The sequence below is a fragment of the Chiloscyllium punctatum genome, chromosome 41 (assembly GCF_047496795.1).
Source record: "Chiloscyllium punctatum isolate Juve2018m chromosome 41, sChiPun1.3, whole genome shotgun sequence".
In the NCBI taxonomy this organism is placed as follows: domain Eukaryota; kingdom Metazoa; phylum Chordata; class Chondrichthyes; order Orectolobiformes; family Hemiscylliidae; genus Chiloscyllium; species Chiloscyllium punctatum.
The window spans coordinates 42,329,633-42,401,721 of record NC_092779.1 but is presented as its reverse complement, the minus strand read 5'-3'; the positions used below and the strand labels follow the sequence as shown (position 1 = coordinate 42,401,721).

Sequence of the window (72,089 nt, the reverse complement as noted above, 5' to 3'; positions counted from 1 at the left end):
GATGGAGGTGGGGGTCAGAGGTCGGAAAGAAGGGTGGAGGGGATAGGTGGGAAGGAAAATGGACAGTATGGACAGGTCAAGAAGGCGGTGCCGAGTTGGGAGGTTGGATCTGGGATAAGGTAAGGGGAGGGGAAATGAGGAAACTGGTGAAATCCACATTGATCCCAAGGCGGAAGATGAGGCAATCTTCCTCCAGGCGTAGGGTGGTAAGGGTTTGGCAATGGAGGAGGCCCAGGACTTGCATGTCCATCGTGGAGTGGGAACAGGAGTTAAAGTGTTCGGTCACGGGGCAGTAGGTTTGCTTCGTGCATGTGTCCTGGAGATGATCTCTGAAGCGTTCCGCAAGTAGGCGTCCTGTCTCCCCAATGTAGAGGAGACTGCATTGGGAGCAATTGGCACCCACAAGGGCCCCAACTTTGTCTGTATCTTCGTTGGGTGTGTGGAACAGTCCATCTTCTTCAGCTACATCACACCATTTCCCACCTTTTCCTCCTCTACATTGATGACTACTCCCACAAGGAGGTTGAACAGTTCATCAACTTCACTACCACGTTCCACCCTGACCTTAAGTTCACTTGGACTATCTTGGACACCTCCCTCCCCTTCCTGGACCTCTCCAGCTTCATCAACAGTGACCAACTCAACACAGACATCTTCTACAAACCCACTGACTCCCACAGCTGCCTGGACTACACCTCCTTCCACCCTGCCTCCTGTAAAAATGCTATCTCTTATTCCCAATTCATCTGCCACCACTGCATCTGCTCCCAGGAGGAGTAGTTCCACCACAGAGCACACCAGAAGGCCTCCTTCTTTAAAGATTGCAATTTCCCCTCCCACATGGTTGATGATGCTCTCCAGAGCATCTCATCCACTTCCCACCCCTCCACCCTCTAACTCGGCCGTTCCAACTGCAACAAGGACAGAACCTCCTGGTCCTCACCTTCCACCCCATCAATCTCCGGATACAACGCATTATCCTCCTCCATTTCTGCTACCTACAAACGGAACCCACCACCAGGGATATATTTGCCCTCCCCACTCTTACCTGCATTCTGTAAAGACCATTCCCTCCGTGACTCTCTTGTCAGGTCCACACACCCCCCCACTAACCCATCCACCCCTCTCCACTTCTGCTACAACCACAAGAATTGCAAAACCTGCACCCACACCTTCATCCTCACCTCTGTCTAAGGCCCCAAAGGAGCCTTTCATGTCCATTAGGGTTCTACCTGCACTTTCACCCATGTCATTTACTGTATCTGTTGCTTCTGATATGGTCTCCTGTATGTTGGTCGCCTACTTGCGGAACGCTTCAGAGAACATCTCCAGGACACAGGCACGAAGCAACCCAATTGCCCTGTAGTCAAACACTTTAACTCCCTCTCCCACACCCCCAAGGACATGCAGGTCCTGGGCCTCCTCCATTGCCACTCCCTAACCACCCACCTCCTGGAGGAAGAATGCCCCATCTTCTACTTTGGAACCCTCCAACCACATGGGATCAATGTGGATTTTATCAGTTTCCTCATTTCCCCTTCCCCCACCTTATCGCAGATCCAACCTTCCAACTCAGCCCTGCCCTCTTGACCTCTCCTACCTATTCATCTTCCTTCCCACCTATCTGCTCCACCCTCCTCTCCGACCTAAGACCTTCACCTCTACCTCCATCTACCTATCCCATTCTCAGCTACCTTTCCCCCAGCCCAACCCCCCCTCTCATTTACCTCTCAGCCCCCTTGGCCCACAAGCCTTATTCCTGATGAAGGGCTTATGCCTAAAATGTTGATTCTCCTGCTCCTCGGATGCTGCCTGACCGGCTGTGCTTTTCTAACACCACAATCTCGACTCTGTATTTTAATAAAGCTAAATTCCAATCAGTGTTTTTGATTATTATGAAATTCATGGTTTTGTAAGTCTTGTAACTTCTATCCATGTGGATAGTCACCTATTATTCACAAGAATGCATCCTCATAGAAGTTGAATAAGTCCGGTCCCAAACTTTGCCAAGGCCTGTGTGGGTGATGAAATCATTGGTGTTTGAGTATTGATTGCGTATGTATAGCAGGATGAAATAAAGCTCGTTGTTTCTTACAAAATGCCTGGCGACTGGACAGAATGCTCTGCACAAGCCCAAAACTTAGTATTCTAAAATGCCCTCCGTGAATTCCATTTTGAATTTCTTCCCTTGGGGGTTTTGTTGTTAGCAGCTTGTGATTGATAACTAGAGATCGTCTACTATAGTCAAGTACTTCTCTTGTTCATGATATTTGTCCCTACTGTTGATCTGTTCGACTTAGCTTTCACTAATCATCTAGACAGAACTTCTTGTTTGAGGGTTTTCTATATCTGTCTCCTGAGTTTCTAGAACTTCCTGTAATTTCTTCTCTGAAACTGGTGAAGAACTGATGTTTGCTGTTAAAAATGTATCTACCTCTCCAATCTTGACTAAATAGTTTGTTTCAGCTTGATCCATTATACTCCTGGAGAGTAAGTCAGCTGTAATCTGCATCTACCCAGGACATAGGCACTGTATTCTTGATGTATTAACCTGAGGACCCTTCATGGTATTTCGACCATCTCCGTTGAATCTAATAAAATAACTGATGATTTGTAGTCCTTTTCATTCTGAAACTTCAAAACCATCAGGTAGGTAGTCTGAGAAATGTTTGCAGCTCCATGTTATTGCTAAAGCCTCTTTCTCGATAACTGTAGTATTGTTCTGTTTAAGATAGTAGATAGATTGACTTTTTGCCATCAGATTTCTTAAAGGTTTATGTGATTATAGCCTAGCTTGGAATGACCATTTGTAGAAATGCTGAACATCCCTGATAGTCTTTGACTGCTTATTGCCTTTGTCCTCTTCGGATCCGCCATGATTCCTCTTTCAAATTATATGGCCCAGGAACGTAATTCCTGACTTTGCCATAGATGCTTCTCATTCAGCATGATGCCTGCATTTTGTAATGCTCTCAGAACCTCAGGATATCTTGGAAGCATGTTTCAGTTTTATAGGTCATCTACAAACATGTCATCTAAATGATAAATTATGCTTTTTAACCCTTCTTGAAAATTAGATATTCATGTTCAGATATTTCTGGAAATGATAATATTGTAAAAGATTGGAGATTAAAGCAAAACTGCCTGCATAACATTATAGAAGTGACTCATAAGCGAAGTTTTTGAAACATGGCAAAGAACCAACCTGGGACTGGAGGAGCAATTGGGAAAGTAAGTGGTTACAGTGAGTGAGCTGCTGTGGTTACGGTCAGTGGAGTCCCAGCCTCCAGTAATGCAGCCAAGTGCTGGACCTGTGCCTTGTGAATTGCTACTGGGAACCAAGCCCAGGCCTCAGGGACTGCTGCCAGCTGTTAGGCTCAGGCCTGATTGGATTACTGCCAAGGGCTGGGTTCAGGCCTTGGGATTTCTGCCTGGAGTCAGGCCCAGACCTTGTCGATTGCCATCAAGAGCCAGACGGTCCTGGCCAAAGAGGACAGCTAGGTCAACAGGAGACCAGCTCCTATTTGAATAAAGCCATTGGATCTATTGTGTGCACTTGAGAAGATAGATGGAATCTTAATTTACCATCTCATCTGGGAGATTGAAACACCTTTGGGAAGATTGCATGCTCTTGTCTTGGAGTATGGCTTGAACTCACAGTGTCTGATACAAAAATGAGGGTGTTACCACTGACCCCGAGGGGCTGCTCAGAGGGCTACAATCTGTGCACTTTTGAAAAGCTAGAGGCATTTCATCCTCAGCCATATAAAACCAAAAAGCAACAGAAATGGTGCAAGTTAGCTTCACTTCTACATTTTTAAACAGAAGACCAATCTTCTCAATTGATTCCTGGTAAGTACCTATGCAAAATAGAAGATCGTAATAGAGCTAAATACCAAATAACCTATGGCACTCAAATACAGAGCAACATATGACCAGCTAACAAAGAAGGGAAATATCAGATAACAGTATGCAGTGTGTGACAGGTTGATCAGAATATAGATGGATTCAGGTCTCTGGATTATCACCACTACCCACTCATGAATTGACCTCAAACTATTCCCATTCCTAAGAGAGATAAGTACCCTGCTCCAGCAGGGTGGCCTCTCAGCTACAAAGAACCACAAAGAACTACAGATGCTGGAAATCTGAAACAAAAACAGAAATTGCTGGAGAAACTCAGCAGGTCTGGCAGCATCTGTGGGGAGAAAGCAGAGTTAATGTTTTGAATCTGATAATTCTTCATTAGAACCCACCTCCGAACATGACAGTGCCTACCTCTGGCAGTGTTGCTGCCATCCTTCCGTATGATCCAGCTCCAGTCTTGGTGACCTGCAAGTTATCCTTAATTAAAAGGTGGACCTGGGGATGTCCTCTTCCCTGACTCTGACTGGGAAGATTCCAGGTTTGGGACCCAAAAATGATCCTGATTCAGGCTTGTGATTCTCAGAGCAGAACTGGGACCTATAACAGAGCAAAATCATTTGGATGTATCCCACATCTTGTTTCACATTTAGGAAAGCTGGCATTTTTATACATCATTGAAGGCTGCGAAAACCAATTGCTGGTGTCAATGGGGGGCGGGGGGTCTGTCTCTTGAATTTGGCAACCAAGTGTGGGCACAGTGTGAGTGATCTGAGCATCCGAAGGTTGCATAAGAACAGATGCACATTGGTTTGCTCTTTTACAAGAATAGTCTCCATACCAGCTGCTCTATGATTAACTGTTGTGATTCTTTAATATTTAACTGGACTTTGAGCTTTAAAGCATCTTAGCATTAATCAGTTGGGGTTGCACAAACTCCAGATTTGGGTGTGACATTGTGAGATCAATTGCTGAATTCATGTGGGGCCATTCATTAAGGCTGGGTAGATGATGGGCTAGATTTAATGCAGTATGGGGTGGGGGAAGTGGATGGGTTTGTGAGTGTGTGGGGTTGGGCCCTTGTTATCAGGCTCTCATTTCCGTTAACCCCACCCCTTGATCCCCATCCCCAAATATCTCACTCTGCTTTGGCATGAGGTTCCACTGCAGTTCTTGGGCCTCCAGCAAGTGTGTTGCCAGCAACTGCCATCATTCACGGTTCCATTGATGAACATGGGGGGAAGTTTCTGGCCTCTGGCACCTCTGCTGATATCATTCTGAATCCCAGGGAGGGTCTTGTGGTGGTCACTTTATGCCTCTGTCAGGCTCTTAATAGTGTCATGGCTTTCCTCATAGAACTGCTGGGGTTTCTGTGTCAGATCTCCAACAGTGCACATGACTCGCATTAGGCTTACTAATCCATGCCAAATGTGTCTGCTCCCCAAATCACTAACACCTTTGGATCAGAAAGGAAGGGAGATAACTGACTGTGAGTGTGATATTGTAATCTCAAAATATTGAGAAAATGTAGAGCCTTTTTAATAAATGTTTACAGTAATTAGGCCATTGGTTAAACATTGGCATTACTCCCAGTGTCATAATATATAAACTGAACTGATTAGTTTGTGAGAATTTGATGACTTGTCTCATTTGATCTTTTTTTCTTTCTATTTTTGTCCTTTTGATTAATTTTTTCTTTCTTTCAAGTTTTTGATTTCCCTCCCCCAGTAAAGAATCTAGGACGACTTGAATAATGAAACAGAACTGTGCTACAGTCTTGCTAAATGTTAGAGAGAGAGAGAGACAGCTAGTGGTGGTTCAACCTGAAGGTCACCACAGTGCAGGTAAGGAAAGAGGTTGAGAAGGAGAATCCTTCACAGTAACATCAGCCAGTGTGGGTATTGAAGCCATGCTGTAAGGATGATGCCAGGGTTGGAGGATTTGAGGGAGAGGCTGAACAGGCTGGGGCTATTTTCCCTGGAGCGTCAGAGGCTGAGAGGTGACCTTATAGAGGTTTACAAAATTATGAGGGGCATGGATAGGATAAATAGACAGAGTCTTTTCTCTGGGGTAGGGGAGTCCAGAACTAGAGGGCATAGGTTTAGGGTGAGAGGGGAAAGATATAAAAGAGAACTATGGGGCAACCTTTTCACACAGAGGGTGGTACATAGATGGAATGAGCTGCCAGAGGAAGTAGTGGAGGCTGCTACAATTGCAACAATTAAGAGGCATTTGGATAGGGATATGAGTAGGAAGGGTTTGGAGGGATATGTTGGACTAGATTGGGTTGGGATATCTGGTCGGCATGCACGGGTTGGACCGAAGGGTCTGTTTCCATGTTGTACATCTCTATGACTATGACTCTATATTGGTATCACTCACCAGCCAACTGACCTCCAGACTAAATATGGGAAACACTCATCAATGTCCTGTAGTGTTGCACATACAGAAGATGCAGGGTAATTTTCAGATGAAAGAAAATGAGAGTGTTGGGGGATAATTCCAATAGGACCTACAGGCCAATATAATTTAACCCCTATTTTAAAATTGTCAATCCTGTCCTTATTTTTACATGATCTTCGAAAAAAATGTTTGGCAATTGGAAAGCAGAGAGTTGGTTGCTACATCGGAATTTCTCTGCGACGCAGCCTGAGGAACTGAGATAAAAATTTGAGGTGTTATGGCACCAGTACTCGTGGCTTAATTTCAGTTTATGATGATTAAATAGATAGTTTCCATTATACTGTGAATTTAGGGAATTATAATGGGAAATGTCAACACCATCATTGCACCAGCTGTGAGATTGTGAATACAATATAGATCATTCAGCAAGAAATATTAGGCATTCATGATCAACAAAACTCTTGTATGCACACGCCACTAAGCCTCTGTTCCTTCAATATGACAGGAAGGGAGAACATGAAGGTGCGTTTATTGAGCCTGAGTAGCTCTGAAGGCATTGTGAGTAATTTATCAGAAGGCGATAGAGATGGGAATGAGTTTATCCCAAGGGCCATTTTGAATTGCCAACTCCTGGCTTTCATCAATAGCTATCTCCCTCAGGTGCTCAGGTGTGGACTGGGGAATTGGGTGGATGTGAACATGCCAAACTCAGAGTAAACTTCTGAAAACATAACCACCCCTACACAAATATAAAATGAAAGGAAACACCGTAAATAGATATATTCTGTTCCTGTAAATTAAATAAATACATTCCACAAACCAACTGAAGATTTTTTTCAGCAAAGATCACCCTGTTTCCATCAAGAACATTTATTGTATTAGTTTAGATTCCCTACAGTGTGGAAACAGGCCCTTCAACCCAACCAGTCCACACCGACCCTCCGAAGAGTAACCCACCCAGACCCATTTCCCTCTGCCTAATGCACCTAAAACTATGGGCAATTTAGCATGGCCAATCCACCTGACCTGCACATCTCTGGACTGTGGAAGGAAACCGGAGCACCTGGAGGAAACCCACGCAGACAATCGAACCTGGGATCCCAGTGCTGTGAGGCTGCAGTGCTAACTGCTGAGCCACCGTGCTGCCCGAGTATTCACTCAGTAGAAATAGCACATTTACATTTGAGTTGCCTGCTGGTTATGGTGACTGAATGCTGACTGAAGTGTACAGCCCACATGCTGTCTGATCTGTTTATATGCATTGGAAATTTTTTATCTGATTAGTGAGCTGCCAGGACATTTAGTCAGAAGCTATATGTCAGGGTATTTTTGTCTGTCTGATAAGTTGATTATATCATATTTGATGTTTGCAGTCACAGGAATTCAGTGCCAACCCACATGGTAACTTTGATTTTTAAAGAATAACATGACAGAAGCTTATTTCTGATTGTTGCTGCTTTCCAGAGATGTTCTTATACTTGTGGATCCACATTTTAAGTGTGGATGACATCGTGAATTGTGTATGAGGCTATGTCTTAACCTTTTTCACTGCCAGCAGGATGTGGAGGGCACCCTGTCAGCCTGTCTAAGGTTATAACCTGGGTCAGCTTAGTCTCAACCATCTGGAGGGATGTACAGCCCTGAACGATGAAGGCCAATGACTACCTCAGCTCCACAATAAACCATGTTCTATTCTGCATTGTGCATGTCAGTTTAATTAGGAGACCTTACCAAAAACTCTCAGATTAGTGTTCCTCCTACTTGCTTGTTATACTAACCATTTGAAAGAATGTCTGTAGTTGACATGGTTTTTTTCATTTTTAAAAAAGCTGGGATTTAAATCACTTCACATTATGACTCTTAAACAGACCTTATTACCCCGTTGAAGTATATTTAAACCTCCTCCATAAATTCCAAACAGAGGGAAGGTAGATTGAACAGTGAAAATAAGGTTTATTTGAGCTTGGCACTCATTTCAAATGTGGCCCTGCACTCCTACCCCACAATGTCAGATGCTTTTCAAAGACCAGCTGTTGAATATTCCCTTCCAAGCTACTTATGGATTGCCAAGGGTACCTCCTTACCAAGTGCCCAATGCCCTTTTGACCTGCAGAGAGAACCAGAATGATGCCCTGGAACAGCCATGATTGACTTCCACTTCTCACAACCTGTCTTCAGCTGGCCAGTTTTCAGAAGGTATGGGTAACACGTGCGTACCATTATAAATCTAAAGGTCACTTCTGACATGGAGTTGACAGGTTTGATTGTCTTCATTTAGGAGAAGAGACCCTCTTCCCCTGCCTCACCCCTGCCACACCAAAACCAGTGATTATTGCCCGAACCCATCCCACCCCCAAGCCCCAATCCAGGAGTGTTGCCAAACAAAGGGACCTTGTGTTGCAGATTCATAGTTCCTCGAAAGTGGAGTCGCAGGTGAATGGAGTAGTGAGGATATCATTTGCTAGACTTGCTTTTGTTGGTCAGTGCATCAGGTATAGGGGTTGGGATGTCATGTTACAACTGTAAATTGTAAATTTCAAATACCCTTCCGACCCATCCCCCAACTAGAAATCTCCACACTTCCTGTCTCCCCCACTCCCACCATCTGCACCTTTGAAAATTCAGCCCTAAGTCACATCTCATGGAAGCAGCCCAGCAGGCAGCATCTCGTTGCCAATCTCAGTGGAAGTGAGAGACACAGTAGTTCTCATTCATTGACCTTGCTTTGTTCAACTTGTGTGCTGTTGTAACCTGTATGCCTCACTCTGTCTACATGATCTGCATATCTTTGCTTGCTATAATCAGCCTGTACTGCTTGCAAACAAAGCTTTTTACTGTACTTCAGTACATGTGACTACAATAAATAAAATCAATCACATGACAGATGTATCAGTATCATTCTAGTTCATGCAGCATCAACAGGGGAGACAATTTTGTCTATCAAATCTCAGGCATAAGGTCCCACTTATCCCATCAATTGGGAATCTAAAAGCAGTGGCTTTTGTAAATGGAAGACACTATTACTGCTCCTTTGCCATTCAAGTTAAAATGAATTTCTGAGGAATTCTTGCAATGAGGGTTTCAGAAGTCATGAGGAAGACAATTTAAAACTGGCTCTTGGGAGAAGTGGGTTACCCACTCTAAAATGTGAAAAATAACTCTGCAGATTCCCCAGATCCTATCTAGAAAAGCACACTACTAACTTTTTCAAGAAGTTATTTAGTAGACCCCCAAATCTTTTAAAATAGGCTGCATTTGCTGACACCAAGAAGCATGTGCAGTACACTCTAGAGAGACGCTTGCGCGTGCACCAGTGACTGAGATTTATTTTCAAGTGTCCACATGTGTGCCTTTGTCACTAGGCTGACTGCCAAAATGAAACAGGCCGAGAAAACAGTTTGGGGGAGAGGTCAAAGAGTCTTGGAGTTGTACAGTATGGAAACAGACCCTTCGGAGCATGCCGATCAGATATTCCTAAATTAATCTAGTCCCGTTTGCCAGAATCCAACGTAGACAAGCAGGAGGCTGGAGCAACACGGAAGGCCAGACAACATCAGGAGTTGGAGTAGTCATTGTTTCAGGTATAACCCTTCTTCAGAAATGGAGGTGGGCATAAGGGGAGCTGCAGATAAAGGTTGGGGGTCGGGGTGGGGGGGGGGGGGATTGGTGGGAGTGCGGCTTATAGGTGGGGAGAGGGTTGGAATAGTGAGGTACAATAGATAGGTGAATACAGGTGACGGTTATGACCTGGTTGGTTGGTGGTAGGACTGAATCTGGTTGGTAGCTAGAAGGAAGGGTCGGTAGGCGGAATTGAAGGGAAGAGTGGGGCTGGAGAGGGAGTTGGGGGATGGTTGGGAAGGGAATTTGAAATTTACGATTTACAGCCACAACATGACATCCCAATTCCTATACCCGATGCACTGATCAACGATATCCTCACTACTCTGTCCACATGCGACTCCACTTTCAAGGAACTATGAACCTGTACCCCAAGGTCCCTTTGCTTGGCAACACTCCTGGATTGAAAAATGTGTTGCTGGAAAAGCGCAACAGGTCAGGCAGCATCCAAGGAGTAGGAGAATCAACGTTTCAGGTATAAGCCCTTCTTCAGGAATGAGGAGGGTGTGCCAAGCAGGCTAAGGTGAAAGGTAGGGAGGAGGGACTTGGGAGAGGGGTGTAGAGAATGCGATAGGTGGAAGGACGTGAACGTGAAGGTGATAGCCTGAAGTGGAGGTGGGGGCGGAGAGGTTGGGAAGAAGATTGCAGGTCAAGAAGGTGGTGCTGAGTCCGAGGGTTGGGACTGAGATAAGGTGGGGGGAAGGAAAATGAGGAAGCTGGAGAAATGTACATTCATCCCTTGTGGTTGGAGGGTTCCTAGGCAGAAGATGAGGCGCTCTTCCTCCAGGCATCATGTTGCCATGGTCTGCTGATGGAGGAGGCCAAGGACCTGCATGTCCTTGGTGGAGTGGGAGGGGGAGTTAAAGTGTTCAGCCACGGGGTGGTTGGGTTGGTTGGTGCGGGTGTCCCAGAGGTGTTCTCTGAAATGTTCCACAAGTAGGCAGCCTGTCTTGCCAATGTAGAGGAGGCCACATTGGGTGCAACGGATGCAGTAAATGATGTGTGTGGAGGTGCAGGTGAATTTCTGATGGATATGGAAGGATCCCTTGGGGTCTTGGAGGGAAGTGAGGGGGGAGGTTTGGCCGCAAGTTTTGCATTTCTTGCGGTTGCAGGGGAAGGTGCTGGGAGTGGAGGTTGGGTTAGTGGGGGGTGTGGACCTGACGAGGGACCTGCAATCTTCTTCCCGAACTCTCCGCCCCCACCCCCTCTCCGGCCTATCACCCTCACCTTAACCTCCTTCCACCTATCGCATTCCCTACGCCCCTCCCCCAAGTCCCTCCTCCTTACCTTTTATCTTAGCCTGCTTGGCACACCCTCCTCATTCCTGAAGAAGGGCTTATGCCCGAAACATCGATTCTCCTGCTCCTTGGATGCTGCCTGACCTGTTGCGCTTTTCCAGCAACACATTTTTCAGCTCTGATCTCCAGCATCTGCAGTCAACACTGCTGGTTTGGGGACTTGTAGGGGGGAGTTTCCCAGCCTAATGGACCCAATCAACTCCAGCTCATTCTCTCACCAACCCAACACCTCCTGTGCATTCTCTCATTCCCCCATTCACCTGTCTGTTTTTTCTTCCCTTGTTCGCTTCCCTAACCACCATCCACTCTCTCACCTCTGACCCTTTTGATTCTTGTTTCAAGCTTCCACCTGTGTATAGTACAGAGATCTGTGCATGATGCAACGATATACCGGAACTGTGTATATACGTTGCTGTGTGAGAATGTATGCGCAGTCACCCTAAAGTCCTGGTATCACCAAACACTACCTTAAAAATAACCTCCACCCAGTGTTTCAAGTGTACAGAAACAGCAGTGATATGTTTTACCTCTTGCTAACCTATTTACATTTGTCTCGCACAAGAATTAAAAGTGACTCAGTAACTGTCCGTTTGAAATCAAAATGATTCATCAACGGAATATGACATCAATTATCTCAGCTCGGCTGACCTGCAAATGATCTATGATTCAAGTAGGTAACTAAGCGAAAGTTTTCCTCATACTGAGAAGTTGTGCACCCACTATCAGTTATTTTCCATCCATCAATTAAAACTGGGGAGTACTGAAATGGAAAATCTCCCTTCACATCCACAAAGGATAACCATAGCAACACAATGTCATGAGCATAGAACATAGAATAGTACAGCACAGTACAGGCCCTTCGACCCTCGATGTTGTGCCAGCCTTTTATCCTACTTGAAGACCAAACTAACCTACATACATTATACTATCATCCAGGAGCCTATCCAAGAGTTGCTGAAATATCCCGAATGTATCTGACTCTACTACCACAGATGGAAGTGCCTTCCATGCACCTTCCACTCTCTGTGTAAAGAACCTATCTCTGACATATCCCCTAAACCTCCCTCCAATCACCTTAAAATTATACCCTTTCATGATAGACACTTTCACCTTGGGAAAATGCCTCTGGCTATCCACTCTATCTATTTCTCTCATTATCTTGTACACCTCTATCAAGTTACCTCTCATCCTTTTTTGCTCCAATGAGAAAAGCCCGAGCTCCCTTAACCTTCATTAAACATGCTCGCCAGTCAAATCTCTTCCTAACTCTTATCTGCTTTTATAATTTGTTGGAAGGTGCTTCTAAATGAACCATAAAATGAAAATTCAGCCAGCCTTCAATAAGGCAGCTTTCAGCTATTTTTTCCTTTGGAATCATTCTCCGCACATCTACTCTTTGGCCCATGGGTTTTACTGAGCTTTTTGCCACTGTCACACTTGGGCTGTTCTCATAGAGTCAAAGAATCCCTACAGTGTGGAAACAGGCCCTTCGGCCCAACAAGTCCACACCAATCCTCCAAAGAGTAACCCACCCAGACCCATTCCCCTTTCCATGACTGTGTTGCATTGGGCCCCTCTCCATATTCCTTATCCCCTTTACAATAAATACCTCTTTCACCCGCTCCCCAGCCTTGATCCCTCTTCATTCCCATCTGCCCATTCAAGCCCTCTTTGAACCCACCTCAAAGATAGATGAACGGACACCAACTACTGCGTTCACCGCAGATCCTGACCAACCTCGACCAGAAGTCTCCTAGACAAGACTGTCCAGAGCCTTGACTGCTGTGTTTGTAACTCCCTAAAAGAACATACAGAATATCCCTGACTGTTGCTGCAGATCTGAAAGGACTGACATGCCCCAGACTGAACTGGGACAGACCTTCTGAAAATGAGCATTCAAAGCAGATGACTCTGGACAACTTCTGGGCTGAGAGCACTGGGACTCCCTGACTGACAACAGCCTACTTGATTAGACTGAATCCCATTGGTTTCCAGCATGACCAAATGTGAACAAATGTGCAGTCTGTTTGTGACGTAGGCAGCTGGCACATTCTGGGGGTGTTAGGCTGATGTCCTAGTTCACCTTTCACCAAGATATTCCCCCACTCAAGAACCTTTCAATATTGACCAGGATGACAAGCAGCATCTGTGTTAAACAGCTCTTTAAAATAGCAGCACTGAAGGCCTTTAGCTGTTGCATCAGGATCAACACACTAACAGGCACAGGTTGGAAAACAAGGCTTGGCATGGATGGTGTGAGCACAAAATGAGCAAGCACTGAGAGAGCATGTGACCATCCCTGAGCAGTCTGTTCCAATCCATGAACTGGGTGCCTACCCATGTTCACAGTGTCTCCTTGCCCTGGCTTTCTGAATTCTAGATTAGTGGTGCTGGAAGAGCACAGCAGTTCAGGCAGCATCCAAGGAGCTTCGAAATTGACGTTTCGTGCAAAAGCCCTTCATCAGGAATAAAGGCAGTGAGCCTGAAGCGTGGAGAGATAAGCGAGAGGAGGGTGGGGGTGGGGAGAAAGTAGCATAGAGTACAATAGGTGAGTGGGGGAGGGGATGAAGGTGATAGGTCAGGGAGGAGAGGGTGGAGTGGATAGGTGGAAAAGGAGATAGGCAGGTAGGACAAGTCCAGACAAGTCAAGGAGACAGTGCTGAGCTGGAAGTTTAGAACTAGGGTGAGGTGGGGGAAGGGGAAATGAGGAAAGTGTTGAAGTCCACATTGATGCCCTGGGGTTGAAGTGTTCCGAGGCGGAAGATGAGGTGTTCTTCCTCCAGGCGTCTGGTGGTGAGGGAGCGGCGGTGAAGGAGGCCTTTATTCCTGATGAAGGGCTTTTGCCCGAAACGTCGATTTCGAAGCTCCTTGGATGCTGCCTGAACTGCTGTGCTCTTCCAGCACCACTAATCCAGAATCTGGTTTCCAGCATCTGCAGTCATTGTTTTTACCTTTCTGAATTCTAGTTGCACCCTACAATGCAAGTCTGTGCCTCATGACTGGCCTGCCAGTGTTTTGGACAGATGTCACGATGGTCAAGATGAGTTGGCAGATGCCAGGTGCCAATATCTGTAGACGAAGGATGCATGCAGTAAACACCTGTAATTATACACACAGTTGTTGTTTTGGTCGCTCTGAGCACACAGCGGGCTAAATCCATCAGGTCCACATTCTCCTTTATTTGTCAAGTTTTCCTGATGTTTAGTGAGTTTGGTAGTATGGGAATCTGAATAATAATGAGGTGAGTTGACCCCAAGAAATTGGAGCAAGGGGAGGCTGTTCAGCCCCTTAGCCTGTTCTGCTGTTGTAGCGATAACAAGGCGAGTGATGACAAGTGATGAAGCCTGTCAGTTGGCTTTGCGTTGCCGAGTGGGAATCTCATCACACTGCTTGTAAAACACAAAAGATGGAGCAAAATGATCTCAATATTGAGATTGGCCCTGCTGCATCTATTGTTTGATTGCGACACAACTCTCCCCTTGATGCCTTTAATATCTAAAATATAGATTTATCTTTTTCTTGAATACATTCAATGGCCCAACTTCCACAATCTTCTGGGGTAGAGAATATCACAAGTCAACCACCCATTTCATTCTCAGTGCTAAATAATCTACTCTATGCTCTGAGACTGTGACTCTGGATTCAAGACTGCCAACCATGGGGAAAATTGGCCCTGCATCTAGACTCTCCAGCCATGTTAGAATTTTATATGTTTCAATCAGATCCCCTCCTCATTTTTTCATAAACTCTGTTGAACACAGATCCAGTCAAACCAATGTCTCCCCATATGACAATCCTGCCACTCCCCAGCCTAGTGAACCTCCGCTGTCCCCTATCTGTGGCAAGTATATACTTGCTTAGCAGGGTAGGGAGATCAAAGCTCCACAAAACTCTAGTTGTGGTCTCACCAAAACTTTGTATACCTGCAGTAAGACGTCCCTGCTTCTGAACTCAAATCGTCTTAAAAGAAGGGCAATACACCATTTACCTTCCTAATTGCTTGCTGCAGCTGCTGGTCTACTTTAATTGACTGCTGTACAAAGGCACCCAGATCCCTTTGTACATCCACTTTTCCCAATATAACACTACTTAAATATTACTTGCCTTTCTGTTTCCATGCCGAAGTGTCTAACTTCCCATTTAGCCATATTATACTGTGGTATCTGCCATGTGCTTGTCCACACACACACACACACACACACACGTGGTTTTTGCCTTCCCCTCACTGGTTTACATTGTTTTTTCCCATCTTATTGAGAGTCACATCATCTAACCATTCCATTATTCTCAGCCTAGCGACAGAGGAGGTCTTTGACTCAGGTGCTCAGCACCCCACAGCTTCCAATGTCTACTACAAGATCTGATACGGCCGCTGGGAAAGGGCATCCTGTTGTTCTCAGGGAAACCCTGGAGAAGAGCTTGCAGGGGAGATAGGGAGCACGTACCAGTTGAACACTTCCATGTTTTTGCTGATCTAGATCAGGATGCAGTGACAAGGCTGCAGATCCAGGTGATGGGATAGTGACCAAAGAGGAGATGGTGGAGTGTTCTGCTACATTGTTTCAGCTTGTTTGTAGTCACTGTAAGTAGGTTCAGGTGTTACTTAAATGTGGCAGCCAGACCTCTGACCTCAACAGCTGATAGACACAAAGGCTCCTTTGCTTCCCCTGCTTCTAGGTTCTATTCCTTTCTTGCATTTTTTTGGCAAGCTGCACTAATTGGCCAGCCATTAATGAAAACGCTGCATTGTCTGCCATCACACTGACACCATTGTGTCTGAGACCCCCCCCCATGCCTGAAGTTGGGTATTTATGACCTCGGCGGATAGCCCACTTGTTTCTACAAATATTTTTTTGAAGGCCAAGGAAACATCCAGGAAATTGAGACCAAATAGCAATAGTTCAGATGCTTTATTTTAAAGCTCGTGAAAATGGAAAACACCAGTTATGACCAGACTCATTTCATCAGTACACGTTGTCCATGTAGTAACACAAAATAATGAAAACACTACACTTACCCACATCAGTGAACTCCCACATCTTGCTAAAGTTCAGACAAAATAACTGAATCATTCTGATCTTTTCCTTGAGTGGTATTCAAACCTGTCTTAGACTTTGTGTTTATCTTTTTCTCTTCTTAGATTATGAATAATACAGATAATATGTCATAAACAGTGTAGATTATTGTACAAACTGTGGTACAGAGAATTAATTGTTAGGTTGTGGATCATGGTACAAATATTTAGTTTAAATGTTTCTAGAATCATTGGCTTATGAAGCAGTTTAATTGTGGCACAGTATGGATTTTGGTAGAAATTATATTCAAAGAATTGGTATGGCTAATCAGCACCTGCACAATTCCCAAAATCTCAACTATAATTCATGATTCATTATGGCCAGCATCAGAGACTTTGGTACAACCTATTGAATAGTATGTATCATTATATATTAATATGCACAAAACCATGTGCTACAGTCAGTATGAATTACAGTATAGACCGATATAAATTGAACTATAGTATGGATTAAAGGACATATTGTGATAAATGTATATCATGGTGATTATGGAAAAATATAGATTATAGAATAGACTAAATTATTTTGGTGTTCCACAAGATTATTTTACATTTGGATTAATCAATATGGTTACTATTACAATGGTTGCATTGTGATATTTATGTCTTGGAAAGGTGCATATTATAACAGCATGGATTTAGGCTATGAGAGATCTTAATATATTTACTGAGTATGGGATAAATGCAAAACTTAATGAAAACTAATGAGCTAACTTAAACATTAATGGTATATGTTACATTAATGCAGGTTATGATTTAACAATTCAAGTCACAGTACAGTCTGATTATGGATCAGTATAGGTTATGGTGTTACAATACCACAAATTAACAATGAACTACTAGGCATAAGCCTTATAGATAGATTTGTGTTCATGTGTTTACAGCACTTCTTTTCTGACTCATGTTTGGACTGCACCCCAGCATCTTCCCAAGCCACTGTATCAGCAGTACCTGTGTGGTTTCATGTCTCAAATGGTTTTCCTAAAGTGAGGCACCTCATTAGAAGTAGCCTTGTACTCATTCACTATATTTTGAAAGAAATAAACATATCCCTTTAGAATATAGAACTTTTTTTATTGGGTTAAGGGAGAGATTTGTTGTTTGAGATGACTCTTTCAAGTCACTAGAAGCACAAACAGAACTGTTAACTACATTTTCATGCTTGTGTCACTGCTCTCAGCTTCAATTTTAGAAGTAAAACTGAATTATTGCTTATTTTCCCCATACTTATTCATGTATAGGAAGCAACAATGTTTACACATACATAAGCACGAGGCCATTGCAGGGATGAGGTGAAGGGGATGGAGGATAGTTTTTTTTTTAAGTACATCCTAGCAATAAACAGCCTTACCCCTGGCAGGTATCACTGGGTAAGTATCAACATGCTGCTGATATTTTCGTGCACATGTTAGGAGTACTAAGGGCTCTGCAATGCAATAGAAATGATTCCCAAGTGGATACTTGAAGTTGCTCAGCCTATTCAAATTTAATAAAAGAAGTTGAAATGTATTTATTCCAATTTATTTTTAAACAAATTGAATGGTTTTGGTAGATAAAAGCAGCTTTTTATTTGTCATTTCTACCATATACAACAGGTACAGTAAAAACAAGACAGCGTTCCTCCAGCACCAAGGGTGCTACATGGAGGTATTACCTCCCATTTTAATGGATGATTAAAGTATGAAAATAAAACAATCTTCCATTTTCTAAAACCATATCAAAACCATTTAATTTTTTCAGTAGAGATATATTTATATTTTTTAACAGAATAATAAGAAAATGTTCTATATGATATTCAGAAGGGTTTAAAGTAAATTTCCAGTTCTGGCAATGTCAGGGAATGAACAGAGTCTCAATGTTAATTTCTTCTGCACATTTGCTTTAAGGATTTCGGTTCAGTTCATGAAACCATATTTTCATTCAGAAAACAATGTAATCTGCTGTGAATAAATCATAAATCTACAAACTTAATGACAGTGATAAAGAGCACAACATAGATTCTGACCTTTTTTTTCTCTACCTGTAAACAAGTTACACACACATTTCCTGCATTGTGGATTCTAATTCAACATGATTCAATTCGGACAAATAGATTATATCTGCAATCACACGTAACACTGTCCAAAATCCAATCCCAAGAATGCTCGGGAAATACCACATAGACTGTAGTGAAGGAGGAAGCTTATGTATCACCTTTTCAACAGGAGCTAGAGATGAACTAAAAATGAGAATCTACATTGGGAGAATTAATAACAAATGAAAGAAGGCATGTGATCAACTGAAAAGAGTTGGCCTGAAAGAACATTATAATCAAATTAGTAATGTAGAACTAGCTACTGGAATAAACTATTATTCCATGAAGGAAATCTATTCTCAGTGTATGAAAGTAAGGGGTTTCAAGCTTTATCCTTGAAAGTCATATAGACGTCAATCAGTATATTTCATATTCCCCCAAATTTGTAAGCACCAAAAGGTTGCTGATCCTAAAAAATCTCTATGTTTTGATTTAAGATTTAATAATCAAACAGGTAAAAACATAGCGGCACTTTTAAAACTATTGGCTACAAAATTCAAACAGGGCAAAACAACAAATAAAAAACTAAGCATAATTTAAAAGTGAGTTACCCAGACTTCAAAGGTGCAAGGGTAGCATTTATGGACATTTCTGTATAAAATTGTACTCACGAATTCTTGTTCAATATCCTTGAACTGTCACTGACTTGGCAATCAGTGTAGATATTTACAGGGTGTACAGGGTAAATATTAAGTACTGAATACAGTTTCATTTGACAATGTTAGGATAAAATAAATAATGGAGTAAGGCAATGATGATTAAAACAGAAAAACAGTACAATAAATGTACAAGCTAAATTTTTAAAAAAGTAGCAAGCGACTTTTCTGCTTCATAATCTTAAGGAGGATGATTGGGATGTGGAAGCAATATGAAGTTCTCCAGTTTGTATTTTTGCAAACTCAGTGATGGGAAAAAACCTGGAGAATACCTAAATATTCAGTATATCCCTCTGGTGATAGCATGAATGTATAAATTAGAAAACTACTTAATTATTGTGGTCATGTTACAGACACCTGCAGGGAGCCGGTCACTGATATCCAGCCAGGCTTTTTTTCCCAACCAATTTTCACCATCAAGAAATCATTACTGTACATCTTCAATGCTTTCTCTTGTGAATTTAGCTTCGTTTTGGAACAGAGGATTATGGAATCAATCCTGTACCTTGACCAACGTCACCATTTCTGAAATACAAATGAATCAAAACTTCCTTGATATTAACTAACTCCATTAAAAATCGCTGCCTCTCTTCTCTGATGCAAGAGAAAATCTCTTTTAGTGATGATTTATTCTCTCCATTCATCCATTTCAATGGTCAAATAAATATGTACAGTTATAAACAAAGCTATAACCGGTATGATTGCTGCTGAAATGCAAAGTTGCTACAATATATGATACTAAAAGATATTCCAAAGTGCAGTGTTAAATGTAAAGTAGTAAACTATATGACTTAATGTGTGATTATACTAGGTACACAGCATGATTCTGAGCAATATAGGCCACGTAAAAATTTATATGGTCAAATATCATATGCCTCTGAAGAATGAAAACAGTTTCACTGATGAAGTCAGCATGAAAAATATAGCAAAAATACATAGTGATACAAAAAAAATTCCACATGAACACAGAACACTCAATGAGTGTGTCATTTTAATACAATATCGATTCTTTAAAGAACAGCTTTTTGTTATTCAGAATTTAACTATAATGTCTCTTCATAAAGATGCCAAGTGCAGCAGCAGGACTTTGAATTGGTGAGAGTGATACGATAGTTCTGTGACCTTGTCCACCATCTCCTGAACCGCTGCTATGCTGGGATATTGTAAGGCAGCTGTCTTTGTTGCCATGACAATGCTTTTAAGAAGTTCACAAAGTAGATTACTATAGTTTAATACTTTATTCCGAACATCTTGAGCCATAGCTTGTCTTGATAACGTGTCCCCTATAAATACAAGTTTATGAGCACTGAGGATAATGAATTTGCTATGAGCCACGAAGATTCTGGGTGGCTGCCCACCACTGATTGAGCTGAAGAAGGCGTCAATGGCATTCAGCAGTGTTACAAAATGAGTCTCACACTGTTCAGAGTAGAAGAAGAGAAGTTGCTTATCTTGAGAGCTGAGACTGCTACTCTTCTGAGGAATGTGCTGTGGTGCTTTCCAGTTTGAAAGATCGTTTTCCACTGGTTTTGTGATTTCCTTTTCCAGTTCCTGAAATTGATTTAGCTGAAACAGACAATTCGTTAAATTAAAAAATAATAATAATACAATTCAAAACAATGTGAACGCTACAATTTGTCCTGTTCTCAAAGTTTGTCATTTTCAAATTTAATCACTGAAAAATCTTCTTACAAAACCGACTTTCCAAAAATGAAATTTGTTCTGAACCATAAACTGGGATTCACCTACCGATATGCTCTCACATCAAAACCCCAGCATCCCTTACACTGAAGGCCCAGTGACCACAATTATTTAAAATCATTTTGAACAAATCAATGCTTTTAATGTACAAACAAAAATGAGGATGAGAGAAAAATACATTAAAATAGAATATTTTCCATTCTGTTAAAATTATTATTGTACATAGCCCTGTGATTGTAAAACTTCATTACAGCTAGGCAACCCAAGCCTGAATCACTTTTACACCTCACTTCTTATTGGAGGTAGGAAATGAATGGTGAGGATAGGAAGTCAAATTTCATCTGAGGAAGGGCATCTCTTTCAAAATGGCTTACATGTATCACTTGATGTGTTAATGGAAAATAAAGTTTATACTTTTTGATGTCTTAACATGACCACACCAACATTTTTTTTATTCATGCCAGTATTTTATCAAAATCAAAAGTCTTTTAAAATAACGCTGATTCAATTGCAGAGTCATTGCTAATCACTATGATTCAGCCTTTGGAGAGTGTTGGAAGGGCGTTAAAAAAACATTTTGACCTAACAAAGTCTTTCAGGTTCTTGGCTGAGGAAAACATGTCCACACAACGAAACATACCTGATGTTGCTCCAGTTGCATCTTGTTCTGTTTGACAATATTTTCTTTTTCCAGAAGTTCTCTTTGTTGTCTCTCAAATTCATCTTTCCCCTTTAATGTTTAAAAACAAAAAAAAATCTCCATTGTTTCATGTCTTTGTTATAAGATGATGACCCGAACCACACACAGTATTCTACATGGATTGAATACCTATTCTATAACCAGTGTTTATATTCCACTTAGTTCTGTCATTTTAGAAACAAAATCTAGTGCTTGGTTTGCTTTTGTTTAAAAAAGGCCCTGCCAACAATATCTTATTGACACCTTTCTTTACTTATATCATCTAGACTTGCCCATTAATAAGTCACCTCCCTATTCTTCCTACCAAAATATACTGCCTCACATTGTGTTGGACTTCATTTGCTATTTTCCCATTCTGTACTTTTATTAATAGCCACCTGTAATTTGTTTCAGTTCTACTCAGTGTTATTATCATCATAGATTCCCCAATTTGCATCCATATGATGAAGGAGCAGCGGTCCGAAAGTTAATACTTCCAAATATACCTGCTGGACTATAACCTGGTGTTGTGTGGTTTTTAACTTTGTACACCCCAGTCCAATACCGGCACCTCTACATCATGACCTTATTTCCATTCTGTTTTCTATACTGAAACCATCTAGTAATCCAGTCTACCACCACAGACCCTACATACCTTAACCTTATTCATCAGTCTATCATTGGGCACCTTTTTGAGGGCCTGTGGAAAATTCAGATAAACCATATTTACTGCATTATCATTGTCTACTCTATTACTGCATTATCATTGTCTACTCTATTACTGCATTATCATTGTCTACTCTATTACATTCTCAAAAAAATGAAATACGATTGGTCAAGCAAGTATTTCCCTTTTGAAATCCATGTTGACTATTCCTTAGTACATCTTTTTTTTCTAAACATTTCCCAACATTCTCCTCTAGTAGGGATTTAATTATATATCCTATACCTCCGCCCCACCCCATGTTAAACTGACTGGTCTACAATTCTTTGGGCACATTCTGTCCCTTCCGTAAATATAGGAATTATGTTAACTATCCACCAGTTCTCTGACACCACACCCTCTTTTAATAAATCATTAAATATATGCCTCTTAAACTGTAAGAACATAATCCATCCAGATCTGGAGCTCAGTTAAATTTTCAAGGTCACAGCTTCTACAAACCTGCAAATGGACATAATCGTAGTCTTCCATCCAACTTTTATCTAGGATTTCTGTGCTTTTAATGTGATCCTCGTGGTCCAACTGTGGTGGACTATGCAAAGGCCTAATCTGAATCATTGTCTTATCTCCTTGCAAATGGGGCTGATTAAAGCTTGTAGTACTCTTGTCACCAACGGTCAATTGGTTTATTTCATGGACCGTCTCTAGGTTTGTAATTCCAACACCTTGTTTGAATAAGAGTTCTGCATTTGTGCTCATAGAAGATGCTAACTGCTTAATGTCATCTGGTATAGTCTTTGTCACCATAACAAAACGGTCTAAATTATCACATTTATTATGGGACCGGTTTACCACCAAGATGTTCAAGGACCAGTTGTTGTTATCCAGTGCCTGGCTGGTCTGGACTAAAATCTGGTAGGAGTCATCCAATCGCTGCATTTGTTTTTTTAGCTTGTTGTGAAGACTGATATCTGATAAACGTGATGCATTCACTAAGGCTCCCTGGGCAAACCCAAGGAATCCCAGCAATGAATGCTTTACCTTGTCAACACAAGCATGTATTTCATTAAGGTTTTTTTCCATTATTTCATAAGATCGCCAGTTAGGATTGACAAAAGCCATGAGTCCCTTTATTGAGGTATCCACATTCTGCTGCAGTCGAGTCAGTCTCTCAAAGGCAGAATCTAAATCTAGCAGTAACTTCTTCTCTGGCAGTGGTGAGGCTGAAATAGAAGATTCCTTTGATGTCGTTGAAGATGTAGACATATTACTTCGTGTACTACCCGTGCTAGAAAATGACAAACGGTTCATTCCATCAGTCACATCTTGTGCCACCTTAACATCTTGCGAAACCTGTGGCGGAACGTCATACACAGTATTTTCTACTCCTGATGCAGATTGTTCAAAGTCTTGCAAACCTCGTGGAATATCATAGATGTCTTTCAGTGGAGATTGTTGGTGGGTTGGTGGAATATCATAAACACATTGCTTTTTTGAAACCAACTCCGAATTGACCACTGTTGGTGGGACATCATAAATGGACTGTTTCAGGGAACTGATCCCACCTCCTGAATGGATTGAGTTCAGCTTTAAAGATGGCTTTACAGTAGTTGGTGGGATGTCATATAACCCCTCAGATTTATGGCTTATAAGGGGATCGGTGAAGTGTCTCATTGGGGGTGGAAAGTCATATGTAGCTTCTCTGTCATGACTGCCAAGTGCTTCTTTGCAAGAAATGGGTGGAATATCGTACACCTATAAATACATGGTCAAAACAAAACAGATTTTTAATAGAGCTTTTTCATACTGATCTCCTTTCCTTTTCTATTTACTATGTTATTAACGAAATTAGTTATTTAACAGAATTGAGAAACCTATTCTTGCTGAATAGCTATATGAAAACTACCAAGCTTTCTTCTAAATTTCAAACAGACTTCAATTCACTGATCAGAGAATGAGTAAAAGGATAAAACGTGACTACTTATGATCAGCAGATCCGTGTCTAAAAAAGTATAAACATTACTATTTTTTCCACAATTGGAGATCTTCTCATTTATTAGTCATTGGAGTCTGGCAATCAACTTATTTTAAACCACTGATTTAAATAAAGAGTGTTCAAAGTAAATTTCAATGTGTTATACATGTGAACATACAACAAATACTTACACTCTGCTTCTCCTTCCCCAAACACGATGGTATATCATACAATCCTTTGGCTTTAAATTCTTCCAGTTGTGTTTGATGCAGGGGTCCCTTTAGCATTGCAGCGGGAATGTCGTAGAGCTGGTAATGGTAAAGGAAGCTTGGTCAAAACTTAAGCCAACAGTATTGAAATTTCATTGACAGGTTTGAAGTGGCTGCAAATTTTAAAACTCATTTTCTCAGATTTTAACTTGGTTTAGCTTTCTGCCACCTGGACTGCTCTCTTTTGCATACTCTTCCTTCAGGTGTAAAGAGGGAGAGCTGGAAATCTCCATAGTAAATGCAAGTTCTTGGATCAAATGCATTTCAAGGATAGATAGGAATACTCAAACATGATGCATTTTGATAGAATAATAAAAAAGTACGATAGACAGTTTGCCACAATAATCCTGCTTATAATAATTACACAATCCAAGAGTGCAAGACGTTATTTAACCCACCATAAAAATGCTTGAATCTATCATTAAGGAAGAAGTAGCAAGACAGCAAGATAGAAATTGTTCCATTGGGCAGATGCAGCATATGTTCATGTAAAGCAGGCCATTAGCTAATTTACTTGAACTTCTGAAGCCATTACAAGTGCGGTGGACAATGGGGACCCAGTAGACATGGTATATCTAGATTTCCAAAAGGCATTCGACAAGATGCTGTACAAAACGCTGTTGCACAAAGTAAAGGAGCTTGGCATTATGAGCAAATATTAGCATGAATAGAGAATTGGTTAACTAATAGGAAGCAAAGAGTGGGGATAAAAGAGTCTTTGCTGATTGGCGATCAGTGACTAGTAGTGTGCCTCAGGGATCAGTGTTTGGACCACAATTGTTTACAATTTACATAGATGACTTGGAGTTGGGGGTATCATGTGTATTGTATCAAAGTTTTAGATGACAGTAAGATTAATGGTAGAGTGTGCAGCGGACTGTGAAACTTTACATAGGGACATAGATAGTTGCAGTGAGTGCGCAAAGGTCTGGCAGATGGAGTACAATGTTGATAAATGTGAAGTCATCCATTTTGTAGGAATAACAGTAAAAATGACTATTACTACGTGAATGGTAAAAAACTGCAGCAGGCTGCAGTACAGAGGGACCTGGGTGTCCTTGTGCATGCATCACAGAGGGTTGGTTTACAAGTGCAACAGGTAAGTAAGGTGGCAAATGGAATTTAGTCCTTCATTGCTAAAGGGATTGAGTTTAAAAACAGGGACGTTATTTTGCAGCTATATAGGGTGCTGGTGAGGTCACACCTGGAATACTGTGTGCAGTTTTGATCTCTTTACTTGCAAAAGGATGTACTGGCACTGGAGGGGGTGCAGAGGAGGTTCACTAGGTTGATTTGGAGTTGAGAGGGTTTATGAAGACAGACGGAGTAGAGTGGGAGCAGATTTAGGACTGAATTGAGGAGGAACTTCTTCACCCAAAGGTGGAATTCCCTGCCCAGTGAAGTAGTTGAGGCTTCCTCATTGGATGTTTTCAAAGCCAAGACAGATAATGTTTTGAACAGTAAAGGAATTAAGGGTTATGGTGAGAGGGTGGATGAGTGGAGCTGAGGCCACGAAGGGATCAGCCATGATCTTATTGAATGACAGAGTGGGGTCAAAGGACCAGACGGCCTTCTCCTGCTTCTGCTCCTGATTCTTACGTTCATGCTTGTGTTGGCTCTTTGAAAGAGCTATCCAGTTACTCTTGTTCTCCTACTCTTTTCTCATATTTTTCCAAATGTTTCATCCCAAATATTTGTGCAATTTCTTTTTAAAAGTTGAACCTGTTTCTATCCCTATCAGTCACTGCATCTTAGAACATGACAATTCATGCATCAATAAATGGCTCCTCATCTCTCCTCTAGCCCTTTCGCCAATTATCGTAAATCTTAAAGTGCCCAAAATGATAATTCTGTTTCTCTCTCCATATTTGCTGCTGTCATTTCCAGCATTTTCTGTTTTTACTTCACATTTCTAGCATCCACAGTAATTTACTTTTGCATCTTAAATCTGAGTTCTCTCCTTAAAATTCTATGCTTTGGAAACAATCTCTCCTGATCTGTTTCATGTAATTAAAATGAGTCATTACTAATGTTACTAGCAAAAAATAATTGATCCCTAACTATACTGCACATATGGAGACATCCCAATTTCTTTGAAATATACTTCATTTCTTTTCTCCCCTCAAATTAGCCTCCCCTGCCATTTGTATGATCATGATCTGATTATGGAATTCTACTTTCCTGCCAGTCACACAAGCCCATAATGCTTTTTCTATCAAAAATCTGAATGGCTTCAAAGTTGAATTAAGCAAAGATACAGCCTCAATTAAGTGTATGTTATTGGTATGTAGCAAAGCATTTTGATGTGAAAGTAGTCTGCGAATTACAGAGGGTCATTGAACTTTGGAATTCTGCCTATGTTTAACTGACGTGTCCTTGGAGCAGAATCATTCATGGTGTGAACGGAATAGAAAGAAATTGTCCCCCGAAATACTGTCACTAGATTAAAATGACATTGACAAAATAGTGCAATTTTTTATCAATCACTGGACTCGCGAGGTATTGTCAAGCTCATAATAATTATGGTGTGAGATGTACAATGCTTGCTCAATGTTACACAATGGAGTTACTGGCAACCAAGTGAAGGAAAGTTATAGTTTCAATTGAGAAGACATAATGCAATTAGTGTATTTTCAAAGTGTTTTTCATTAGGTACGAAATAATAAACTTATGGCAAGGAAGAGGGCATTTGGAATTAGGAAACAAATAGTTGGATGGACAAAAACGAGAAAGCAATCAGTGGCGACAAAGAACAATCAATCATTCAGATTGAAAGCTGAATGGTTCAGTGCAGGGTCTGCTTTTGGACATAAATTCTATTAATTACTTCGGCTTTGGAACAAGTAACTCAGTGTTGAGCTTTGCAGATTATTCCAAACTGCGGAATAGAACAAACACTGGCAAAGCACGTGATTAATACAAAGTAGACATTAGAAAATTTGCAGACTCTAATATTTCAGCAGGAGAAACAAACATCATCTCCCCTGTAACAAATAGGAAAGTGAATGAAGTAGAAGGACAAAACGTCAGAGGAAAATGTACAGTAAAAATGGCAACACAGGTTAGGACAGCATTTAAAAATACTAACATTTGGATTTATTTCTAGAAAAGTGGGATGTAAAAGTAGTGAAGTTATGTTACACTTGTATAGGATGCTGTCAGGCATAATTGCGTACACAGTGCACATACTGGCCTGCAGTCTAAATAAACAACTTTGCAAGGATGGTACCAGAACAGAGAGATTACAAGTGGGAAAGGTGGAGACATCAGTCAGTAGAGGAGAGAATTAAAAGTAGATTCAACCGAGATCTTTGGAAAGAATGCTTTACATGTGGGGGAGGGGCCTGAAAACTGACAGCCATCAAGTCAGCATAATTACTATAAAATCCAAAAGGAAAGCAAGGAGAATTTTCTTTGATTTCAGAGTGGTTAGAATGTGAAATTCACTACCATGGGAAGGTAGATGCTTTCAAAGTAAAAACAGGTATGAGGTGAAAAGAAAATGGAAAGATATACTGAAAGGCTGAGAGAAGGTAAATGTAAATGGAGGATCTTAAGTGGAATATAAACACTGGTTATAGAATAGGTCCATTTCTCTGCGTTATGTTCTTTGTGACATTACATACCCCCTGCTGGCGAACTGGTGGGATATCGTAAATTCTTTGCTGCTGTCTTGCTGGAGAGTAGCCCTGTCCACATCGGACCTGTGTAAAAAAAAAACAAAAGTTTACAAATCAATTTTCAAGCATTTTATTCTACAAGTATTTACACACAGCATGTGAAAAATGTAATCTCCATTAAAACCACCTATAGTCTGGGCTGATGCAGTATTTAAATCTGCAGTGATACATCTTCAAAACAGTTCACCAAAGATTATCTCCATTAAATTTAGGTCACCTCACATTTTGGACGAATGAAACTCAAATTTCAGTCAAAATTAGAATTTGAACTTCAGGCCCAATAATTAAATTGAGCCCTCTACTACACAACTGTCCAGCTGCTTCCAACCTTGGACGCCTATCACAGGTGATTAGGTCACAGATTCAAGTTCAGTTAAAAATGTTTATCACTAATTCTTCTGTTGCTAAATGATTCCACCTGGAATTTCAATGGATGACAATGAAAGATGTTGCAAATGAAAGATGCAATTTCTACTAAATAAAGGGTACAGTTTGATTTGACATGAGATGATTTGACTTTTATGAAAAGGCTGGAAAATAATACCGGAAATGAAGATACAACTGACTTTTATCAATTAGAATACACAGCATCCTGACAGTCAGGAGCAGAGATACCACATCTTCAAAGCAAAGACAAGCTGCAACAAAAGTTGTAAATGGCCCTGGAGGGTATACTGATGCTAATCTGAAAAAGTTTACTATAATAGATGAGTGTTTTTGAGACAGTTATTATAAACAAAAAGATAGCTCCCAGGCAAATGATTATCCTCTCATTCATCTTTAAATTGTAGCACTGCCTTGAGAAGTTAGTTACAGAAAGGACATTGCAGAGAGCAGAAATGTTGTGCAGCTCACTGAACAGCTTTGATGATCATAAATAATATGTGCTTCCCTTTAAACAGTGAACAAACAAAATAGTTGTGCACATTTGCCATCATAGTGATCATTGTACATTGGATACAAAGGATTATGCTCTCCAAAAGCAGCTTGGCTAATTTTACGTTTAGTTTCTTTGAATTGGCTCAATTTACTCCAACTCCAATAAGAGAGTAGCAATTATAAAGCAAATACTGAGGATATTGGGTGGTACAGTGGATTAGCACACCACCCTGTGAATCCAATCCAACATGATGAAACAACTTATTTTCTGTCATTGTCTGGGTTTAAGTAACTAATGCATAATAACCATTGCAGACACAACCTAGTTTCTGGCTGATGTGGTCATAGAAGACAGTACCTCTAAATTGCTAAACATCCAAACAATTGAAATTTCTAACGAAGAGTCATCTAGACTTGAAACATTAGCTTGTTCTCTCTCCATGGATGCTGTCTGACCCAGCATTTGTTGTTTTCAAATGAAATCGCAATACCTTAGTCTGTGCCACATCACCCAGTGCCCTGCCACCCAGTCGATCATTGGGTTTGTACTCAGTCTCCCAGGCCACTACTCCAGTGCTAGGTCTGTCCCCTGTACAACAGTATAGTAATTCCGTTGATCATATTGCTTTCAGCAGGCAAGACACACTTTTCTTTGACATTATGTGGTTGCGGTGGCATTCAGGTTCCAGGCAAATCATGGAAGTTTTGCTGACCCAAACTAGTGATGACACAGTCTGAGCCATCTGGCTGGGGGAAACTTTTCACCCCACAGTAAATTGTTTTCTTATTCATTGGTGCCATCTGTATGAAACAGATGGGGGAGCCAGCCTGCTCAGAACAGCATACCCTCAGCTATTCCCACCCCCCCCCCCCAGTGCAAAGCGGATGGAAAAAAATAGAAAGGATATATGAAATTAAATACAAAACATCTCCCTCATATATGGACTGGAAAATCATATTGTGCTTACAAAGCACAATATTTACATTGATGCATTTCAAAAAAGTAAAGCCTTTTCAAATTCCACAGCACAGGGCCAATAGAGTCAAGACATAAATAAACTATGAAAAAAGAGTCCTGACAGATCAATGAGAACAGTGAAGCATAGACAGAATGTGAAGCTGAGACCTATAAAAAGAGATTCAGCTAAAGCTACCAATCTACATGTAAAAACTGACATGATGGGGTGGATTTGCCAGTAGCCAACTCCTTCCCAGGAAAGTCAATATTGATTTAGCAGATGGGGCAGTTTCCTTTTAAGGTGGTGCCCTGATGGTTTCACATTGCTTTGCTTTGGCTAAATTTCTGTTATCTTTCACTTAAAACCAAGTGAAGGGATTATGGCCAGCTCATAGACAAGTCACATGCAAGAAAGCAAACTTCAAAGAGAAATTATTTGAAGACCATTATAATTAATCTGAACTGAATTAATGTTTTTAAATAACAGTACTTTTATCAATCAACTGAATAAATATTTAGACAAACTTCTATCCTGTGTTTAGACAGCATTTTTGGTTCAGCAAATACTACAACAACAGTCAGAAGCTTAGAAGTATCAGAATGCTGACTGTGGTCTTTACTTTAATTCGCTTGTGACATATAATTAAGAAAGACTAATAACCAGTGCTCATTATACAAAAAACAGGTGATGGTCAAGAAAACAACAAATACACAAACGAGGAACAGAAACTATTCTCACTGCATGGGAAGTGCCTTAACCACCTGGAATCTGTAAGCCCAATCACCAAATGTGGGAAAGAGAAAGAAAATATATGAGAACAGAAGCAAGATGTATTGTCGAGACAAATCAGTTTACTCTGCTCTTCGATTCTCTGTGCACTTCTAAAGAACGTGGGGCAACGGCCATAAACAGGAGTCAGATATCCACAGATCTGTTGACCTTTCACCCCAGCTTCTTGTTACACCAATTACAGACAGAAGCAGGTGCTTCTCCAAGGAAAAAAGCTAAAACGGGATTCCCAGACCCTACTCCCAAGCTGAAGTCCAGCGGCTCGTCAAACATTTGGCTATTGCAGTACCAGATATACTTCAGACCAACTATTTCCTTTGCCAATCTTGTGGTTTTCAACAACTCAATTTTCAACTTGTCAAATGAAGGCTCAAACACTTCATTCATATCCATCCTATTCTGAGCTAAGTTAAAAATCACACAATCCCAGGTTAGAGTCCAACAGGTTTATTTGGAAGCACAACATGGTGTTGTGAGATTTTTAACTTTGCCCACCCCAGTCCAACATGAGCACCTCCAAATCATGACTATTCTGAGCTAATCCTACAGCTATTTATACACTATGCCTCATTAAAGTCATCAATGGTTAATTAAAAAATCATTTGAAATATATGACATATAACCTGCATTTCTGATAAGGAAGTTTGACATGGTTAATAATGATCTATCCTGAGTCAGAAGGTTGCAGGTGAAATAACTCCACACCGCTGGTATCCCGTCACCCTTTATTTACATGTGCATAGTTCTTGACAGTGATTCGGCCTCCTCAGAGCCAGGTCTCAGAGTGAACAGAACATTTGACACTCCTGTTTAAATCTGTCAGCCAGGTCTGATTGGACCAGATTAACCAGATTCTATGAGCTCTATGTGGTTGACGTTATTGGTTGTAGATTTGAGCTCCACACTCAGTGGGCAGCAATTTGTTGAATCAATAGGGTCTTGTCAGCCAGCTGGAGTGCTGTATATTTGTGTAAAAATGGTGGACCGTCACTTTAAGAACCTGACTATATGCCATAATAATAGTGGCATTGGCTGCTTTGGGTGGACAAACAGCTCTCTCTCTAATCTTGCTGCCTATAGAGCAAATGCCTCTGTAATAAAGCTCCTCCTGTTTAACGTTTTGGCCTCCTGATCCTTCTTGGAACTTAACATGGAGAGCCACCAAGAAACTCACACTGTCTTTTCCAGGTAAGGCCCACTGAATCGAATGCCAATCAGGCACTGGTGATGCCACTGGTGAGCAATTGCCCGGAATCATGGCCAGGCTGCAGATGTCTCACCCAAAGACAGCTACTAGCCAATTAGAAGCCAGCAGCTCTTGCAGTCAGCAGTGTTACAGAGCAGGCTGTAGCTTCTGCCTGAAGGACACCTCAATGTAAGAAAGATCAAGGTGGAAAGCAAGTGATTTCGAGGGAGGGGGGTTTCTGGGGCTGAGGGTCACAGGAAAGGTGGATCGGGGGTGTCAGGAAAAGGCATATGGAGTGGCTCTAGTAGATATCCCCTGCTTGATGTCCAGTCCCGTAAATCGGGTACTGATTTCCTTTGATTACATGGCCTTTCCACCTCCAACATCATCATCTGTGGCAGCAAAGAACTCCATGGTAGGAATTGAGACGTCAAAATTTAACAATATTGTGACCACTTTTAGGGTCTAAAACAGGGGGGACAATAACTAATCTAATAGAAACAGATGGATAAGTATTTTGGAAACAGGTAAATTACTTAGACTCTTTGAAAAAGTTAATCCTGGTGAGCAGCTTGTGTTCTAATGATTTTAATCAGCCTATTCAGATTTGTTAGGACACTCCACTGGAGCAGGTGGGACTTAATTCCAGGCCTCCTGGCTCAGAGGTCAGCACACTACCCGCATGCCACAAGATGGTCCTTATTTATAAACTTTTTTTAAAATGTTAGCTGACACAGAACTCTGACCATGGCATTTACATAGGATAATGGAAAAGTAACAGACTATTTAACTGAATTGATCTATGTCAGCATTTATGCTCACTGAAACCTGCTCCCACCTTTTCTCATCCAAATCTATCACTGTAATCACCTATTCCTGTCTACCTCATCTGTTTATCCAGCTTTTGGTTTGCCATAATACTTGGAAAACGTTGGAAAGCTTTAAGCAGCAACTGAGAGGCTGATGTAATTACCACCTATGTAGATCAGCCTGAGCTCATCTATTTAGTCACCTGGCAGGAGAGTGTTGAAAGCCAGAGCTGATTTAATCTACCCACACTCAGCCCCGCCAGAGGTGAGGTTTAAACAGCATCATCCACAGATGATGCGCACGGATTTTAAAAACAGAAACTTGTTGTGACATGGCTGCTAGGGACAGACTCTGCTGAAACTCATGCCAGAAGTGTGGCTGTGGTGAAACAGGAATATCAATGTGTCGCCTACAGCAAATGAGCCACAAGACTCTGCTTGTTCATTAAAATTAACCAGGGGCAGTGCATTCCCAAGAAAGCTGACAAAGGATAGTAAATGAATTTTTGCTGATGTATATTTGGTTACAGAGTTTTTGAAAACTAGTTTTATTTCCTTTTAAAACAAATGCTAAAATAGAGGTGTACATTATCAACTTTTTTGTATAGAATCCCTACAGTGTGGAGTTTGCACATTCTCCCCACATCTGTGTGGGTTTCCTCTAGATGCTCTAGTTTCCTCCCACAGTCCAAAGATGCATGGGTTAGGTGGACTGACCATGTTAAATTGCCCATAGTGTCCAGGGATGTGCAGACTATGCGCATTAGCCGTGGGGAAATGCAGGGCTACAGGGTAGAATGGGATCCTCTTTGGAGAGTCAGTGTGGACATGATGGGCTGAATGGCCTACTTCCATACTGTGGGGATTCGATGATTCTATAAGAAGTATCCATTGCATCAAAAGATCCCCCAACTGTTGTTTTGAGGACACGCTGAATTTTTTGAAATGTAGTTCTTTATTAAGATATTGAAGTCTCAGTTTTCTGAAACCAAAACAGAAAATGGTGAAAATACTCAATACCGCAGTTGGCATGTGTAGAGGACAGATTAGAGCATGTTTCAGATGTGCTGACTGCATCAGAGTTTCTGGTTTTATTCTTGATTTTGAACATCCACAGTTTCATGCCCCTTTTGTCAATCAGTTCAGGTGAACCTAAATGGTGCCTTACAAAGAAGAAGAACATATAGACACACTGAAACAATGCTTTACATGGAAGCTACCAGAACTGAGAAGGTATAGCTAACAAGGAAAAGGCTAATCAAAAGTTATCAGGGTTAGGGAAGATTGAGGAATTTGGAACGCAAACAGTAGAACCATGATTTGATTGAATGGTGAAGCAGGCTGTGGGTTCATACTCAAATAACGACCAAAATCGGTGAGTGGCAAAAATAGACTCTTGTATTCAGCAACCGCAAGTAGCACAAGTTCAAGGCGGCGATAGAATCCCGAAATACAGATCTTACACTAGCCTCATTACGCACTGTTCTTACATACATTAAAATGCCATTACTATGGTGTTAATTGTTTTATCTATAGCACACAAAGGTTTGAGGGGCTTCTGTTCTGGAAGACTGGAGATGGGTTAAAACACGTTCTACATGCTGGCTGCCACTCCTGATAGGATTAAGAGTGTCTATCCGGTGTGTTTTTGTCTTTTAAGTTGGTAAATTGAGTAAAATTAATAGGCCTATATGCTCTAAGTAAGTTAGAAATTCTACCTGTACTTAATAAAAGAATAAAGGATATTAAACTGATTACCGCAGCTCATTTGTGAGATTTGTTTACTATTTGCCAGTGTGAGTTTCATTTATTCACACTATTTCACCTAAGTGCTGTTTTGACATTAGTTTCTTAAAGGGTTAACAGCAACATGGTATGGTTTGTTCATTGTGCTCTCTCTCTACGACAAACACCTGCCTGCTACTGTGTTCATGTCAGAGACGATGAGGCATCAAGTGGACCCTCCCTCTAGGGACTTAATTGGCCTGGAGCTGGGAGGTGACAGGGAGGGCACAATCATTTTCCCACAGTTTTTTGTAATTGCAACGTTTTGTTGTTAGTAGTTTTTATTTTGTGCATTTTGTTCTCTGGCTGTACCTCTCTCGTCTGAATGAAAGGACATATAAAGAAGATCTCAAGTGAGAGATACTAAGCAATTTAAAGGCTTTGAAGTAACAACAGAATAAATGAGGGGATTTGCTAATTCATCCATGTCTGGTAAACAATACATTTCTAACATCTTGGATCACTGTGTATATTTGACAGAATGATTTCTTAAACTTTGTGTACTTCAGTTGTGTTGTGCGGAAATGCAGCAAACTCTCGTTTTTAAAGATTAAAGTTTTATTTCTGTAATTCTTTTACTCAGGCACCACCCTTGACATCTGGCAACTCGGTATAAACAGGAAGTCAAAACCAAAGTCATACCACAGATGTTCCGGCATTTTGAGAAGTCTGTGATGGGAAACTTTTTAAAATTTTTGTACATTTCTCCCCAATATTTAACGATAAGACTGAATTATCTCAATTTTCATTGAAAATCATCCCAGGTAACAATTTATAAGTAATAAAGAACAATTTATGCTGTCCCCTATCACATTAGTATATCACAGACTTCTTGATGAGATTAATTTATAATTGCTTTCAGAATGCAGTGACTATTAATATAGGTTGGTTTACCGCTATTTAACCACACTTTTATTGCATTCCACTAAAAATCATCTTCTAACAGTGTGTTAACAGTAATGTTCAGTTTAGGATTGGATTAGTGTACAATGCAACAGACCACAGCATTCACTTTTTCTGGAATGTCCCAACTTGTTGAGCAGCACATAGTTTAGCAACAACCCATCAATTAATGACTGGGATAATTATACACCCTCTGTATTTTTTTTTCCCAGAAGTTTGGCCATTCTTTGTAACTGCCAGACATTGAGAGAGCTTTAAGCCTTGTGATCATGAAGGCTGTAGTCATTAATTTGTCACGGTAAACGCACAGTTTGAAATCCTTCATATACATTTTAAATCTCCCATCAGTTTTTATTTGGAGGCTGATCTATTAGCTACTTGTAAATCAATGAAGTGGTTAGGAATCAAACATGAATATGGGTGGACAGCAGTTTGTTTGAAACTGTGCTTGCTTGCTGATACAGATTCTGCCTATGCGCAATTTCCAGCTCATGTCTTTTAGTTACAATGTAAACTTCAAATTGGCATTATGAAATTTTTCTTTGATAAAGGAGGTCTAGTTTTGTGAAGAAAGACAATACCAAAATACAGATTACAGATGTCTGCTTTTTTATGGGAAGCGATCTCCACCAACTCTACCATTACAATCCACAACTCGAGGCTATGACATGCAAGTAAGAGTGAATGTTGCCACAGCAACCTAAGGCTCCTTGGAGGAGCTGGTTAGCTGAGTTGTCTGGATGGTGAGTGTGGATCAGATCGGGTGCCAACTGTATGGAGTCCAATTCCCATTCGGGATGGGATGGGCTTAGGATGGATTTCTTGTCATACTTTTGGAAGTTGTGATGCTGTGGGTCAGACTTACCTTCAAGCAGAGAACTGAAGAGGAGGTTCTAGGTCAACTGCTTTCCTGCAGGAGAATAATTATGGATACAGCTCCCAATAAGTTAGGCAGCTGCGTAACAACCTGGAAGTACACGTTCTGCACATAAATTGGCCCTTTTAAGTTAGTGTGCATATATGGATGCATAATCATTTTTTAAAGGGGCCATGCACTTAAATAAATTACCTGCCTAACCTCTAATTTGTTAGAAATGTTGATTACAGTTAACTTAAATATCATTGCGCTGCAGAGTATAGGTCAGGTAATTAGTGCTACAGTACTGACACATACGTTTCCTGTCATGATCAGAAGCACTGAATTTACCTTCACATTACTAATAAGTTAAAAGTACCATACATTCATCACATCTTTGAAATATCAGACATATGTAAAACATGTAGATACCTATATGTAATGATTGTTGTCATGTAGTTGGGCTTTGACTAGTTGTTACTATTCTACCTAAGGTCTAATATATGATTGCTAATTTACTCGGAATGGGCTTGTTTGACCAAGATTAAATTGATATAGGTGGTAATAATTCCATGTACACTTCCAAATTTCCACACTGGAGGAACAATTCCCAGAAGCTAATGTTACTCCTGCTCAGTTCATTCAAATCTTTATTCAAAGATTCTGAAAAGTTCACGGAGAATTTTTTCATTTTTTAAAATGCTTTAAAGTATGACATTAACCAAGTAGGTTCATACCTCCTTGAAAGTGGAGTCGCAGGTAGATATGATAATGAAGGCAGCGTTTGGTATGCTTTCCTTTTAATTGTCAGAGTATTGAGTACAGGAGTTGGGAGGTCATGTTGTGCTGTACAGGACATTGGTTAGGCCACTGTTGGAATATTGCGTGTAATTCTGGTCTCCTTCCTATCGGAAAGATGTTTTGAAACTTGAAAGGGTTCAGAAAAGATTTACAAGGATGTTGCCAGGGTTGGAGGATTTGAGCGAGAGGGAGAGGCTGAACAGGCTGGGGCTGTTTTCCCTGGAGCGTCGGAGGCTGAGGGGTGACCTTATAGAGGTTTACAAAATTATGAGGGGCATGGATATGATAAATAGACAAAGACTTTTGCTAGCAATGATTTTCTAACATTGCAATTCCCACTCCATACCCCTTCTCCTGGTTCCCACACCTTGCCCTCACAACTCATCCCAAAACCCCTCACACAGGGAGGTCTCCACATTTACCAAATCCAGCTTTGATTGTGAAGTGAGCAGCAAGAAAAAATTTGACTGCAGCAATCACATACATTTGCAAAGCACCCATTACACCTCCTATCCAAAACTCTTGTTCTGATTCTACACAAAATGAGGGATACTTTTTAAATGGAGGCTCTGAGGGTTTTACCTACTGGTTACAAGTCACACTGCCTGCTTTGGGAAGGCCTGCCAGTTTGATGCAGCTCTCAGGCACCTGTGGCCATGGTTGGCCTTCCTTGGGATTAAGGATGGAAATGTAAGTGCAGGATGAAAAGGGAGTTCTATCTTTGCAGAGAGCTCTGTGCATACTAAGGGCAAACCATCGAAGATAATATCCTCTTTTTCTTCTCCAAGCGTGGGATGTTAAAACCCAGCCTTCCTAAGAGGGACAATTCCTCCTGGTCAAAGCTCCATATTTGCAGGAGTTCCTGGACTGTGATCCATTGGAACCTTTCCATGGGCCTGTCTGCAATCCTGGCAATGTCCAGTACTGAGCTCTGGTTTTCTGGAGCTGCTGGCTCATCTGATCCAGGAGGTTGGAACATTTCCCATTTAGGGGTGGAAGTCACACTCTGCTAATTAAGCCCATCTACAACGCATTATCGCTTGAGGACAGGCACGTCATGGGCTCACCATTGACTGTCCTTCTGAAGAGTAGGGCAGTTATCTACCACCCCTATCTGTTAAATTCTGCCCAACTTTTCAAACATTCCTTAATAACAGCTAATAAAGGAAAGAAAAATTGTACTTGTATATTACCTTTCACAACCTCAGTATTTCAAGCACTCTATACTTTTAGGGTTTTCAAGCTTATCTCATGGGCTATCTCCAAATCTAAATTCACTGCTGGGGGAATCCAGGATTGTTACATATAACTAAGAATCAAGGAAACAATCAGAAGATCTCCTTCCAGGATTTTGCATCTCTTGCCAGAAAAGATTGAATTTTATTTCCTTTCATCTGTGACTTTGGGTCAGTCAGGATGTGTGAATCTTTGACTCCTCCCATAGCTGGGGTTAGCTCACTACTGTCTACTTACAATGTAGCAACACATCAGCCAATTTGCACACAGTCATGATTCCGCCAACAGTAATTCTGTTAAAAGATCAACCTGCACATTTTTCGATATTATTTGAGGAATAATTGTTGGCCAAGACACTGGATCTTTGTCAAAATATAGCCATGGAGTCTTCAAAGACCTGAGAGGACAAGTGACATCTTGGTTTAGCATCTCAGCTGAAAGATAGACCTTATTCTCTTGCAGTATGACACCAGCGTATCAGTTTAATTTTGGGTTACATTTCTAGAACTTGGAAGGCAAGAGTGGTTGTGATCAAGTCACAGCTGACACTGCGTTAGCAACTTTATATTTTTCTTAGACCTTTCTCTCACCAACTTATTACTGCGAGATTGAATATTTTCTGATTATATAAAACTTTATCCATTGGGAGAGCACAGCAAACTACACGTAGCCACAATGTTGCATTGATGGGTGTGTGAGGTTTCCCATCATGTGGCCCCAGTAGATGAGGCTAATATCAGGATGGTGTTTACAATGTATCAGAAGCTTTTTTTGGGGGGGGGGGAAATAATTTTCAATTTCAGGTAGTTTTTCTTCAAAAACAGAGAGAATGTGGGGTGAGGGGGTTTTATGGAACAAAAGCAATACATGATAGAATTTATGGCAATTAAAAATTACGACAGTCTTAAACTGAAAGCCAGCACTGAAGTCTGCCTGGATAGGAGGTTCAGCCTTCTATACCTGCTTACTAACTGGAAGGTGTTGGACCCTGCAGCTCAGCTTTAGTAGGTGTTTATACTCGTTATCAACAAGGGGCTCTCAGGGATAGATTGAAAAGTAGGAGGTGGGCCCTGAAAGGGAAATGTCTGACCTTTCTGCCAATATAAACTGTAATGAAAATGGAAACTGCTGCTTTCCAGCCAAGCGTTTCCTGATCAGTCTTTTTGCTGTCTGCTGAGCTTCAATACAAAATCATGCCGTGACTTTAATAGGCAGTTAAAATTATCTTTCTCTTCTGTACAGCAAATTGGTCAAATTTCTTTTGCCCAATGTAACTCAAAACATACATGCTATGGCATGATGTTTGTGTTGTCAGTCTCTATACTCCACACCCAAACTCTGCTGCTTTTCGTTATAGAACATCCCAGCGTTTGCTGATAGTGAGCCAGACAGCTCCAGAAAAATAACAGCTGTGAAGCCATTTACAGTACTGCGCTCTAAATGCCAGAAGCATTTCACTGTAAATAAAGATTTGAATACGATTCAGCAGCACTCCTGTAAAATGCTAAAAACAGAAAATTTACAGTAAATAGAATTACTAAATGTAAAACAGACTGGGTGGTCCAATTTACATATTGTTTGTTCACTGACTCTTGGCTTTGAAATAAATCTGATTTATATCTATCCTAAGTGTTAGTTTGGCTCAGTGATAGCACCATTGCATCTGAAGACTGTATCTTCAAACTTTCAGAATATAAGAGTATTTAATTACAACTGCTATTTCAGTATATCACTGAGAATGGCTGAGACTGTCAGAGGTGATATTTTCCACAGGTAATGTAAAATTATAAACTCTGTTCCGATACATACCAGAAAATGCCATCACACAACTCAAAAGTTCTCCTAGTGTCTACCTCTATCTCTCTTCTGAGGTTAAGGCTGAGATTGGTTTGCATGCAGGTAGCTCAACAATGTCCCAGAGCTGACTATACAGTTTACTGCTAATGGGGGTTCGTACCAAACTACTGCCTTTGGAGATTTTGTTGCATTGTATTCCCAGTTCAATACACAAAATTCATCATAAACATCAGTACAAGGGAGACTGGTTAGCAAGGTTAGATCACACACGATACAGGGAGAACTAGCCATTTGGATACAGAACTGACTCAAAGGCAGAACACAGAGGGTGGTGGTGGAGGATCACATTTATGACTAGAGGCCTGTGACCAGCCGTGTGCCACTAGGATCGGTTGTGGGTCCACAGCTTTTCATCATTTATATAAATGATTTGGATGTGAACAAAGGAGATATAGTTAGTAAGTTTGCAGATGATACCCATATAGGAGGTGTAATGGATAGTGAAGAAAGTTACCCTCTGAGTACAACAGGATGTTGATCAGATGGGCCAATGGGTTGAGGAGTGGGAGATGGAGTTTAATTAAGATAAATGCGAGCCACTGCATTTTGGAAAGGCAAATCAGAGCAGGACTTATACACTTAATGGTAAGGTCCTGGGGACTGTTGCTGAACAAAGAGACCTTGGAGTGTCAGTTCATAGCTTCTTGAAACTGGAGTCACAGGTAGATAGGATAGTGAAGGCAGTGTTTGGTTTGTTTGCTTTTAATTGATGTGGAGGTGTCAGTATTGGACTGGGGTGGACAAAGTTAAAAATCACACAACACCAGGTTATAGACCAGCAGGTTTATTTGGAAGTACAATTTTTTGGAGCGCTGCACCTATGTTGCCTTTATTGGTCAGTGCATTGAGTATAGGAGTTGGGAGGTCATGTTGCAGCTGTACAGGACATTGGTTAGGCCACTTATGGAAGACAGCATTCAATTCTGATCTCCCTGCTATAAGAAAGATGTTGTTAAACTTGAAAAAGGTTCCGAAGGCATTGACAAGGATGTTGCCACAGTTTGAGGGAGATTCATAGAGAGATGCTGAACAGGCTGGGGCTATTTTCCGTGGAGCAGAGGCTAAGGGGTGACTTTACAGGTTTATAAAATCACGAGGGGCATGGATAGAGAAGGTCCTTTCCTCAGGGTAGGGAGTCCAAAGCTAGAGGGCATAGGTTTAAGCTGAGAGGGGAAAGACTTAAAAGAGACCTAAGGGGCAACATTTTCATGCAGAGGGTGTACATATGTCATGTAAGGAATGAGCTGCCAGAGGAAGTGGTGGAGGCTGGTACAATTACAGCATTTAAGAGACACTTGGATGGGTATATGAATAGGAAGAGTTTAGAGGGATATAGGCCAAATGCTGGCAAATGGGACTAGATTTATTTCTGATATCTGGTTGGCGTGGACGTACTGGACTGAAGGGTCTATTTCTGTGCTGTACTGGTCTATGACTCTGAATGTCTCCATGTTGCCAGTAGTACTCTTCTAGTAGGTTATAACTAATAGGATTCCTCTTCAATGCAAGGCTATCTCACCTTTCATAGAATGTTCATCCATAATAGCAAGTTCGTTGTGGTTATTTCCAAACAACGTGCAGTTTTTAAAGGCAGGTAAGAGCACCACTAAACAGCTTTAGAATCGGTAAAGGAACAGTAACAGTATATATACACACTAATCTCTTTTTTGATTTACTGTGATGTTATTTACAGTGAATCATTGTTATAATAATGAGGTTTTATGTCATGTTCACAGAGCAATATTAAGACCATTGATTTATCTAATTTCCTTCATCAATTATGATTTACACATTTAGTCCTAATGTGCTCTTTTTGAATAATTAAAGGCGATGGTTGAAATGTGGCACTTGAACTGTAGCAGGAAGGAACTAAGATGCTTACAGGAAGCTTGTTCTGCAGTTACGACCTTTTAAGTACACCAGAGATGTATCATAAACTTTGCTTCTGATCTAGTAAGTACTTAAATATAAAAGAAAAACAAATTCAGGTTTCCAACATCTGCAATATTTTGCTATTAATAATAAAATGTTTACAATATTCAGACATTTAAAGATATTTTCAAATGAAAATAAGAGTAGAATATTACAGCACAGAAACAAGCCAGTCAGTCATCCATCTAAACTGTGCTGATTAGCTTCCTTCCATATAAGATGCTGTAATCTCATTCCTCTATTGTCTTTGATACTGTATCCATCATTATTCTGGGTCATAAGTAAACTAAGCCCCAAAAAGTTGCGTGTTACTTGTACATTAACATAGGTTGTACTGCTCTACACTGGGAAATTTGTAGCCTCTGCAGATGTAGGCCAGGAGCTGATCATCCAAATTTTATTTTAAGACCATGGTGTGCACTGCCTTTTAATAAAATCTCTGGTTTATCATTAATACAAATCACAAAATCATTGATCGTTAGACCAGTAAACTGCTTTCTTGTTCACTACCTGTGGGTTTGTGTGTCATAGAGATGTACCGCACAGAAACAGATCCTTTGGTTCAGCTTGTCCATGCTGACCAGATATCCCAACCCAATACAGTTCTACCAGCCAGCACCCAGCCCATATCCCTCCAAACTCTTCCTATTCATATACCCATCCAGGTGCCTTTTAAATATTGCAATTGTACCAGCCTCCACCACTTCCTCTGGGCAGCTCATTCCACACACGCACCACCTTCGGTGTGAAAAAGTTGCCCCTCAGGTCTCTTTTATATCTTTCCCCTCTCACCCTAAACCTATGCCCTCTAGTTCTGGACTCCCCCACCCCAGGGAAAAGACTTGTCTGTTTATCCTATCCATACTCCTCATGATTTTATAAACCTATATAAGGTCACCCCTCAGCCTCCTGACGCTCCAGGGGAAAGGCCCCAGCCTATTCAACATCTTCCTGTAGCTCAAATCCTCCAACCCTGGCAACATCCTTGCAAATTTTTTCTGAACCCTTTCAAGTTTCACAACATCCTTTTGACAGGAAGGAGACCAGAACTGCATGCAATATTCCAATAGGGGCCTAACCAATGTCCTATACAGCCGCAGCATGACCTGCGGAGTGACTTGCAGCATTCACCAACTAGAGATTGTACCCTGCTGGTTCAGGAAGCTGCTCAGGGACCCCTTCCAAAACTTAAGTTTAATACTGTCAATGGACAAGGACAGGATTAACTTTTAACTGTATAATTCTCTGCACTTCAATGGTTTTCTGACACCGATGCTGGTGCACTCTGGTAGTGATCCTATTGTTCAATGGGGTAGATTTTCAGCTTGAAATGGAAATGAAAACATGGCAGTTTTTGTAAAGAATAGACAAATAATACTGCTCATTTTGCACCTGGTTGGCAAGTTGAAAAATGTATCAATGTCTTCTGCAGAGAGGCAGGAAAAGTCTGGTCCAAAATGACAATGAAGCCAACAATACAATGTGACAGACTTGGCAGTGTTTGTCAGTGTAGAAACCCAGAAATAAAATTTCATGTTTCCCTGAGCTTGCACAGAAAGAGTCAAAGCTGGGAATCTGATACATTAAAATAATAGACAAGATGAATAGGAGAAACCTACCTTGCTTGTAGGAGGGGCACTGTCAGCCCCCCAAGGGCTCCTGTGTACAGACGGTGGAACCTGATAGATCTCATGGCCTTGTGCACCTTGACCTGATGCACTGGGAGGCACCTGATACACGTTCTGACTCAGTTGTGAAGGGGGTACTTGGTAGATGGGATCTCGAAAAGAACTTCCGCAGCTGGGATGGCCATGCAGGCTTGGCGGGACTTGATAGATGCCCTGCTGCAGTGACTGCTGTGTCGCTACAGAGGAAGATGGCTCACTTGTGGAGCTGTCATAGATAGGCCCCACAAGAAGTTTGAGACGGTTGCCAGGGGCAATGCCTTGTCGTCCATGCAGTGAACAAAGCCACCATCCTTCTAACCCACCAGTGTTCTGTTCAATCACCATCAGGATATCTCCTTTACGAAAAGATAGCTCCTCTGGAGATTCTGGTGCGTTGTCATATAAAGCTTTGGCCATAAGATTCTAGAAAGAAAAAGGGAGAAATAAAGTAATTAGAGACAGAGTCAAGGAAGACATGAAAAATTGCCATATGTATAAAAGTCTGAGATGTGTGTATCCAAACAATGAGTCACATAATGCTTTCAGATCCTTTACACTCAGCTGGCTCACAGGGACACTATTTGTCCCCCATTTGTCTATGTTGTTGTTACATGTCAAAACCTTGTTGCTTTTCAGGTGCAGCCTCTTGTTGGACCCCACTGAAATTGGAAGTGGGAATAATATTTTCAAAATTAACAAGACTTTTGAGAGAGAATGTAGATACAGCAGGCAGATAGAGCAAGTGCTTCCATTTGTAAGAGGGCCAGTTATAGAGTACAGATTTACTATGATTAAAAGAAGCAGTGTAGGGTGGGTAGAAACAGGAAATGACTATTATATAGCAATTTGTTATGGCCTGAAAGAGCAGGAAAGTAAGCATATTCACCATAGTCCTGCTCTCTCCTTAGAGACAAGGGAGAGGTCGAGAATGATTATCCTTTGTTTAACCTCAGCTGGAGTGGCAATTATACCCACGCAGTTGACATCACTCTGCATTACATACCAGCTATTGAGCCAACTGAGCAAAATGTGGCCAATAGATCTGCAGATGAAGTTCAATTCCATACTCTTAGTTTCTACAAATGCAATGTTTAAGTAAATATAATTCGACCTTGTAATCCTTCAGCAGGTTTAACAAGTCCAAACAAACTGAAGGGGGCATTTATACAGCAAACACATCTTCAGCATGAAATGGTTTCACTGTAGTTATAGTGTAAATGCAGCCTAAAATTTGGAACTGGGGAGTGACCCAACAATATAATGGCACAGAGTTAGCATGCCAACAAGAGGAAGATTCATTGTTCATCAGCTCAGATGTGTTGAATCCAACTCCGCACTTGTACTTCATAAATTTAGTAGCGAACACTTGCAGTGTGAATATCTCAAATTTCTTTCCTAAATGAAATTATTTAAAATATATACAAAATGCCATTAGACTGCTTAAAGTATTAAGCTGCCACTTCTCACGAGTTGATTCTTGCTTAAGAAAGCTTACCCAGCAACTGAAGCAAAATGGAATTAATGAGGAATATTTGGCCCATTTTGGTTCAAATTAAACTGTGAATAAAGAGGCAATGATAGTAGGCACTTGTCAGCAAATCAAGAACCAACAGAGAATACTGCTTCTTTTTAGAAGATTGTTCTATTACAAGGATTTACAGATCTAACAGATGCCTCTTCACTTTCCTTTCACGAAGACTAGCCTTTTATCACTTAAATTCTACAACTCAATTACATTGATAGTTGGAAAGCTGAAAACATTGTCATTATCCAGTGTGAAACGTGTACAAGTCACCAAATCTCTGACAACTTGCTGCACTGCCTTTCTTCTCATTACATTCTGCTTTGGCATCTCAGAGTGCTCACCCCAAACAAATAAACCATAGGGTCTAAATAGAGAAACTGCCATCACAAGGTGTACAAGGGACAACTGCTGACTTCACTGGACAGGATGCTCAATCAGCAAATCCTTCGCACTGTTATGCAATTAACTCATCGTGTATCTATTAAACACTTTGGAGGGCCCTTCTGGTGCAATGGTATTACCCCTACCTCCAAACCAGAATGCCTGAGTCTCAGGTCCTACCTACTCCAGAGGTGTACCATTACATCTCTGAACTGATAGATTAAAAATACCTTCATTAAACATTTTTTTCAAAGAGAAGTGGAGTGCTCAGTGTGTTCCATGATCAATGCCAATCAACATTATTAATACAGATTACATTGTCATCACTAGGGCTTTTGTGAACTTGTACACTGATTGGTTGCTGCATTACAACAATGACTACAATTCTTGTTCCACCCTTGCTACATGCATAAATAATTGAGTCCAAGGCAGGAAATTGGAATGAGGTCAGTGTATTTCAACCCTCCTTCAGTGAGAGTGTGAAATCCAAGCCCCTGTGTTTTGATCATTTTGATCAGGTAACAGGGGGACAAGACACCTTTTTGATGAAACTGGAGCTGCTGTTACAAGGGTATACATAGACACTATAAACTGTCAGAATGTGCTGTGTGAAGCTTTAAGTGGAATAACCTAAAACCGACTTAACCAGAGAGCAGAGCAGATAAAAAAATACGGCCGTTCTGCCTTTCAGAGTTTCCCTGGAATAACTATTGCAGGGTGTATCTGAAATGTTGGGACCCAAAGCTCTCACCTAAACTTGCTCTCTGTCCTAATTATTGTTAAAAAGGCGCCATATAGACATTCAGATGGGGACTGACCATCACAGTAAAGATAGAAAGCAGTACAGACACTTTTTTTCAGATGTACCATTTCTGAGATGGAAGAATCCATGAACTCAATCTATAGGAACTTGTCAGGGGATAAGAAGTGGGTGGAAGAACAGGGAAAACAATGTGGTATGAAGGATGATGAGACAGCAATAGTCATGAGGGAAAATGCCTACTCTATGGTCAGGAAACAATCGTCAATGGCTCAGGGAAGGACAACATGAATAACCACGTCATTTAGTTGTTTGCTCTTGTCTGGTTCCAAATGAGACATATTGCACAAGTGAAGGAGTGGCACAACACTACACAACGCCTCCATAACCAAGTGCAAAGTACAAACCCAATTCTATGCCAGTGCTGGCAACAAAACAGCCTACATTCAAGGAGCCAATAGTATCCAGTCCCTTTACAACAGATAGGGCAGCACAAGAAAATTTCCATTTGCTGCTGAACCACACCCAGTGCAATGTAAGAAAATCTGAATTGAAGAGGTTTACTTGTTGCACCCACTTCTGTTGTAATCAGGACCAGAAACGAGTAGTTTGACAGATGTGTTATCAAGGAGTAAGGGATTAACATTACCTTTTCCTCTCCACTTGTCTGGTCTCTTAGATGCCATCCAGGACCAGGCCAGGAAAATTAACCTTAATATTTTTCAGATTATGGGATATTATTTTTAAAATGCTTGCATATTAAATACACATTTTATTCAGTTACACTGCTGAATGAGGCAACCTTGGGTTTACCTGTGGTAAGTTTCTTCAGTTCTGTGCAAACTGTGAGTTCAACATGTGAAGTAAAATTAATTCCCAGGAAAATTCACAAGGGAATCTGACCACCATGTCACCAGTAAGACAGAGCAGCTCTTGCATCCATGTGCAAAAGTGGAATGTAATTTGATAACATTTTGAGTTACATATATTTGTGAAGGACAACTACTGTATTAACATTCCATGCTTGACTCTGAATTTGCTAGCCTCAAGTATTACAGCTGCGGGCAAAGAACAGACAGTACAAAATATGATTTTAAATCCAAACTTTTCACAATGATATGACAATTTCTGTCACAATAGAGCCAAATGTTATGACTGTGCATTACTGGACGTGTGTCACCATGGTAACATGCAGTTTTAAATTTAACCCCTAATAGTTAAATCTACATTAAGGCCTTCATTTCAAAGGGAATGGCGTATGAAAATAGGAAGTTTTGTTAAAGCTAGTCAGACCACAGCTGGAATGCAGTGAACAGTTTTGCACCCCTTATTAAGCAAAGATATACAGTACTGACAACAGAGACAGTCCACAGAAGGTTTACTAGGCTGGCATGAGTGTGGCCAGACTGTATTATGAGGTAAGTTGAGTAGTTTGGGCCTGTCTTCATTAGAAGAATGCAAAGAGACCTTGATTCTAAGGAGGCCTCAGAGGGTAAGTGTAGATAAATTGTTTCTCCTTATTGAAGAGTCTAGGACGAGACAGCAAAAATCTCAGAATAAGGGATCACCCATTTAAGGAGGAGATGAGGAGAATTTTTTTTTCTCTCAGAGGGTGGTGAATCTTTACCATATAGGACTGACAAGGCGAGGTTATTAAGTATAATCAAAGCTGAGATCTGATTTTTTTCAGGTCAGTAAGACAGTCAAACTTTATTAGATTAGATTAGATTAGATTACTTACAGTGTGGAAACAGGCCCTTCGGCCCAACAAGTTCACACCGCCCCGCCGAAGCGCAACCCACCCATACCCCTACATCTACCCCTTACCTAACACTACGGTATAATTTAGCATGGCCAATTCACCTGACCTGCACATCTTTGGACTGTGGGAGGAAACCGGACCACCTGGAGGAAACCCACGCAGACACGGGGAGAACATGCAAACTCCACACAGTCAGTCACCTGAGGCGGGAATTGAACCCAGGTCTCTGGCGCTGTGAGGCAGTAGTGCTAACCACTGTGCCACCGTGCCGCCAAGGAACGGAAAAGGGAGGAAAAGGGAGGAAAGTGGATTTGAGAATTATCAGCTTAGCCATGATCTAATTCAATGACAATAGATTTAATGGGCTGAATGGTCTATTTCTGTTCTTGTATCTTATGGTCTCAAGCTACAAAGGTTGTGATGTGATTGGAACATAACGTGGCTATGGAAGAATTTCTGCAAAAAGAAAATATAGAATCAATGAGGAACTTTAATATAACTTTAACAAGCACAGGCACGTGCAATGCGTACTGTTTGCTCCTTGTCGTTAGCTAATCTGGCCCGATGTGTTCAATTTTTTTGACTAAGTCACAATTAATTTAAAAACGGGCCTACAAGTCAATGGTAAATGTGTTTAATGGCACCGCTAGCTTCTGACAAACCAAACTGAATGCGCACACATAATAAATAGCATTAATAAAAACTGTAATTATGACTCTCCAATAATATGGACATTTTGGATTGACTCTGCAGTCGGACCATACTGTTCATGCAAATATTGGTAGAAATAATGTCATGGAAAATGTTTTCATTGTTGTTGATAAAAGAAGCTTGCAGTGCAGAACAGACTAATCAGATATTACTGTGAGAAATTAATTCAAAACACTCTCATCATTAAAATAGGGATTAACATCAAAAGATATTGGATAACAGTTCTGTCACTGGGGAATTATGCTACTGTTGGCATCCTGTCATGCACAAGTGCATTTTGGCTTAGAAAGAACTAGAGATTCACAGGTAAATATTACTTGAAATTCTTTGCCTAGATTGATTGGTGGGACAGATTATGCTTATGGCTATAGCCAAAGATTCTACACAGTGCTGACAGTTGACTAAGATGTCATCCAGATTTTTCAAAGGCTTAGAAAAGTAATCTAATCCCTAAATTCTACAGGATATATTTACCAAATGTTACATAGGGAACTGTAATCTTAATGATTGGAGAAGGATGTTTGCAGTTGGCATTGGGTCAATGTAGCCCTTTGGAGGAAAACCTGTGAGATTTTATTATGCCTGTGGGGAGATTCTTCTACAGGAAGCAGAGGTCAGTGACAAAAATGGGGGTTTCATACAGTCACTGACAATATTGTCAGCTGGGGTTCAAGCTGAAGTTTACTTAAACTCTACTAGACTTAAAAAGTCTTAACAAAATCATTTCAGTGAAGTTTAAAATTTTCTGGGCAGGATTTTACCATTTGTGTGGAAGTTCTGACGTTAGGAAAAATGAGAGTCGTCAGTATATATGGGCAGGGGGATTTCTATGAATTTTACAGGCAAGAGGAATACATTTTCATGCAGCAAGCGGTGAGGATCTAGAATGTGTAGCAGAGAACAAATTCAACCAAGGTTTTCAAAAGGGATTTGGAAGACAAAAATATTTGCAGGGCCACAGAGGAAAGGAAGGTCAATGGGACTCTGCTGCCAGGGAGGGTGGCAGGAGCAGAGATGATAGCAATGTTTAACAGGCATTGAGATTGACACTTCAACAGGTAAGGATAAGAGAGATATGGACCTTTATGCAGGCAGATAGGATAAATTTACAATGGTACCATGGTCAGCACAGATATGGTGTGCCAAAGGGTCTGCTCCTGTGCTATACTGTTGGATGTTTGATGCTCTTCAAAGAGCTGGCATGGCCTGCAAATCAGATGGTGTGGGATGCAGTAAATTTGAATGTGATCCCCGTAGGATGGAGATGGATACTGTTTCAGTTGGCAATCTTGGTGATGGACTGGGCCACAGATCACAGCCAGCCATCAGATTGCAGCTTGAGCAGAGAAGTTGGAATTTGAACGTTAAGTTTCTGCTGAACTACAATATGTTCTGACACATTGACGGCCTGCCTTTGGATGGCTTAGTCTGCAGTGCAACAATCCCTCAGGAGTGTCAGCTTTCATGCTTAATCCTGGAGTGGGTTTTAAACTGGGACAAAATGATTCAAAGGCAACGCAGCTACCATCTGAGCTACCTAAACGTGACATATACAGGATTGCATTCAGTGTGGGCAAGTCCATCAAACTATAAGGCTGTTAAAATAGAGGTTAAAATATTATGTGAAATGATGGTTTCCTTTCCCATATGGCTTTAGGCTGCAGACCTCTGATAAACTGCGGTGGTGTAGCATCTATAAACATTCAATTCTTTCAACCACACGTGCAATGTATGAGAGATCACTGACAGGTGCACTGAAATAGTCAGATAACGGCAATGTCAAATATTGAGTATGGTGGTTGTTTTTGAATAATTAAGCTGGTAAGAAGGTTTTTTTTAACTGAAAAGGGTAAGAATCCAATAATAAGCTAATTCCAACAGAGTACTTCCTGAAAGATTTGCATTTACAATTTTTGAGACAAGCAAAATAGTCAGAGGAAGGTCAAAGCAAAAAGACTGGCTCATGTATGTCCTACATTTTGGGATACCATATGTAGAAAACTCACAATTAAGCAGGTCCTTTTGGCTATTTATAGTTTGATGGTCTTGCCCACACTGAAAACAATCCCGTATATGTCACTTTTAGATAGCTCAGATGGTAGCTCTGTCGCTTTTGAAGTCCCAGTTTAAGTCCCACTCTAGGATTAAGCATGAAAATCAAAGCTGACACTCTGGAGGGATTAGATGAAAGTGAGGACTGCAGATGCTGGGAGATTAGAGTTAAGATTAGAGTGGTACTGGAAACACACAGTAGGTCAATCAGCATCCGAGGAGCAGGAAAAATCGATGTTTTGGGCAAAAGCCCTTCAGGAATGATGCTGGGAGCCTCGGGGGTGGAGGGATAAATGGGAGGGGGGGGTGGGGCTGGGGAGAAGGTACTTGAGAGTGCAATAGGTGGATGGAGGAAGGGGTAAAGGTTATAGGTTGGCGGGGAGGGTGGAGCGGATAGGTAGGAAGGAAGATGGATAGATGGGATGGGTCACGGGGACAAGGCTGAGCTGGAAGGTTGGACCTGGAGTGAGGTGGGGGGAGGTGAAATGAGGAAACTATTGAAGTCCACATTGATACCATGGGGTTGAAGGATTCCGAGGCGGAAGTTAAAGTGTTCTTCCTCCAGGCGTCGGGTTGAGGGAGCAGCGGTGGAGGCGGCCCAGGACCTGCATGTCCTCGACAGAGCGGGAGGGGGAGTTGAAATGTTCGGCCACAGGGCGGTGGGATTGATTGGTGCGGGTATCCCGGAGATATTCCCTGAAGCACTCTCTCAGAAAGTGTCCAGTCTCCCCAATGTAAGAGAGACCTCATCAGGAGCAACGGATGCAATAAATGACATTTGTGGAAGTGCAAGTGAAACTTTGATGGATGTGGACGGCTCCTTTGGGCCTTAGATGGAGGTGAGGGGGGAGGTGTGGGCGCAGGTTTTAGTAATTCCTGCGGTAGCGGGAAGATGCCAGGAGGGGAGGGTTTCTTGATGAAGGGCTTCTGCCTGAAATGCCAATTTTCCTGCTCCTCGGATGCTGCCTGGCCTGCTTTTCCAGCACCACTCTAATCTTGACTCCTGAAGGATTGTTGGGCTGCCAGAGGTACCATTGCTGAGAGGAGAAACTTGAAGATGCTGTAGTCCTACAGGAACATAGCACTGCTCTCTTCTTATGAGAGAAGAATAACTGGCGGCAGTTTAACCTGAAGGCCACCAAGCCTCAGGTGAGGGGGAGGTCGAGGAAATGAGACTTTCATGGTGACCGAAGCCTGTACAGGAAATTGAGCCCGTGCTGTTGGCATCATACTGTAATACAAACCAGCTTCCAGCCAACTGAGCCAACTGACGACCAGCTTCCTAGCTGACCTTCCAAGTGGGACATCAAGTATTATTTCAATGATGAGGAGAGATACCCAACGTATCCTGACTGTTGTTATTTATCCCTCAAATCAACATTTTAAAAAAAAACTGTATTTGGCCGTTATTTACACTTTACAGTAGCTGCACTTCAGAAGTGCTTGATTGTCACTGGCACCTCAAAGTGCTTTACAGCCAATGAAAGGCACTATAAAAATGCAAGTCTTTTTCTTTCATGATGATACTGAAAATATTAGTCGTTGAGATGCTGATATCATTTTCTAGAACAAGGGAGGGGAAGGGGACAACTCCTGTTTTGTCTAAATTGTTCCTTGAATACCTGATGGAAGCTCAGGCTGCTTTCATGTTACTTAAATATTTTCTTCATAGCCTGGCAATGCATGAATAAACTTTCTCCTCATGAACTGCCTGACGTATAATTGCTGTGCGCTTCACTCACAGGGTGGAGGAGGAATTTCCTGTGGGTTTTTCCCAATTCAAAACTGTAAACTCAGTAGAATCTCTCTCTCTCTCTCTCTCTCTCTGTTTTATATATGTATACACACACACACCTACACAAACATGGTATCTGTAGTTATGAAGTCAGTCGGAAGTAGTCATGGAAATAGTTATTGACCATGACTTTCGTGGAATTAACGAACCCATCCAGCTTTAAAACGAGTGAATAGATATGGAGGGCCAATGGCTGAAATATAGCTCATTTCCTGGAGCAAAGTTGAGATAGCGGCTATGCGCTGCAGCTGAAATAAGACTGCACCATAATGTCCTGACCAATGTTTCTCACTAGAAGGGTTCTAAATCGTGCATGTTTACCCCTTGAAGATGTTGCATCCCAATACTTTCAATCTGTTTTTCTTGCCCTCCCTTCGGGTACTGAATAAACTTTCCCTCTTTTCAACCTTCCAGTCTTTTGTTGCTTCTTTCTCCCAGCATTGCTCATAGTCTTCACCCTGCCTTGCTCTACTCACTGGAATGGAGCAGCCAGTTATCACAATTGCTGCAAATTTCAGAAAAGAAACAAAACTAAACTGATCACCTGACATAGACCCAGGCACCAGAAACAGCACAACACAGCAACACACATAAAAGTTCTCCTTACTAACATCTGAGGGCGAGTGCCAAAATTGGGAGAGCTAATCAAGCAATGACCCAACACAGTCACACTCACAGAATCATTCCTGATGGACAAAGTCCCAGACTCCACCATCACTATCCCTGGATATGTCCTGTCCCACTGGCAAGACAAGCCTCACAGATGTGATGGCAAAGTCAGGAAGGAGTTGCCAAGGGAACCCTAAACATAGTCTCCGGACACCACGAAAATTCATGGCAACAGGTCAAACACGGGGAAGGAAACCACCTGCTGATTATTATGCACTACATCCCCTCCTCGGCAAGTGAACGAACAATCAGAGTCTTCTGAGGTCCCCAGCATTACAGATGTTAGTCTTCAGCTCACCTGATTCACTCCATATGACATCAAGAATTAGCTGAAGGCACTGGATACTGGAAAGCTGCGTCCCGGTAACAGTCCACCAATAATACTGAAGACGTGTGCTTCAGAACTTGCTGCACTCCAGAGAAGCTGCTCCAATACAGCTACCACACTGACATCTAACTTACAATGTGGAAAATTGTTCAGGTCTCCTGTCCTCAAAACGCAAGCCAAATCTAACCAGCCAATTACTGCCCCATCAGTCTACTTTTGATCATCAGTAAAGTGATGGAAGGCATCATTAACCATGCTATCTCGCAGCACCTACTCAGCAACACCCAGTTTGGGACTGAGGTGTCCTAGCAAAATTGAAGTCAATGGAGATCAGGGGAAATCACTCTATTGATTGGAGTCGTACCTGTCACAAAGGAAGGTAATTATGGGAGGTCAGTCATCTCAGCTCCAGGATACCACGTCGGAATTCCTCAGGGTAGTTCTTTAGATCCAACTATCCTCAGCTGCTTCATCAATCACCTTCACTCCATTTTAAGGTCAGAAGTGGGGATGTTTGCTGATGATTGCACAATGTTCAGACCCACTCACCACTCATCAGATACTGAAGCAGTCCAAATAAAAAAGGTAGACCTGGACAATATACAAGGCTTGAGCTGAAAAGTGGTAACTAGTATTCTTGTCACACAAGTACCACACAATGACAATCTCCAATGACACAGAAACTAACCATCATCCCTTGACATTCACTGGCCTTACTATCACTGAATTCCCAACTATGAACAAGTTGGAAGTTACCATTGAGCAGACACTTAAGTGGACTAACCCCAGAAATAGTGACCATAAGAGCAGGTCCAAGGCTAGGAGGAACCTCCTGCCTCCCCAAAGCCTATCCATCATCTATAAAGGTATAAGTCCGGAATTTGATGCCATACTCCAAATTTGTTTAAAAGGAGTATCCACATTCTCCTCACGTGCATGGGCTTTCTCCAGTTGTTCCAGTTTCCTCCAACATCCAAAGACGTGCAGGGTAGGTGGATTAGCCTTAGGAAATGCAGGCTTACAGAGACAGGGTAGAGGTTTGGGTCTAGGTGGGATGCTCCTCAGATGGATTTGATGGGCTGAATGGCCTATTTCCCCACAGTAGGGATTCTATGCTTTTATGAGAGTTGCCCTAGAAATATTGAAGAAGCTGGACAAATCAGACTGCTTGTGTGGCACCAATATCCACAAACATCCACTCTCTCCATCAATGTACAGTTGCAGCGGCCTGTACCATCTATAAGGTGCACTGCAGAAATTTGCCAAGGGTCCTTAGACAGCATGTCCCAAACCTACCGCCACTTCCATTTAGAAGGTCAATAGCAGTAGACACATGGAAGTACCCTCATTGCAAGTATCCTCCAACCCACTCAAACATCCAGACTCATCACCTTTCTTTTAGTGTTGCTGGATCAAAATGCTGGAATTCTCCGCCTGAACAGTATTATGGGTCTACTTACAGCACATGGATTTCAGCATTTTAATAAGGCACACCTCAAGTGCATCAATGCCAGAAAATTAAAGAAATTATCTTCTCCTCGCTTTCGTAAGTATCATATCCTAACTAGCACCCTTGCTGAGATCATCTGACTCAGCAATGACTGCACCTCACTGTGGGATATATTTTCACAACGCACTTACCACTTAATTATGCCTTGTCAGCAGATATTTTACAGTCTTCTCAACTACAAGAACAAATTACCACTTCAAATCCACATCATTTTGGATTTTTCCCTACAATTTTTTATAAATTTATTTTACTCTTTTATTACTGGTTTGAGCTGTTTTCTTACAAATCATTGACAATTTCATCACTTATTCAACAGAAAAAAAAAAGTTATAACCAGCATGTATTTTCTCGAAGAAAGTTGATTAACAGCACTGAAGTTTGCATGTATAACAATTCTTTCAGTTGTGGTCACACATTGCAAAAGTGGTGCACAACTAGTTTCCAAATTGTTCTGCAACCCACCATTGAGACTGCACAGGAAGCTTTTAAACCAGTTCAAAACAAAACATTGTTCATTTGATTTGCTGTGTAGCTTCAAGTTCTTGATTGCAAGAATTTCCATGTTGGAATATTTAGATCTCCCAGTGAGATCCTGTCACAGGACATTTCTTACATTGGTATTATGTACATTCTACCTGTATCTTAATTTAATACAAAGGTGGTACCATGTACATAAACTAGAACACTTGTTGACAATTTTTAAACTAATATAAAGAATGTCAAAGAACTTTTAACTGGGCACTAGAAATTGTAAACTATAAGTTTATGGACCAAATGCTGGCAAATGGGACTAGATTAATTTAGGATGTCAGGTCGGCATGGATGAGTTGGACCGAAGGGTCTCTTTCCATGCTGCACATCTTTCTGACTCTATTGTAAAGTAAAATTCATGTAGAAAAGACCTTTTTCAACTGTTTAAGTTCATGAAATTAGCCAACCACATAATCAAGATAATTTTCATCTGATGAAAACTCCTGGTTGCTCCATACTTTGGGTGACCTAACTGAGAAGAAGGATGTTGCAATGTATTGAAGTGGAGGCTGTGAGAATGAAGTAAGTCCTGCAGTGTGCTTGAAAGAAATTCACTGAGTTAATTCTACACAGCATGAGTTTTAAAAATGACATGCATTCTCTTTTGTTGGTAGCCATGTTTAACCCTTTTTATACCGGGCCCTTTAAGTTTTATTCTGAGCGTCCTCCATTGTTTATTGTCTTCTAGCCTTGATGCTGTTAAATCCAGAACTTTTACTTGGCCAAAAATGCTGGGTTTCAAACCACGTTTGCACAAACCAAATGTAGAACTACTGAGACTCTAAGACTGGATGCTGGCCAGACCCTTGATAAATAGTTCTCTTAAACCACCCATGTCATCAGGTCCCAGTTTGTGCAAAACTTACTTCTTGGTAAGCTGGTGGCAGTAGTACTATTTAAATTTTCTGTAGTAAGTGATTTAGCAGCATGAAAACTAGGTCCTGGCCTATAAATGTTTGGCAACCTTAACAACTTAATACAAGGTGTAAGATATGCTGGATGGAGCAGGTGCAGTGATTATAGATATCACATAAAATGACGTCATAAAATCCCTGTGACTGACACGTACACAATGTTTACAACAGGATGATTGCAGGCTAATTAAACTATATGTTTATCAATTAGTTTTCACAGTGGGAGCTCCTCTGGCAAATACCAGCACAGAAATGACACCTCCATTGATTCTTGCACTTTTCATCTGACACACATTATCCAATTGTCCCGTGTCAAGAGCCTGTGGGGATGTCCGCACAAAGTAAGACAGTTCAGGCAAAGTGTTTCACAAAACACATCTATGAAAGTTGCATTAAAAAAAATTCAACATCTTAGTTCATTTCCAAAGTTGCTCAAAATCACACATGTTTGGAGCCGGAGGACACAGGTATAGTTCTAAATTAATGCTTTGGGCCTCTGTTCACTTTTGAGAGGGATACTGTGTATGTATAACAAAAATCAGGGAGAAAAATCTGTGAATACAATTTAAGAAATTAGCATAGACAAAGAGGAGGTTCTAACTGGTCTGACAAGTTTAAATGTAGACAAATCTCCTGTGTTGGATGAAATGTATCATTCCTTGCTGTTGAGTGAGGCAAGGAAGGACATGGAACAGGGATGTTTAGAAAAATGTAATTCCTCCCTGGCCACAGGAGAGGAGCTGTAGGACTGGGGGACAGCCAATGTGGTCCTACTAATCCAGAAGGTAGCAAGGTCCAAGCAGGAAACACCAGACCAGTCTGTAAGAAATTATGAGGGGTTGAATTAATCTGCACTCGTCGAGGCAGGATTAATTAAGGACAGTCAGCGTAGTTTTGTTAAGGGGAGGTTATGTCTGACCAACTTGACTGAATTTTCAAAGAGATGACCAGGTGTGCAGATGAGGCAATGCTTTTGACAGTCTACTTGGACTTCTGCAAGGTTTTGTTAAGGTGCTGAATGGGAGACTGACAGCAAAGTGATCCAAGGAAGTCTGGCAAATAGAATCCATAATTTGTTAAGTGGTAGGAAGCAGAGAGCCATTGTTAGGAGATATGTTTCCAATTGGAGGTCTGTGTCAAGTGAGGTCCCATTAGGTCAGTGTAAGGGGCTCTTACTGTTTATGGCTTGTATAAATGATTTAGACTTGAATGTAGGAGGGTCGGTCAGTAAGTTTTCAGATGATACAAAAATTGGTGAGGAGGATAGCTTAAAACTAACGGAGGATACATACAGACTGGTCAGATGGGCTGACCAGTGACAAATGGAATTCAGTTGGATAAATGAGATAGTACAATTCGACAGGACAAACAAGGCAAGGGAATACACCAACAGTAGGACCCTGGATCAGAGGGAACACCAAGGATCAGAGGGACCATGTTGTACATATAACTGGTCCCTTGCAGTACCAGGAGATAATGAGGACTGCAGATGCTGGAGAGTCAGAGTAGATGCAGTGTGGCACAGTGTGGTGCTGGAAAAAGTACAGCAGGTCAGGCAACATTTGAGGAGCAGGAAAGTTGATGCTTTGGGATTAAGGATCCTGCCTAAAACGTCGATTCTTCTGCTCCTCAGCTGCTGCCTGACCTGCTGTGCTTTGTCCAGCACCACACTCTATCAACCCTTGAGGCACCAGGTCAACTCATTGAATCCCTACTGCGCGTAAGCAGGTCATTTAGCCCATCAAGTGGACAATGACCTTCTGAACAGCATGCTGCCCAGACCCATGCTCCTACCCTATTCCTGTACTTCCACGGCTAACCCACCTAGCTTGCTCATCCATGGACGCGATTCCATCCTCAGGAGACTGTCTGTTTGGAGTTTGCGTGTTCTCTCCATGTCAGTGTGGGTTTGCTCTGGCTGCTTTGGATTCTTCCCACAGCCCAAAGATGTGCAGGTTAGATAGAGTGGCCATGCTAAGTTGCCCAGAGTGTCCAGGCATACGTAGGTTAGGTGGACTAGCCATGGGAAATGCAGGATTACAGGGATAGGGCAGGGGGTGGGTCAGGATGGGATTCTTTTCGGAGGGACAGTGTGGACTCAAAAGGCCAAATGGCCTGCTTCCACACTGTAGGGATTCTATGATTCTGTAACCAACACCAAAGCACCAGTCATAGCAAGGGCTGAGGGAGTCGCCTGAAAAGACCAAGGTTAATTGGAAAAAAAGCCTACTTGCAAGTGCATTTCTTGTTCGACGACAAAGAGCGCTTCTTGTCCGATAATTTGGATTTGCCTTGCTCTGGACTTTCCTATTCATACTCATCTGTGATCTCTTCCCTAGTATCACGGTTTATTTTTCTTCGTACTGATTCTGCCTGAACATTGTGATTTTCCATGTCATTCACATAGGCTTTGGAAAGAAAGCCCACAGTGTGAAAGGCGAGTGTTAAAATGTCCCAGGCCTTTGACCCATTTTGGCCTTGCACATTCGATGCCAGCCCAAACAACAGACAATTAAAGAAAGACACAGATAAAAAGCACAATATTATTCCTACTTTTCCCCAAGAACCCAGATTATCTACTTCAGTTTAACAAAGATTTACTTTAACATATCAATTTTTACTTTTACTTTGGAGAAATAAATGAGGAATCTTTGAAAAGTAGCTAACATCTGGTGACATATAACTATTTTTTCCGCTGATTCTACCAACACACTTTTCCAGGAATAACCCAGCCGTTGATTCGGAATACCTCATTATCTATGACTATACTTTTCCAGGGAATTGAAGTTCATCCTTGCATTTTGTGCACCTTTACTGCTCACAGATTTATCAGTGTCGGCTGGTTGAAAAATTATCTATTTAAAAACCCTAAGCTGTAGATTGTTTTCATCCTTACCTAGTAATTAAATTCAGACAAACTACTTTCCTTCAGAGTATAGTGAGAGTCCTGCACAGCAAGTAGAAATGGCTTTGATGGCTTTAAATAGATACTTCTAAACTCTCTCACTTTTTCTGCATTGGGGGTACTTATTTGACAATTAAAATTCAAAATCCATTTATCTTTTCAAAGTCAAAAATCAAAACAGAGGGATACATTTTTTGTAAATGCATGGCTGCACGTGGGCGACTTTATGATCCTGCTCTCGGTAAAAACAAGGACTGCAAATGCTGGAAACCCGAGTCTGGATTAGTGTGGTGCTGGAAAAGCACAGCAAGTCAGGCAGTATCCAAGGAGCAGGAAAATCAACATTTCGGGCAAAAGCCCTTCATCAGGGATAGAGGATGAAGGGCTTTTGCCCGAAATGTCAATTTTCCTGCTCCTTGGATGCTGCCTGACCTGCTGTGCTTTTCCAGCACCACTCTAATCCAGATTCTAAGATGGTGAGGGTCTGTCATGGGGACATTTAATTCTACCCCGTAATTTATGAGGTACATTTTTCAGATTTGAATCTAGGTAGAGATTGGCAATCCATTCAAACATGAAAGCAATACAACCAAACATGATTTTGTATTTCAACAACAAAACAACAACAACAAAATAAATACTATGGCAATAATAAAAAAAAGCTTTTTCCCCGGGAAAAGTTAGAAATGTGCAGATAATCGTTTTGGAGCAAGTGAAGTATTGGGGGAAGGATGTATGGAAGGTTGGGACAGAGGTAAAATTGGGGGGGGCGGTCAGGGAAAAAAAGATCAAAGAACAAAAGATCTACAATAGAGTGGACAGCAGGAGAATATAAGTCACAAAATTTTTGTTTTATGATGTAAGATCAAAGGGAGTAGTCATGGGTCAATTAAACAAACATCTAGAGAAACGTTAGTGGGATGATATTGGATGGTATCAACTGAAACAGCGATAGGGAAACACAGAAGAAAGAATGTAATAACAAAATGGGGCAAAGATTAGATTCAAAAATTGTTGAACTCAATGTTCAATCTGGAACATATGAAGTATCCAGCCAAAAGAGGAGGGTCAGATCCTCAAGCTTGCAGTAAGCTTCACTGGACCATTGTATTATGTCGCGGATATAAAGATCAGACTGGGAATGAGGTAGAGAATTAAAATGATAGATGACTGGAAACTCAGGTTATGTTTGTGGATGGAACAGACTTGCTTTGCAAAGTTGTCATCCATTCTGCATGTGGCCTTCCCATTATAACAGGAATCACATTGTTATAATCACTGATCACAAACTAAATTGGAAGAACAACAAGTTAATCACCGTTTCATTTGAAAGAAGTATTTGGAGCCTTCTTGGATGAGAAGAAAGGAATAAAATTGCAGTGTTGCATCTCCTGCAGAAAAAGAATCGGATTCTCCAGATGACTGATGAGTGGACCAGGATATCGTGGAGTAATTGGTCCCTTCAAAATATTGTATGGGAAGGGGAGGAGAAGAAGAAGAAGTTCTGAAGAACGGTCACTGGACCTCTCCACAATTGCTGCTAGATCTGCTTAATTTTTCCAGTAATTTCTGTTTTTGTTTGAGGAGATGTGTTTGATTTTGAAACCTCTCCTGCTCGGACATTCACACACATAGATCACTGATCATTACAGAACAATCTATGGAGTGCGGAGTATGATACAGGTGCAATTGATCATTATGTGGAAACAGTTTAGGGGAAAATTAGGATAGAGAGGTCATAAGTGGAAGTCATGCATTGGCCCCCAGAGTTGTTTTACTGTAGAACAAAATATAAATCAGGAAATAATGGATGCATGTAAGGGAGAGTTTAATCTGTGGACAAATCAGACTGGCAAGGGTAATATGGAAAAGGTATGGGTTGAGTGCAAGGGGTACGCAGATAAATTGACTGAATGGGCAAAAATTTGGCAGATAGAGTTTAAGGTAGGAAAATGTGATGTCATGCACATTGGTAGGAAGAAGCAAAGGGCAGGCAAGTATATAAATGGAGAGATACAAAAAAAAAGCAGTGCAGAGAGATTTGATGTTCTTGTGCACGAAACAGTAAAGGTTAGCATGTAGATGAAGTAATTAGTTACGTTAAATTGAAATCTAGATTTTATTGGTAGGGATTTGGAATTTAAAAATAGGGAAGTCTTCTTACAACTGTACAGAATGTAAGTGAGGCTACAGGAGTATTGTGTCCAGTTTTGGTCCCCTATTTAAGGAACGATATTCTCGCAGTGGAGGCAGTTCAAAAGTGATTCACTGGATGATTCCTGGGATGAATAGATTAACTTATCAAAAATGGCTAAACATCTTTAGAGTTCATAAGAATGAGGGGTGATCTTATTGAAACATACAAGATTCTGAGGGAGCTTGATAGAGTAGATGTTGAGAAGGAGTTTCCATTACTGGCGGTTCTCAGACTAGGAGATAATGTTAAACGTGTGACCGCTTTTGTGATTCTGAGATGCAAAATAATTTCTTCTCCCAGAGAGCAGTAAATGACTGGAATTCTTTATCGCAGAGACTTATGGAGGCGAGATCACTGAAAGTATTTAACGAAGATAGATTTTTCAAAGATGAGTTGAGGGCTATAAGGAGCTGACACAAAAGAGAAAACTGAGGCCAGAGACAGATCAGCTACAATCCATGGAATGGTGGGGCAGGCTTGAAGGGCTGAATAGCAACCTGATGAGTTTTTCGTCTCACTGTCAAAACACAGACACAGGGGTCAAAATATACTGACTCCTCACTCCAACCGAGGATTCCTCGAGTCTTCTCAATGACCACTCTTTGAAGTTTTTTTTCATTCTCATTCATTTATTAGGCAATGCAGTCACATAGTAACAATAGCTTTCATATTTGTGCTGACCTGTAGGCTGTTTTGACTCCAACAAAAGCAAAATTTGAAGAATTTATCAATGGAATCAATAATTGTCACTCTTCATTAAACTTAAAGCCACAGAACACAAGGAAAGCATTAAATTCCAAAATATTACAATGCTCAAACTAAAAGAAGACAACAGACAAAAGTAATCAAAAGGTTAACAACAAGTTTTGTTTCTCAAAATAACTGGCATACACTTCTATCCATCACTCCAAATGCACCTTCCACTGACTAGTGAGGTCACAGCTGCTATGTTTCCATTGCATATGTATAAAGCTGAAACATTTTGACCAGACAGTTACTATCACTTTGACTGTATCTCAGATCTCAATCAAAAGTTTAATTTTAACAACTCACATAAGTTTATTACAATTTCACTCACTACATGTTTGCTGTTTAGTAGCTCTAAGCTTTAAGCTCACGGTTCTACATTAATTTGCAAGGAATTTATTCCTCAGTGATCTCAAGATTTCCCAGTTTCTAATTAGTTGAGTTTTCCTTTGTTGACAGTTTTTAAAGTGTTTGTTTTATTTTGTAGCTTCTCTTCACTTTGCGGTCTCTTTCTGAATCACCTAGTAGTCTCCCTCTCCCCATCCCCCAACAGTCTCCTTCTGGCCCCATTTTCCTTACAGCCTCCCTTTCCCTGAAGTGAGGAGGATATTTTCCTCAGAGAATGGTGAATCTGTAGAATTCTTTACTACCGAATGCTATTAAAGTTGAGAGATTAAGGATCTTCAAGAGTGAGGTAGTCAGATTTTTATTTGGCAAGGAAGTCACAGTTATGGGGCAAAAGCAGGAATTGAGGATCATTACATCAGGTAAGATCTCGCAGTCTGCTCCGCCATTCAATGGGCTGAATAGATATTTCTGCTTCTACATCTTATAGCCACCCTCTTTTAGCCTCTTTTTCCAACCACCCTTGCAGCTTCATTTCCTGCACTGCCCAATCCTTTTAAAGCTTCCTCTTTTCCCTCTGCTTATCATGGAGTCTCCATCTTTCCACACCCAACTTCAGATCTCATTCTTAACCCACATCCTTCATTGGATGGTGACCACACTGCTTCAATTGTTAGGAGTCCCCTCAAAGCTTCTCCAACACAAGATTATGTAACTCCATATAACTGAAGTTTCATTGTCCAGTAACATTTTCACACAGGATTCTCTCCTCATTGAGCACAGAGAATTGGCATCAAACTAACCTGGGACCCATCGAACAATGCGACAGCAGAGAACCTTTTCCTCCCTTTGAGGTCTATATATGACTGACATTCATCAGACTGATGTAAACCATAACTGTTCAAAATTGTTGCAATCTCCAGATGGAATTTCAGACTCCAAATTGAGAAATCTGCCCTACAGGCCAATATATATGCACCCTTAGTTTTCAAAGCAAACCGTCCTAACTTTACACATCTCTTGAATCATAAAACCAAATGAAAATATTTTAAAGCAGCTTTTTGGGACCTGAAACATCTTCAGAAATATTGAAGGGAGGATCAGTAATTACTTAATGTAAAGACAGTCAATTAAATTGTGGCTCCAAAGCTCAGTATTTCTTAAGTGGAACCTTGTCACAATGTGATTACCTTGCTGGCACCAGTTTCCAAAGATTAGATTGCTCTGACATTAGACAGCCACAAGCCTAGTCAGGATGATGCTCAACACTTGGATTGATTACTTTTACGTGGTTACAGAATGTCACCATTTACATTACTTATATTTTAATGTCAGGACAAATGGACATCCACTGAAGCATTCTGCTTGTTGGCATTTATTTCCATTGTTATAAGGGTAGGACTTATGATTTCAGAGTACAATTGACAGTGGAAGTTTGCTTCTGAAATTTTCAATAAGGGATTGTTTCTCAGTGAAAGGTAGCAATCAGACTCAAATTTATAGCTACCTTAAAAGAAATCCATATTAAGGAGACATTGCAGATGTGATCCTCAAGGCAAATATTTGGTTAAGACAACAATATCTTGTCCAACTTATATCAGTCCCTCGACAGCTCTGACAAGGTGCAACTCCCAGTAGGCCCAGAGCAGGGACTCCCAGCATTGAGGGACTCCAGGTTACAGAGCGAGTGTGGGTTTACCACGAAACCCAGCATCAGCATTGGTGGTGGCATCAGCAAAGTGGCTCACTGGCAAAGAGGTGGCACCTAAAGAGTGGCAGCTCCTACATTAGTGGGTGCAGCGCAGGCTGCGGTGAGGCAGTGGAGGAGGGATGGTGATGGTGTCATTGGTGAGCTAGCTCAGGACTCTCTTTCAGTTATAGCTTTTGTCCTTTTTATTCTCAAACTATTCAAAATGGCACCGGATTATGGTGACCTTTGAAGTATTTAGCTGGTAATTACTGTATTATTCACTATAAAATTCAAGTGAAAATAATCATTCATTTGTTTAATGTTGAGGAGTTTATGAAACAACTGGTGATTCTAGAAAGTCTTTTCAAGTGATTAATTCTCAATCTTTTCCTGTAACAGACTTTCAAATAAAACATATATCTATACCTAAAACAGTACTAATGTAAATATGAACCCCGTAAGTGAAAAACTATGTAAAGGGGATGTGGAGAATGTGGCTGTGGTGCATTCTTTCTGTTATGTGTTTAACGGGAAAGTTGCAAACAACCTCAAAATGGCAATTTTTTCATCAATACAAATTATGAAAGCAAATATAATTAGGTGGCAGATCCATTTCACATTTCCTTCTTGGCAAAATAATACATATAGTTATTAGGAACTTAGAGAAGTGTAGAGAGTCAGACACTCTACAGTTCACTCGACAGGTCTCAAATACTAAACACCTGACTTTAATCCCTTATCTCATTCAAATGCAGAGAACTGAAGAAAACAGAGTGTATCTGCAAGTTAAAATAGAGACAACTTTTATGGTGGCTGCCATTTTAATTCATAAATTTCAAGGCTGAGGAATTGCAACGAGGGGGGCAGGGTAGCTAAAAGTCAAAAAAAACAATAAAAAGTCTATTGATGTAATTCAGACTCCAATAAAAAATTTAATGAATAATTTTATTGGACACAAGCTTCACCAGGAACAATGGGCATCACTGAGTGGAAGGACCAGTATGGAGTTGAGATACCTAATGGTTTAATTTTATAAAGGTTTTCTTGGGGACCACGAGAAGCAGATGTTTCACTCACAGGCAGCAGTTTAAAAGGCTCTGGCTCCAAAATCACACTGCTGTTCCCCAACATTGACCTTTTGGAGCTGGTTCCAGTTAGGGCTTAAACCACCACTCAGTGTCAAACAGCATGAAAACAGACCCTTTGGTCCACCAGTCCACGCTGACCATATTACCAAACTAAACTAATCCCACCTGCCTGCGCTTGGCCCATATTCCTGCAAACATTTCTTATTCATGTATTTATCTAAACGCCTTTTAAATGCTGATAACTGTACTTGCATCCATCAATTCCTCTGGACGTTCATTCCAAAACACGAGCCACTCTGTAAAACAAATTGCCCCTTTAGATCATTTTTAAATCTTGTTCCTCTCACCTTAAAAATATTCCCCCAATCTTTAAATTCCCCGCCATAGAGAGAAGACACCTGCTATGCACCTTATTTCTACCCCTCATGATTTTATGAACTTCTATAAGGCTACCCTTCAACCTCCAATGCTCCAGTGAAAGAAATCCCAGATTACCTTGCCTCTCCTTACAACTCAAACTCTCCATTCCTGGCAACATTCTGCTAAATCTCTTCTGAATCCTCTCCAGCTTAATAATGCCCTTCCAACAATAGAGCAACCAGAACTAGACTCATATACACACACACGTCACACAATCTGCAGGATCTGGTGGGACTTTAACCCAGCCCTCCGTGCTCAAAAGGTATCGATACTGCACCGCATTTTAACATTTACCCCCACTGTTTACTAAGAACAACTGATGGGTATGGGTACTTGCAGGTTATTAACTGAGCACTAGATGGCTACCTTAAGGGAGTAAATGTGTTGCAAAAACTATATTCCTCAGTTTCTGAAACTGCTTTTGTTATTAATTTGGCTGAATACTCCAAGGACCTTGGCAATAAAAACAGTTAGTCATAACCACAGTAATTGGAGTATTTACTTGGACGTAACAATGACTACATGTATGCTGAAACACCTGTTAGTGCAGTCAAATATTACAACAGGCCTCCTGACTGAAAGCTTCCTTCAGCCAACAAGCTGTTTGAAACAACTGAAGTGCACAGTTGAATGTTACAATTTGTTAGAGTGCCAACGCATTGTGCCACTGAGGAGAGCAACATGTGAACCTTCTGAATTCCCCACAACAGGAGGCCCTAATTTTAGTGGAGAGAGCTTGAAATGGAGGCAGATGTTTCCTCAAAGGGCTAACTAGATTTATTCATCACCACTTCCATCGGCGCATCACTGCTGTCCTCCACCTCACCTCTGCAGCAATTCCTTATAGCAGCAGTGTCTAATAATTTGTTTTCTTGGACCACAGATAATAAAGCAGAGCCTCGGTGGAGTAGGACATCAGCAATTTAGAGTTTATATCTCTGTCCTCATTAATCCTGTAGTTAACCCAAGTTGCTGATTCTATCAGATCTTAGTGTTCTGACTTAGAATTATCAACCAACATGACAAGTGCACCATAAAAATAAAACTCAAGTAGAATTGAGTTAAAAGGCAGAATTTCAGGGATCAAGCGCACTCATTTATTACAGATAGACTAATGGTCGAGGGAGCTGATCTCTCATCAACTTGTAAATATTATTTTTAAGTCAACCTCTGGGCAATTTATGACCCACTTCTGGACCAAGTGGGAACTGAATCTGGCCCAGAGGTGGGGACCAAAATGAAGCGAAAAATCTGTACCTGAAAACATATCATTAATGCTGTGGTGGTTGTATAAACTTTATCGATCAAAGACTACACTACAGAAACATCTTCAGGAACTCAGTATTACTGATGGGTGACCTACAGTCCATGGAAATGAACAGTTTACATCCACAGCAACCTTTGTGTCGTTGCACAAGTAACACCTTGCCCTACAGGCTGAGGTTTTGTATAACCCAAAAAAATGAAAACCTTCACTTCTAGCCTTCGTGGATGGATTCACCTAATCTGGAGATGGCTAGACTAATTCATGAATGTTACGTTACTACTATGGAGGGGAAGATACATGACAGCAATGTGATGCATTGTGGTAGATGACAGGAAGCAGGATCTGGTTCTGCTGGACCTCCATCCATTTAAATCTTCTTTCCCGATGGTACTGACAGAGGAGAAGCTGAAACTGGTGGGATGTCATCAGCCTCTAGAAATCCCACCAGTTCCAAACACTGAACAGACTAATCAATTGAAAAGAAAAAAACATGTGCTCATAGAACATCTTTCATAATCTCAGTACATTCCAAACACTACATATCAACAAGAACATTCCGCAGTGAGGTCACTGCTGTCATCTAGGAAATTTGGTCAAAAGCCAGATGGTCCAAAACCAATGCCATAATTTTAAACTGTTTAACAGATCTTCAGCCAGACTAATAGAATTCCATAAGGGGCTGATCCAAACATCTTGCTGATGTCAAGACAACATCATAAATGGCATTGGGGCCTACCCCATTCATGTAAATGGCGTTGGGGGCTACCCCATTCATGTAAATGGCGTTAAGGCCTACCCCATTCATGTAAATGGCATTGGGGCCTACTCCATTCATGTAAATGGCGTTGGGGCCTACTCCATTCATGTAAATGGCGTTGGGGCCTACTCCATTCATGTAAATGGCGTTGGGGCCTACCCAGTTCATGTAAATGACTCCACCTTGAGAGCTCAGAATGTCAGGCAGAGTTGGTGACTGGAAGTCTGACCTTTCTAGAAAAGGATTTCAGATCCTACCTCTTTTTATTTGGATCCAAGAAAATTTCATCGGCTACATTGTAACCTTTCCACTAATTTTGATCAAGTTACCTTTGGTTTTAACTAAGCATTTATAAAGCCATTAATATTGTAATTTGAGAAATTCAACAGTAGTTTCGCAAACACAGCCCATATAACTTTGTGGTCACGTGACTGGTGCTTTTCTGCTCAAACGACTGAAAGAAGGGCTGTTTATCCATCTGTCAATCTATAATAAATGTAAAATAAAAACAAATTTTATGTCATGCACAACTGGCCAGGATCCAAGCAAAGAGTTAAATTCTTGTTATGTGGGCAGTATGTCCTAATGCAACATACACACGCACGCATAAAGTATTTTTAGGGCATGCCATTTCTGTGGTTTCAGGCTGATCTGAAGATGAGTGGGATAAAATGCTGAATTCACAAGATTTTTGAAAGACAACACAAATCCACTAGTGTGAACTCAGCTCATCTGATTTATCCAGCTCTTTGACACCGGTCAACAATTCTATATCTCCATCTCCTGCTGCATATAACCATGGTAAATATTTCATAGGGTTTCACCAAATTCAAGCCCTTCTTTCCATACCACACACATTTTTACAGATGACAACAACACTTAGTACATCACTTAATGACTTCTGGGTATTTGTTCCTGGATGTTATTTTCCCTAGACAGCTCAATCACTCTGACCAATGTAAGAATGCTGAGATAGATCATAATGACCTCAGTGTGGAACATGGTGCATGGAGAAAAGTTTGCAAATTTCTGCAAATTTCAATGTTTTATTCTCAGACTGTATGCCAGACATGGAATATTGTACATATTGTTCAGCATTAAGACTATTATAAATATATTAAGATCTAGACACCTGAACATAGGAAGGATGTTTTGGCCTGGAAGGAGTTCACTGTAGGTTTACAAGGATGATACCTAGATTTTGAGGCATTATGACAGATTAGACAAATTAGGCCTTTATTCTCTAGAATTTGGAGGTTAAGGGACAACAGGGAGATAAAGATAAAGAGACAGGTTGGCGCAACATCGAGGGCCGAAGGGCCTGTACCGCGCTGTAATGTTCTATATTCCCACTGGTTGATTATTCTCGAACGGAGGGGCACAGTCTTAAGAATTAGGGCCAGGCCTTTCAGATAAGCACTTCTCCATGCAAAGAAATGTTGAGGTTGGAAACTCTCTTCCTCAAACAGTGGTCAACGTTCATTCATTTTTAAATTTACATTGGAGTTAGGCATTTTATTCTTAAGTAAAAGTATCAAGAGAATATGGTCAAGATTAGAGTGGTGCTGGAAAAGCCTGAAATGTCGATTTTCCTGCTCCTCGGATGCTGCCTGACCTGCTGTACTTTTCCAGCACCACTCTAATCTCCAGCATTTGCAGTACCCACTTCCACCTCAAGAGAATATGGGTCCAAGACTGGTATATGGAGGTAGGCCACACATCAGTCATGATCTTATTGCACAGCAGAGCAGGCTGGAGGGGCTGAATGGCCTACTCCTGTTCCTCATGTTCCTATGTTGAGGGACATAAAAGTGGAACATGGAGACATTTTATTGTACTCTATTTTTTGAAACGTAATACAGATTTAACAAATTATATAAATAAAGTATTGGGGCTAAAAGAGATAATCTAGCTCAGGAAAGGCAGGGAATGAACTTGACAGTGTGTGGGCCTTGTGGATGACCAGAGAACTGTCTAATCCCCAAGGACCAGAATTAGCCCCGCCTAAATAGGGATTCAACAGATGGTGACAACGGTGAAACGCGACCAGCTCTTCAATCTCATTCCTCAACACCACACCACAGAGCAACCCTATAGTCTTCTTTGTCTATTAAATTGATTTGTTCCATGACTCTGTTGTGCAGTGTATCGTTGTGCAGTCTATCCTGGCCGATAGAATTCGCATCCTTTTTTTTCCCCTTTACGATGAATTAATTCTTTAAAATTATGTATATTTTATATCTATTATATATAAAAGGACACATCGGTCCTAGCTCTTTAGTCCATCAGTTGAAAGAATGCAGTTCTAAGATAATGTGTGGCGTTCCAGGAGATCAAATATGGGAAACTGGGAGATTTCCTTTCCAAAAAGGTCTCAGAGGATTGTGGCGAGATTGATTCTGCACTGAGGGGGTAGAGCTCTTCAGGAGTGATTGGCTACTACGGACTTTCTCCTCTTGATAACGGGTTACAGCCGATCGGATCGAAGCGCTAAGGTTGTGGCCTGGATTTCAGCATGTGGGTTTTGTCTACTTCGGCTGAAAATTAAACACACAAGGCATTACAGAGTGGAACGGATTGCCACGAGAAAAAAAAAGCGAGGGAAACAATTCAGGCAGAATGTTAAGAGGGTGACAAAACAGAAATAAGGGACCATTTGGTGAGGGTTCTGTGCCTGGGTTCAGGAAAGGCCAGCAGACGGGTCACAGTCTTGGTTGTCGAAGTGGAAAGAGAAAGCTTTCAGGTAGCTGGATGGACTGCTCGCTGGGTCGATCAATTTTGTCCGAAATTTACATTCCGCCATCAAGTGGTGTCAGAAGGTACCACAAATCTGCCTCCTCCAGCTCCCTTTGCTTGTCTTCTTAAACTAAGTTGATCTCGAATATCTTTAATGTCCGCTCAAAGAGGTGTTACGGGACAGAACATGTAGGTACCTATTCACCCAACCAGCTCAGACACAATGCCACATCAACCGGAATGCTTGTGAAAAATCCGTATACTGTAACTGCAGCACAGATGGTTTTCCAGTCCCACTCGCTACCACATACCTAGATTTTTTTTAACACAAGTTTTCTACCAACAGGCTTGCCTTTAGTAAGGATTACAGAGCAGCATGTGAAGTTACACATCAGTGTTTTCAGACTGAAATAAACACACTGGAGACGACAAAATACGAGCCCCACCTCCATAACGTCTTCCTACAACCAAGCAATGGCACTGTGAACAGCTCAAGTGTACTAAGTGCACATTGAGCAGTGAAACCAGGAGCCGCCGGAATACTGCGAGTATTTGCGGCTGTAACTTTCAATCAACCACCGCTTCTAGTTTCCCGCACACGCCTGCAACCAAACACCAGCAACTCCGCAAAAAGAAAACAAATAAACCCTGTTTTACCTTGTGCTTCATTTTGACGATCCTCCCAAGTGTCAGAGTAACCCTCGGTCTAAAGGGTGCGCTTGTGTGATGAAACGTATCACAAACAAGTCATTGCGAAAACGGAGAATGAGATTGTGGAAGAGTAGCCGGCGTGCACCGACCCTGAGTTCTCTGGCCGCCTCCGACTCTCGCTGTCTCAGCTCCAGTTTACCAGGCACGCCCCCAAACCCGACATATCTGCATGATTTCTACAGCTCGGCTTCCTATTTGCTCAGGGTAAACTATACAGTTACATCGGCAAGAAGGTAATTCTTCAAATTGACCAGCAAAGAGAGATTGAACAAGAAGATCCTGAATGTATCAGCCTGTTCGAGGCTCCGAAGAGAAGGAACTCTTTGTCAGATTAGTCAGGCTTTAGTGATAATATTTTTTAAAAAATAAACTCGCAGAGCGAGTTCTGAAAATCCAATTGTTGTGAACTAGCAACCATCAAATCGGCCTCCTAAAATGGATTAATTTCAAAGCCTCATGTACACGACATGAAATTTCTCAAAAAAAAGAAACGTTTTCTGAATATAATCCCTCCTAGTGACCTTCTCACTTTCCGTTTCAGTGTGGATTTCAAAGAAATATGACAGTGAGATTCCAAGGCACTTAAAGATCGAACCTGAAGTTGCGAGAGACACTAAATGAATATTTCACGTCAGATTTAGCTGCGGAGAAAGAAGTGGAGTCTAGAGAATGCA

The 72,089-nt window shown here is 41.1% G+C and overlaps 1 protein-coding gene across 1 annotated transcript; it reads right to left on the bottom strand.

Annotated features, from left to right (window-relative positions):
- Positions 1–16,138: 16,138 nt before the first annotated feature.
- nedd9 (neural precursor cell expressed, developmentally down-regulated 9) lies at positions 16,139–71,552 on the bottom strand. Its single transcript, XM_072560783.1, has 7 exons — positions 71,362–71,552; positions 43,567–44,037; positions 27,902–27,979; positions 24,198–24,314; positions 22,533–23,786; positions 21,329–21,418; positions 16,139–20,553 (listed from the first exon to the last, which is right to left on the bottom strand). The coding sequence occupies exons 1-7, from the start codon at positions 71,371–71,373 to the stop codon at positions 20,044–20,046; spliced, it is 2,532 nt and encodes an 843-aa protein (XP_072416884.1). The 5' UTR covers positions 71,374–71,552; the 3' UTR covers positions 16,139–20,043.
- Positions 71,553–72,089: the final 537 nt, after the last annotated feature.

Bases quoted from the DNA above. Each gene is read 5' to 3' on its own strand.
- nedd9 (XM_072560783.1), bottom strand. The intron at 21,419-22,532 runs GTTTGTAGAAGC...TAAACATTAAAG, and splicing joins ACGATTATGTCCATTTGCAG to GGGAAAGATGAATTTGAGAG. The intron at 20,554-21,328 runs GTATGTTTCGTT...TGTCTGTTTCAG, and splicing joins TGCAACTGGAGCAACATCAG to CTAAATCAATTTCAGGAACT.